A 61,518-nucleotide genomic window follows, 5' to 3' on the forward strand; every position below is an offset into this window, starting at 1 on the left:
CAACCCTAGAGGATTGCACAAGCAGCAGAAAGCTGGCATATCCTAAATTTTGATTTGGTTTCTGGACTAGTCCTTCCCTCCTCCTCGTCCACCCCCCTAACCCAATACCCCCCTCTAGCTTCTGATTTCTCTCAATGTTTTGTGCAACAACTAATACAGAACGGTTTTTAAACAATTGTGACTTTATTTCCTTTCATATATATATATGGGGGGGGCAGGTAACTTTAAGAGAAACAACAACTCCTCTCACAGCGTACCCTGGCCAGTCATGAAACTGGCTTTCAAAGCTTCTCTGATCTGCAGCGCGCCCTGCTTCGCTCTTCTAATCGCCCTGTTGTCTGGCTGTGTGAAACTTGTCGCCAGGCAAGTTGCCTCAACCTCCCACCCCGCCATAAATGTCTCCCCCTTACTCTCACAGATATTGTGGAGCACACAACAAGCAGCAATTACAATTGGAATATTGGTTGTGCTGAGATCTAACCGAGTCAGTAAACTACACCAGCGTGCTTTCAAACGTCCAAATGCACATTCTGCCACCTTTCTGCACTTGCTCAGCCTAGAGTTGAACTGCTCCTTACTACTGTCCAGGGTGCCTATGTACGGCTTCATGAGCCATGGCATTTAGGGGTAGTCTGGGTCCCCCAAGATAACTATAGGCATTTCAACATCCCCAACAGTAATTTTCGGTCTGGGAAGTAAGTTCCTTCCTGCAGCTGTTCAAACAGACCAGAGTTCCTGAAGATGCGAGTGTCATGCACCTTTCCAGGTCATCCCACATTGATGTCAGTGAAACGTTCCTTGTGATCTACCACTGCTTGCAGCACCATGGAAAAGTACCCCTTGCGGTTTATGTACTGGCTGCCCTGATGTTCCAGGGCGAAGATGGGGATATGTGTTCCGCCTATTGCCCGCCGCACTTAGGGAATCCCAGCGCATTAAAGCCATCCACAATGGTCTGCACGTTTCCCAAAGTCACTCGCCTTGATAGCAGCTGGTCATTGATTGCATTGGCTACTTGCAGCACAGCAGCCCCCACAGTAGATTTCCCCACTCCAAACTGATTCCCGACTGACCGGTACCTGTTGGGCATTGCAAGCTTCCACAGGGCTATGGCCACTTGCTTCTCAACTGTGAGGGCTGCTCTCATTTTGGTGTCTTTCCGCTTCAGGGCAGGGGACAGCAAGTCACAAAGTTCCATGAAAGTGGCCTTACGCATATGAAAGTTTCGCAGCCACTGGGAATCATCCCATACCTGCAACACTATGCGGTCCCACCAGTCTGTGCTTGTTTCCTGGGCCCAGAATCGGCGTTCCACCGCATGAACCTGCCCCATTAGCACCATGATCTCCCAATCGCCACATGCCATGCCATCTGTGTCCGTGTCCTCATCAGTATAGTGATCGTGCTGTCATCACTTCCTTGACCAGTCTTGCAGGTACTGCACATACTGCTGGATAATGCATGAGGTATTTACAATGGTCAAAATGCAGCAGAGATCTGATCGGGCTCCATGGCTATGGTGCTCGCATGGGTAATCCTGGAAAAGGGGTGCGAAACGCAGGAGAGCAGAGTGGCAGCGGAAGCTGTGCTGTTTGGGTCACGGTAGCCGAACAAAGACTGACAATGGTTGTCTTCTGTGGCTTTCACAGAGGTGGGAGCCCAGGACAGACAACATGGAGAAGCTTGCAAGCGTGGCAATAGCGGGAGAGCAGAGTTGGCGGCAGAAGCTGTGTTGCTCGATTCACAATGACCGAGCAGAGTTGAGTTGGAGAGGTGGATTCATCGTAGCAGGAGAGCAGCGGTGCACCGTCTGCTGAAAGCAGTATGGCGTCTGCATGCCAGAAAGGGGCGAAACGATTGTCTGCTGTAGCTTTCTGGTGACACACACCCAGAAACACCCGCCAGAATGTTTTTACCCCATCATGCTTAACTGGGAGCTTAACAGAGAATTCCAATGGGCGGCAGGGACTGTGGGAACTGCGGGATAGCTACCCAGAGTGCACCGCTCTGACATTTGATGCCAGCCTTGGTACTGTGGACGCAATCTGCCAAATTCACCCGCTTTAGTAGGGACACAGAAGACCGAATGTATAAAATAGCTTCCGAAAATTCGAATAGAATAATTTTGAAAGCACCAGGGTGACTAGGGGCCAGGACTACACCTGTACGGAGATGACGATGTCACCCGCATGAGGGGAGCTTGGGGATCTGTTGCTCTCTAGGGGCTGGTTCACATGGATGTTAATGAGTGTGCTACAGCCACTCCCTAGAGATGGTTAGTCCTTTTCGTTCAGAATCGCCTGGTTTTTGCTCTGAAGATCATGGAGTTTAAATCTCAGTGTGGGCCCAAGCAGGAGCAGTTAAAATTGCAAGCCAGAGATTGACATACAGGGCAAGGGGGTGCAGAGCAGTGGGACAGAAGACCAGACTAGCAGCATGTGTGTAGGTCAGAGTTAAGAGTACAAGCAGAGCTGTGGGGGAGGCGTGTTTGGCAGCTGTTAGCATCAGGCTCAGGGGCCCGTTCTCCATTCCCCAGTCACGGGAGCAGTTTCTCTACACACCTTGCTTGCCCTGCCGCAAAGATAAAGCATCTTTGAGTGAGTTTTACATTCCTCCCCCGATGCCCCCCCGCCCCAGTGTTCACAACACAACAGGGAAGTAGGGAAGAAGCAGAGACGGAGTTACCAACTCTCATCATGTTATTGTGAGTGATGCAATACTTTGTGCTTTTCTTAAAGCTCCAGCTCCTGGAGTCAGGTGAACATACCAGAACATCAGCTTTCCTTTTAAAAAAAGGGTTTCAAGCCTCATCTTTTTGTTTTATGTTTGTATGGCGCCTGGCCCAATGGGGTCCTGCTCCATGACAGGAGCTCTTAAGCACTGCAGGAATACAAATACATAATAACTGTAGAGACAGAGAAGCTTCAAAGCATGACCTCCGCAGATTCAAAAGCCAGAAAAGCATTTTAAAATAGCCACAAATTTGTTATTTTTAAAATCTCATGATTTTTAAGGGAAGCTCAGGAGTTTGGGGGGACTCATGATTTTTGAGCGCTCAGGGTTGGCGATATTCTCAGCAGTGAGAAGGGCAGAAAGAGCGAGGGAGATGAGACGGGGAGCCCCAACCCCAAAGAGCCAAAAATCAAGAGATTGCTGCAAAAATCATGAGATTTTTCACACAAAAAATACACTTGAGCGATTTTTTTCATAGGTTCATGGATTTTCAGGCCAGAAGGGACCCTTAGATCAACCAATCTGACCTCCAGCAGAGCACAGACCAGAGAATGTCACCCTGTTACCTCTGCATGGAGCCCGATAACTTGTGTCTAAGTAAAGCGTCTTCCAGACAGGCCGCCTGTGGGCTGGTCTACACTAGAAAGTTAGGTTGACCCAGGTGTGTCCCTCAGGGCTGTGAAAAATTCACCCTCCTGAGAGACGTAGTTAATCCAACCTCTCTCCCAGGGTAGATGCCATGAGCTCACTGGAAGAACTCTGCCATCGTCCTACCTCTCGGAGCAGTGGATTTACGACAGCGTTGCTGCAGTATGTCTCAGCACTACAGGGCAGCACTGCAGCTGTGTAGACATAGCCTGATTGAGACTCCATCACTTCCAGTGGTCGTCTGTTCCAAGGGTTAGTCACCCTTCAAAATGTGTGCCTTACGTCTACCTTAGATTTGGCCATGGACGATGGGTGAACCACAGGCTTGGGGAGGCTAGCCCCTGGCCCGGCCCACCCTTCAGCCTGAGGCCCCACCCCAAAGCCCAGAATCCCTCCCTTCCACGGCTACCAGACCCCCCTTCCAATCCCGGGTTGCCCAAGCACCACCAGCCCCAAAGCGCCAGGGCACACACACCCACCCAGAGCACCAGACAGGCTGCCCCATCAGCCCCGCAGCACTGGGTGGGTGGGCTGCTCCCCAGCACCAGACCACTGGGTGGGCGTCGGGCAGCCCTCCTTTTCCCCCCAGCCCTGGAGAACTGGGTGGTGCGGCCCCAGCCACCCCAAGTCCTAGCCGCCCTAGCCCCAGCCCCAGCCCAGCAGGCTTCCCGGAAGAGGAGCAGGCTGCTTGCCTGGGCTGGGGCCAACTACCAGCAGCAGAAGGAGGGGGCCTTGGGCGGAGCATGGGCAGGGCCACGCGGGGCTCTTTGCGGAGGTACAGCCTCCCCAGGCTATTGTACGCATCGTCCATGGATTTGGCTGGCTCCAACTTCCAACCGCTGGATCTTGTTCTACCCTTCTCCACTCGATTAAAGAGCCCTTTAATAGCCAGTCTTTTCGCCCTATGAATGTACTTGGGCACTGTACTTGAGCTACTTCTTGATCTCCTTTTCGATAACCTAAACTGACTGAGCACTGAGAATCTCTTGCTAGCCGGCACTTCTTTCAGCCGGCAAATTGCATTTGTGACTCTTCTCTGTATCCACTCCAGTTTTTCAATAACCTAATCCCACAGAACAAGAAAGAAAAAGGCCTCATTCAATACCATGGCCACCTACACACTGACTCGACCTTGTGCCTGCCCGCCCGCTTCGAATCATAGAATATCAGGCTTGGAAGGGACCTCAAGAGGTCATCTAGTCCAACCCCCTGCTCAGAGCAGGACCAATCCCCAACTAAATCATCCGATCCCAGAAGGATACACTGACTAGACCCCTCGATTCCAGGCAACTTGGCCTTCTGATTTTTGGGGCACTTGGGGTGTGCTTGAGCCCTGTTTTTAAGCTTTTCTCTGCAACTGTGCAGGCAAGAAACCTATTTTTCTTTTGAATGCACACTGAGGTTCTCAGCTAGTTCCTTGTTTCCAGGAGATGGGGCTTGAAATAAAACATCAGTTACCATGGGACTTGCAATAAAATCCTGAGAGTTGGCAACACTGAAAAGGTAGCGTAACAGGAGGCTTCAATGGGAGGGGGGTCTTAGGGCTGAAGGGTTCGATGGTTATGTTTCCCTTTCACCCTGAGCTTTGCACTTTTCACCCGGCCCCTCCCCACCACCAGGCAGCTCCCCAGGTGCTGCCTCTCTGCTCATCTGATTCACACCCCGCCCCCTCCCCACCACTCACTCACCCTACAAAGCCCCGCTCCCACAGCCTCTCCCCTTATGAGAAGTGGCTGCTAGACAGGGCTTCTTTCTTAGCATCTTCAGCCATGGGGCTGGCCTGTAGGTATTTTGTGGGCTTAGTGCTGCTCTGGTCCCTAAGGATAGCCCTTGGGCAGGGGGACTTCCACAGGATCAGTTTCTCTGTCTTGCAACATGAATATGACTGTGGAGACTATGGGATGCAGCTGCTGGTCTTTCCCAGCCAGGGCCGCACCGTCCGCTTCAAAGTTGTGGGTAAGTAGCTGCCTGGCTGCTTCATGAGAAAGCTAAGAAGCCTCCTGCTCGTCTGCCCTCTTAGACATGCAGGAGGGTTTTATGGGTCTCTTGTGGAAACCTCTTACTTCTACAGTATGTAATGAGAGCTTTAGGAAGGGAACAAGAAGGTCCTACTCTAGTGCTTTTTGGTGGCCTGGCTGTTGCCCTCAAATCTTGAGTACCCTGGTCTCCTGAAGTGAGAGTCTGTGGCTTCTGTCCCCTGGAGAAAAGACTGGAGATAGCCCTAACCGTTGAATCCAGGTAGCAAAGTCTTTCCTCACAACAGCCTGCTGACCGTGACCCACAAAATAGCAGAGGGTAAAGAGGGAACCCTGCTGGGGGGAGACTGTAAAAGGACATACCAAAATGTGGCTGGGTATCCCAAGCTCTGGTGTAACTCGGCCCTTTGAGCTCCAGACGCCTGGATCCTGCGCCCTCTGTGGGCGATCACCTCCCTGTTGTCATGCCCAAGCATGGGATGGGATGGTCTGGCCTGCCTGGCTCGGCCACTATCAGTCCTCCTTTTTAGGGGGCTTATTCCTTCACCCACTTACTTCCCTGGTCCTTCTCGCATGAACAGAGAGCAACAATACCCGAAGTCCAAAGATGCAAACAATTCAAAGTTTATTGGGGGGAACTTCCAGCAAGCATGATTGCAATTTCCTTCCTTAGTGTCCTCCTTCCCAGCTCTGACACCACAGAGCCTTACACCTGTGTCCCTGTTCCCATTCCTGCCCATAGCCAAACATGATTCCAATTTCCGCACCCCTGTTCCCATCCCCTCCCACCCACGCCCACTCACTTCCTTATTGACTACAGATTATATAGTCAAACTTGAGTTCTGCTTAGCTATACCTTAACCAATCATTTTCCTGAAATGTAACTAACCAATCCTAACACATTGGTACATGATTATGTGCCCAATTATATCCCACCACCTTAATGAGTTTACACCCAGCAAAACTAATTATACAGCAGACAGAAACCATCACAGAACCAGACAGAGATTATACAGACAAACAATAGGAAAGTGGGAACTATAAATGACAAAACAATACAGGAATGAGGATTTCACATCCCAGCTATTGATGAGTGAGTGCTTGCCAGACAGGATGCTATCAAACTAAGTTTCCTTTTACATTTTCTAGGCACTTCCCTTTCTCTGGAGGTGATAGGAATACAATCCTGTCCTGATAAGAGATTGTCCTGATAAGAGAAGGCCCTTATACCAGCAGACAGTGATTTTGATTCTTTCTCTTATACCTCTAGAACTAGCCAAGTGATAAGAATACACCTAAATTCTGAGAGTATAGGCCTTGACAGACAGGCCTGAATATCTATATCCTAACACTCCTGGCTCTAGGTCAGACTTGGTAAATGACGGCCGTCCTGTATCTTTGGAGCTGCTTCCCACCATGCTAAACTCCACTAAATTGAAGGATGTGACAAACCACAGTCGCTGTTCCAAACATGGCTACTTGGCTAAGCTTCATCAAGGGCTTTAACTCTTCCTTACCCACGACCTGTATGACTCTCTCCACAGATGAGTTTGGGACACCCTTCGAAGTTACCAACTGCTCCATTTGTCTCCATTGGGTCACATCTGGCGAGCAAGGAGCGATGATCTTCTCAGCTGGCTACAATGGCTGTCATGTGCAGAAGAAGGTGAGGGGGGTTGGCACACCTCACCCCAGTGTACCTGAGCAACAACAGAAGCTGGAGATGGGTCCATACCTGCAGTCACAGCAGCCTGTGCAGCTGGGGGCGCTGGGCTTAGCGCCTACAGAGTCTGTTAGGCCACAATACTGACTGATTGGTGTCTCTTCATTGCAGGATGGGCGTAACCACCTGCAAGTCCGAGTGGAGGAACTGCTGAGCGCCATCGCCGTCGCTGCCACCTATGATGTGAACATGACCTGCCCCAAGCCCACTGAACGTGACTTAACCCCAGAGGAGACCATGCGCTACGTGCCCCAGCCGCAGCCGGGCCTGGTGCGCCCGGTGCCCCAGCCGCAGCCGGGCCTGGTGCGCCCGGTGCCCCAGCCGCAGCCGGGCCTGGTGCGCCCGGTGCCCCAGCCGCAGCCGGGCCTGGTGCGCCCGGTGCCCCAGCCGCAGCCGGGCCTGGTGCGCCCGGTGCCCCAGCCGCAGCCGGGCCTGGTGCGCCCGGTGCCCCAGCCGCAGCCGGGCCTGGTGCGCCCGGTGCCCCAGCCGCAGCCGGGCCTGGTGCGCCCGGTGCCCCAGCCGCAGCCGGGCCTGGTGCGCCCGGTGCCCCAGCCGCAGCCGGGCCTGGTGCGCCCGGTGCCCCAGCCGCAGCCGGGCCTGGTGCGCCCGGTGCCCCAGCCGCAGCCGGGCCTGGTGCGCCCGGTGCCCCAGCCGCAGCCGGGCCTGGTGCGCCCGGTGCCCCAGCCGCAGCCGGGCCTGGTGCGCCCGGTGCCCCAGCCGCAGCCGGGCCTGGTGCGCCCGGTGCCCCAGCCGCAGCCGGGCCTGGTGCGCCCGGTGCCCCAGCCGCAGCCGGGCCTGGTGCGCCCGGTGCCCCAGCCGCAGCCGGGCCTGGTGCGCCCGGTGCCCCAGCCGCAGCCGGGCCTGGTGCGCCCGGTGCCCCAGCCGCAGCCGGGCCTGGTGCGCCCGGTGCCCCAGCCGCAGCCGGGCCTGGTGCGCCCGGTGCCCCAGCCGCAGCCGGGCCTGGTGCGCCCGGTGCCCCAGCCGCAGCCGGGCCTGGTGCGCCCGGTGCCCCAGCCGCAGCCGGGCCTGGTGCGCCCGGTGCCCCAAATATATCCTCCACCAAGCAACATAGGTGTGTGCGGGTGTCTGTGACCTCTAACTGGTTTGAGTGCATGTGGGTCCCCTCTAATGGAAGGTTTCATGCTCCACTCCTGACTCCTGTGGTGGCCTTCAGAGGAGCTGAATCTTGTCTCTTGCTTGTGGCTGCCATGTTAGAGCTGGTGTTGACAGTGTTGTAAGCCATGATCAAAAATGAGATTCGTTTAGAAATCATGCTGTTCCCCCACCCGCCCCCAGTTTATTTGAAGGGGAAGGGGTGGCTATTTGCCTTCTGGTTTTTCAAAGTTTAGGGGGAAGGCACTTGCTTCCAAAGTCTGAGCTTCTTTGGCACAAAATCCAGGCACATGCACCAATGTGTCCTTGCCATTGGCTGCTCAGAGGGGCTTCCCCTGTTCCTCCAGTATCCCAGGGTTTGGGATCTGATGTTGTATCCCTTCATATCTCACCCCCACATCTGCTTGCAATCTGTCTCCTTCACACACACAACCCAAGTGTCTCTCACAGGCTCTTCTCAGCTCTTAGTCCCTCCCTCTCCTAGAGTCCTGTCTAGCCCTCCCCCTAAACCAGAGTGGCATCCACTTTGCCTGTAGGTACAGCTTCAGTCTCATGAAAGAAATTCGCAGCCATGTTTATGAGGGACACTTTCCTCTGATCGGCTATGGGGAAATGGTGGCCAACCTGCTAGCTTCTGCCCCATCGTCCGTAAAGGGAGATGGTGACTTCAATAAAGGAAAAATTCATAGAGCAGGCGTCTGCTCACTATTTCATGAGATGGCTCGAGAAACCCACCTCAGAACTGCTAAGTGATAAATTACAGTTGACCACACTGCTGGCTGTGTTGAGGGGGCTGTAGGGTGCAGGTGGGGGCTCTCCTCTGACACAGCAGCAGGTCAGGAGCCTGAATTTCCAAGTGACATGTTAAGCCTGCTATCAGAGAAGGGCAACATGCTACATCTGGAGGACAGGGGTGGGGATCTGAGCACAATGCTGTCTGAGGTGGTATGTGGTTTGAGGTTATGGTTGTGGGGGGCAGGGTGAGCTGGGATGGAGGACCACTGTGGGAGCTCTTGCAGCCCTTTGGGGAAGGGGAGGAGGGTTGGACTGGTGTTGAGGTCAGCCACTTGTCCAGAGGTCACTACAGATCTTAAAAAGTCTCTGGGGAAGGGTCTCTTGTGATCTCTTTAGAGGCTCTCTAGCTCTCCTTAATCCACACCCTGCTGTTCTAGGGGCGCATCTCACAGAGGAGCAGTGCCGTGTGGTGGCTGGGAAGATGCCCTGTGCGGATGCCCCAGGCCAAGCTGCTTGCTTCCAGGCTGGCTGCTGTTATGATGAGACTGACCTCACCACTCCCTGCTACTTTGGCAACACAGGTGGGAGACCTGCCCTCATGTCAGGTTATGGAGCCTTTTGTCATCTCTGTCCTGGGAAGCTTGGTGACACACCGTACGTCTCAGATGAGTTTGGTCACCACCTACTAGCATGGTGAACTAGACTTGGATGCAATGTCTTTGTAACTCTCACCCTAGGCTGCAGCTGGCATCAGTTGTGTGCAAAGGGGTTCCTTCCTACATCACGGTCTCTCCTCAGTTGCCTAATGCCTGGCAGATCTTGAGAGCCAACACCAAATGTGTGGTGGCAGAGGAAGACCCATCAGACGGTACAGGCTGGTGCTCCATCATCAGATCGATGGATAACTCTGCCGGCTTGTGTCTCGTTCCTGCACAACATGAGCTGCAATCATGCTGTCTCAGACAAACCCACTTACCCCCATGGGGCTTCATTTGATAGATTCCAAAGCCAGAAGGGACCATTGTGATCACTAGTCTGATTTCCTGTATAACACAAGCTATAGGATTTCCCTGAAATAATTCCTCCAGCAGATCTCTTGGCAGACATCCAGTCTTGCCTTGTCAGTGATGGAGAATCCACCATGACCCTGGACAAACCATTCCAAGAGTTAACTACCCTCGCTCTCAGATCTACACCTTATTTAAATACTTAGACTGTAATCAAGTCACCCCTTAACCTTCTCTCTGTCTAAAGAGACAGAATTTGGTCACTACAAGGCCTGTTTTCTAATATTTCTCATGGCTCTTCTCCAATCTATCATCCTGAGTGTGGCATGGAACTCTTGCCCAATTCCTCTACCAGGAACATCTATACTTAATCCTGCTCCTTTGTGTTGCAGTCACTGTTCAGTGCCTCCTGGATGGTCACTTTGTTCTGGTGGTCTCCAGGGACATGTCTGATCACCCCATCATCCTGGAGAGTGTCCGGCTAGCCTATGCCCAGGCAGGGTGTGGCCCCATCAGGATGACTGAGGCTTTTGTGATCTTCCGCTTCCCCCTCATGCAGTGCGGCACCACAGTCCAGGTGAGGGGACACCCACGGGAAGCCAGGGTGAGTGCTCTGCTCAGGGGTTTGGGGGACTAACCTGCCCCATGTCTCCACTCTTCCAGGTGATCCATGACAAACTGATCTATGAGAACCAGCTGATCTCTGGCATCGACATCCGGACTGGGCCGGACGGCTCCATCACCCGGGACAGCACCTTCATGTAAGTTGGCCTGCTCTGTTGACTAGCAAGGAAGTGATGGTGAGCAGTCTTCTGGCCTCACGCTTCCACTGTGGAAGGGCTGATCCTTTCCCCTGGCAAAGATCTGATCCATCAATTTTCCAGCAGCCTCTCCTGACCACCAAAGGACTTAGGGGATGTTCTACAGGTATGGATTCCCTGCAGTCACAGACATCCCCTTTTCTGAGTGGGGCAATGCACCTGATCCCTAATGGGGCATGGGGCAAAATCTTGCTTTGTGAAGGGAAGGACACTCTGTGCAGCTGACTGTCCAAGAGTCAGGGTTTTACGTTGTCTGATCAAATGCCAACATTGGTCAGCCTCACCTCAGTCCCTGGAAAAATCCTGCAGCAGGCTGTCAAGGAATCCATTCTGAAGCACTCGGAGGAGAGGAAGGTGATCAGGACCAGCCAAAATGGATTCACCAAGGGCAAGTCGTGCCTGACCAACCTGATTGCTTTTTATGATGAGAACTGGCTCTGCGCATGTGGGGAAAGCGGTGGACATGATATACCTTGACTCTAACAAAGTTTGTTACAGTCTCCCACAGTGTTCTTGACAGCAAGTTAAAGAAGTAGGGGCTGGATGAATGAATTAAAGGTGGCTCGAAAGCTGGCTAGATCATCAAGGTCAACGGGTAGCAATCAACAGCTCTGTCTAGTTGGCAGCTGGTATCAAGCGGCATGCCCCAGGCGTCTGTCCTGGGGTTGGTTTTGTTCATTATCATTAATGATCTGGATGATGGGATGGCTTGCTGAGGGTGTAAGTTAATGGATAACACTAAGTTGGGGGGAGAGATCTAGAAAAATTGAAAATTGGGCTAAAAGAAATCTGAGCTTCAATAAGGACGAGTGCAGAGTCCTGCACTTAGGAGGGAAGAATCCCATTCACTGGTACAGGCTGGGGACCGACTGGCTAAGCAGCAGTTCTACAGACAAGGACCTGGGGATTACAGTGTACGAGCAGCTGGCTACGAATGAATAGTGGGCCCTTCTTGCCAAGAAAGCTACTGGTATATTGGGGTGCATTAGTAGGAGCATTGCCAGCAGATGGAGGGAAGTGATTCCCCTCTCACCAGCAGTGGTGAAGCCCATCCGGAGTACTGTGTCCAGTTTTGGGCCCTCACCAACAGAAAGGATGTGGAAAAATTTGGAGATTGCCCAGCAGAGGGCAACAAAAATGATTAGGGGGCTGGGGCACATAATTTATGAGGAGAGGCTGAGGGACCTGGGCTTATTTAGTCTGCAGAAGAGACAAGTGAGGGGGGATTTGATAGCAGCCTTCAACTACCTGAAGGGGTTCCAAGGAGGATGGAGCTTGGCTGTTCTCAGTGATGGCAGATGACCGAACAAGGAGCAATGGTCTCAAGCTGCAGTGGTGGAGGTCTAGGATGGCTATTGGGGACGGGACTATCCCTCTAGGAGGGTGGTGAAGCACTGGAATGGGTTACCTAGGGAAGTGGCAGAATCTCCATCCTTAGAGGTTCTGAATACCTGGCTTGACCAAGCCCTGGCTGGGATGATTTAGTTGGGGTTGGTCCCGCTTTGAGCAGCAGGTTGGACTAGCTGACCACCTGAGGGCTCTTCCAATCCTAATCTTATGATTGTAAATGCCACTTGCTGTGCGATCTCCAATGACAAGTAGGCACAGCCAGCCTGACCCGAGAAGGGCTCCATGGGGCCACCCTGAGGGACTAATAACTCCCTACAGGGTTGGTAGAAAGAAAGCTTGATGTAAGGACTGTTGCCCCCTTACTAACATTCAGTGAGGTGCACTGGTTGGCTAGCTCCCAGTACTAAAAGGGGAAGGATCTCTGGGAAATCAGGACCCTGAGAGTGACAGTCCCCAGGAACAATGGGGAGAGGCCAGTGCTCCAGGTCAGCCTGACTGACAGGGTGGGCAGGCTAATCAGAGTCAGGAGGCCAGGGAGGTCCTGTCCTCCGTGTGAGCTGGATTTGCCTGGGTCACACAGTCAGGTCATGTGTTTCCTTTAACCTTTCCCATGTTTCCTTCTTTCTAAAATAGTTGATTAGATAACTTGCATTTGCTTTACCTTGTATGTAATGGTCATGGGTCAGAAGTGCCCAGTGCAGAGAGAGTACCCCGGAGTGGGGACACCCTAGCCCCAGTCCTAGGTGACCACAGCAGGGTTGGAGGTCGAGCCCCCCCCCCCGAATCCTGGGCCTAGCCTTGTTGGGGTTATGAGGACTCTGCCAGACAGGAGAGTGGAGGGGAGCCCTGAAGGGCAGGGAGGCCACTGGATAAAGGAAGTGGGAGCGAGGACTCGGATCCTTTCGCTAGCCCACTTCACCGGGGTAGTGCAGAAGCCAGGAAAGTTCCCCACAAGAGCAGGACTATTCCCCTGCTTACATTGAGAATGCTGCCGAAAGAGATGTGAGGACAAGTAAGCAGGTGCTTCTAGCCTGTCTGAGAAGGCCCCCATGTGGCCGTGCTCAGACACTCCTGCTGAGTCCCTGAGTTGGAGGGAAGAACATCTGAGTTGCTAAAAGGGTTGATCCACTAGCATCCTTGGATGTCTCCCATCCAAGTACTGATAGGGCCTGATCCTGCTTGTCTCGAGCACTAATAAGGTCACTGCCAGACACCACGTGGCCTCAAGCTGAAGTCACAGAGCATCAGCCCCTGTCTCCTCCCTCTGCTCTCTCCTGTGCAGCCTCCATGCTCGCTGCATCTACAATGCCAGTGACTTTCTGCCAGTCCAGGTCGAGGTCTTCTTGCCCCCCACACCTGCTCCAGTCACCCAGGCAGGACCCCTCCGGCTTGAGCTGCGCATTGCCACAGGTAGGTGACCCCTCACTCCAGCACGGAGATCCCATCCCCCTGAAGGACCACAGGTGTCTCAGCTCTGCTCTCCTCCTACCCTCTCCCCCACAGACCCGAGCTACAGATCCTATCTCTCGGAGAGAGACTACCCTGTGGTGAAGGTGCTCAGGGACCCTGTCTACATGGAGGTTCGCATCCTGCACAGAACAGACCCGTCCCTGGTTCTGGTTCTGCACCAGTGCTGGGCCACCCCAAGCGCTAACCCCCTGCAGCAGCCGCAGTGGCCCATCCTGGTGGACGGGTGAGTGGCTGGGATGGAGGGGGAGCATGGCTTGGGGAGGAGGAAGGCGGTTTCCTTGGTCCACCCTTCTCTCATGTCTTGCTCCCAGGTGCCCGTTCCTGGGAGACAACTACAGAACCCAGCTTGTGCCCGTGGGCCCTGCCTCATCTGAGCTGCCCTTCCCGACTCACCACCAGCGCTTCGTCCTCTCCACTTTTGCCTTTGTGGACTCCGCCTCCCAGGTGGCACTTGAGGGAGAGGTGAGAAGGGGCCCACATATAAAGCGGGTGAGGAGGGGGAAGTCGGAGTGCAGGGGCAGGAGCTCCTATTTTAGTCAGGTCCTGACCTCCTCAGTCTCTGCTGAGGCGCTGCACATGCAGAACCAAACCGATAGCTGTGGATCTACTTCCTGCCTCCTACCAGCACTGGCCAGTCACTCACTAACTCCATTCTCACTTGTGTGGATTTTAGGTGTACATTTACTGTAGCGCCTCAGCTTGCTACCCCTCCCGGCTGGAGCCCTGCAGGACCCTGTGCCCATCAGGAGCTGCTACAAGTAAGTCGGAGTGGTCTGAAATCCATGTGGGTTTCTACAAGCTCCCATCCCAAATACCAGAGGACTCATAGTGAACAGAGATCTGCCTGTCCTGCTATATCAGAGGTGGGCAAACTACCACCCACAGGACCATCCTGCCCAGCCCCTGAGTTCCCGGCCGGGGAGGCAAGCCCCCAGCCCCTCCTGTGCTGTCCCTCTCCCTCGCAGCCTCAGCACGCCTCCAGCACTCTGCTCCGGTAGGAGCTGTGAGCTCCCACTGCTCTGAGCAGCATCATAAGGGGGTTGGGATTGGAGAAGGGGCAGAGGGTGTCAGGGGGCAGTCGGGACAGGGGCTGGTTGGATTGGGCAGAGGTTCGGGGGGGCAGTCAGGGGGCATTGGATAGTCATTGGAGTCCAGCAGGGGCTGTCAGGGAGCGGGGGGTTGGATAGGGGTGTGGTCCCATTGGGCAGTTAGGGGCAGGGGTCCTGGGAGGGGGCAGTCAGGAGACAAGGAGTTGGGGGGCAGAGGGGGTTTCTGAGGTGGGCAGTCGGGGGGCAGGAATTGGGAGGGAGCCAGGCTCTTTGGGGAGGCACAGCCTTCCCTACCTGGCCCTCCATATAGTTTTACAGTGCTAATGTGGCCCTCAGGCCAAAAAGTTTGCCCAGCCCTGTGCTACACACTGACTGCAAGGCGTTCAGCCCAGCTCGTTATGTACCTCTACCATGTCCTGTAGCGCTAGCTAGGGTATGATGGGCTAAGACGAAGAGGTAAATGGCCTAATCTCCTACAACTGCCCTATGTAGGAGACAATACTAGAAATTGCCTCTGGAGAGTGGAGTGTCTGCTGCTCCTGATGAAATGGCCTTTCTTCCCAACTTCTCCCACACTTCAAATAAGCAATTCAGGAAGATCTAATACCTGGTACCACAACCTGTCAGGAGGCCTGTAAGGACTCATGGTTGAGTCCATGGTGACGCTGCATTTCATCACGATGGGCCCTCTGGTTGTGAGTGCGCTGGACAGACAGCTCCCTAACTCTCCATTCCATCTGCCAGGAGGCCGCCGGTTCCTGGATATCAACAATGGGACAGGAGAGCCCCAGGACCTGGTGAGTTCTCCTGGCCCTGTGATCTTCCAGGAGAGCCCTGAGCCGTGGAGAGAGCACGTCTATGAGAACAAGGGTGAGGTTTCTGTTAAACCCTAGTAGGACAACTGGCATCTTGCACAGTAACCTGGAATACAGCAAGTCAATGCTGTCTAGGGGGTTCTAATATAAATGTTCATGGGGGGAGGGGGGCTACATGCAGAAGTCACTCCTTGATGATCCATATGTAAGCTAATGCTGGCTGACACCATACCTGTGAGTGCTTCCTATGAGTGGGCCAATGGTGGGTTATATCCTTATCCTATGGACATTCATAGGATGTCTCAAAAACCAGCAAACTTGGGGGAAGCGGGGGGGACACTATGGCACCTCAATGGTGACTTGTATGCCCTGAGCCTCTGTGGCACTCAATGCACTGGGGCTAGCATTGCCTCTGCCCTCTATTGGATGGCTATCAATGGGATGGTGGTGCTGGCTCACAGTCTAAAAAGTGAGTTGACAATTCAAGTATCTTTCTGATGAAGGCTGGCCTAAGCGGTAGGGGGAGCACCACTGGGGCAGGGAAGTCTAGGTGTCATCTCCACACTTTAGACCTTACAGAAATCTGGATTGTCTTAACCTCTCCTCCTCCTCCTCCTTCAGACCCTGTCTCCAGACTAGACCTGACCCTGGTGCTTCTGGCCATGCTTTCATTGGTGGCTGTGGCTTATCTCGTTACTGTGACACTACTCCATAGGAGAAGCAGCTGGATGACAAGGTCCCAAATCTTCCATGGCAGATGACTGTAAAATAAGGGAGAGGAGCAGAAATAAAATCTCTGGAGTGCACTAATGTCTTGTGGTAGCGTGTGTCCCTCTGGGGGAGGGAACAGCAGTTGTTGAGGCCAGGGGTCTGCTACTAGCCTTGTAGCTCTTCCCCATTCAGCAGCAGAACAGACCTCTCTGCAGGGATAGACACCAGAATAGGATGTGGCATAGAGGACAGGAAGAAGACTGCAAGCTAGCACTAGACAAGGTAAATCAAATGGCTTTCTCTCACTCCTGGGGTCCTATCTGGGGGGAGGGGAAGCCACTCAGCCGAACTAGAGACTTTTTGATTAACTTTACTGTGAATAGCTGGATTCTAACTCCCCTGGGCACGCAATAAGAACTACTGGCGCTTGCCAGTCTCACATGAAGTCCGCCTAAGTCTGGTAACTAGAAACCCTTGTGTCTTCTGTGGGGGCTGTGGCAGGAGGTGGAGAAGATTTCCCCATTGTGTTAGTGACTGGGAAACCTGATGCTTCAAGACCTTAAGCATCCTGCCTGAGAGCTGGGATCTGCCCCATAACTGGTATCTCCTGCTTCTTGACCCTTAAGCTATATCTCTGGGGCACTCCAAAGCATGGCTGTAGTGCGCACACACAGACCCAAGTGAGCTAGCTTTCATCAAGCTAGTTGAAATAACGGTAGTGGAAGCATGGCCTATACAAGACTAGCTGGGACTCTGGGTCGTACTCCAGTGGGTAGCCTGTGCTGCTGTTGCTCTACTGCTTGATCTGGCTAGGCCAAAGCTACCTCGGCTACATCTACGCACTCACCTCTGTCTACACGGCAATCTACCCTTCTCCATTTGCATTAGTTTCCTTCCATCTCACCTGGGGAAACTACAGCCCTCCAGCTCCTCTCCAAATCCCCTTCCAACAGCTAAAATCCTCTCCCACTGCTCCTACCACGTCAACACCCTCCACCTACTGTAGAACCCACAGGGACTGTCACGCTAACGTGGTGTAACTGTTCTAACCCCTCTACTACCATCTTCTAGGGTAGCCTACTGTGGGACCGGATCCTGCAGACACTTAATGTGCATGTGGTAATGACTTCACGCATGCATGGAGTTAAGCACGTGCTGAGGGCTGGCCAAGCAACACAAACTGTTCATTAAATGTCAATGTTCATCCTGCAGTAGGCAAAACCAATGCCTCAAAACTCTTCATGGAAAAAGCAGAAAGGCATGTGTATCCAAGAAATGCATGGGCACTCGCCTGAGATCTAGGAGACATGGGTTTGAGTCCCTGCTCTGCCTGACTGGGTGCACGTGTGTACTCCTGCATCCCAAAATGGAGTGTTGCAAGGTCAGAGTCTTGGACTGTAAGAAGATGGCAGCAGGGATCATGCTTTTTGTTACTCTCCGCAAAAAGCATTGTGTGATGGCTTGGCACAATAATGAATGGAAGCCTGGTGGTTTATAGGCACAAGGCAATGAATTTGCCATTTGCGAAAATTTCAAAGTAGCATAAAGATCGTGCTGTAGTTGTAAAGGCCGTTGCTTCTGTGCTTAAATCATGTACTTGGAGACTAACCATGAGAATTATTGCTGAAAGCTGGGCACTTATCTCCTAGAAGCAACAGAGAAGGAGAAAGACTTGGGTGTATTGCTTGATCACAGGATGACTCTGAGATTTCACTCTGATGCAGCTGGGAACAAGGCTAACCCAGTCATGGGATACTCGGGTGAGGTATTTCCAGTGGAGACCGGGAAGTGCTAGTACCATTATACAAGGCACTGGTGAGACCTCATCTGGAATACTGTGTGCAATTCTGGTCTCCCATGTGTAAGATGAATTCAAACTGGACCAGATATGGAGAAGGGCTACTAGTATATCCAGAGAAATGGATATCCTCACTTAGGAGAGGAGACTGAAATACTTTCATTTAGCCTAACCAAAAGAAGGCTGAGGAGAGATAGATGACTGCTCTCTCTAAATGCATCAAAGGGATTACTGTCAGAGAGGAATTAACATAAGCACCAACGTGGACACAAGAACAAATGGATATAAACTGGCTATAAGCAAGTCTAGGCTTTAGATTAGACAAAAGTTTCTCTATCAGAGGAGTGAGATTCTGGAGCAACCTTTGAAAGGGAGTGGGGGGGCGGTAAAAAGCGTAACTGGCGTCAAGACTGAGCTTGATAAGTTTATGGAGGGGAGGGTAGGATGAGACTGCCTACAATGGCACACGAGCGCTCTGTGACTGCGAGCTGCAAAGATCTGCAAGGGCTGGTTTAAAGGACACCAGATGGGGAGGGCTCTGAGTTACTATAGAGAATTCTTTCCCCAAGGTATCTAGCTGGTGGGTCTTGCCCACATGTTCAGGGTCTCACTGATCACCATTTTGGGGATTGGGAAGGAATTTCCCCCATGTCAGAGACCCTGTCGGTGGGGGTTTGCCGTCCTCTCCAGCACAGGTCACGGGTCACTTGCAGGTTTAAACTAATGTAAATGTGGGGATTCTGTTTAGTTTTGTCTTTATATCATTATTTGAGGACATCGCTAACTCAGACAGAGGTCATGGGTCTATTGCAGGAGTGGGTGGGTGAGGTTCTGTAGCCTGTAATGTGCAGGGGCTCAGACTACTCAGGAGCTCAGGTCCCTTCTGGCCTTAAAGTCTGTGACAGAAGAGAGGGGGTTCCCTGAAAGCTCAATAGTGGCAGCGGACAGCCAACTATAAGCAGTAACGCAACACTGGAGATACAAGTTGCATGCAGCTGGATGGGTGCCTGTGACTTTCTTTCTACCAGCTAAATGATGTGACAATGCAGTCAGCATAGACAATCCTGCACATGAAAGACTTGGTATCATCTTGGCACAGAAGTAAGACATATAATTGCCTTAGGGTACCAGAAACAATCCAAAGGGAGTGGTGCAAGCTACAATGTTTGAATGAGGATTGCCAGCACTGATCTGTGCCAGGATAGAACAATAGCAATAAGCTGTTTCCTCCAACAACTCAATGGTGTATTTAAATGATGCAAAACTGGGGGTCAATACTGGCTGATGGGCAGTTATGGGGGGGGGGGCAGCAGTGTGCTTTCCAGGACTACAGTGATGGAAGGGGAAGGCTTAGCTAACCAAACTACCCTGGAGCCAATACAATAGGGTGGCAGCAGAAGAACAAGTTTCAGACACAAGGGTGTAAGTTCTGTATTTCTGCTACTGCTCCCTATAAAAATCTTTAAACGGAAAAACCTGGCCATCCCTAATTCTAAAGGCAGGGTGAAGAAGAAGGGAGGCCTCAGTAGACTACTGAAAGGCCAGTTCTGAAGATGTATAAAATGTCATTGCGTGGGGTTTCTTCCAGACACTGAAGGTGAGGGATGATTTTCCCGTGACAGAAAAGGTCTGCTTCAAAGTCCATGGGAATCCTTCCATTGACTTCTGGAGCAGAGACACCAGACAGGAGAGAGTTGGAGGAGAGGATGAAACTTCTCCACTTAGGGGAAAAGTGCTGAGTATGATAGAAAAATGGCCAAATGTTTCTCCTGCTGAAGTAGGGAGACTTGGGCCTGGTCTACAGTACGCAGTTATTTCCGAATTAGGCGAGTTACCTCGAAATAAAACTGGTTCCATCCACACAACCAAACCAGTTTTTTCAATTTAAAGGGCTCTTTACTCCGATTTCTGTACTCCACCTTGGCAAGTGGAGTAACACTAAAACTGAGATCGCAGTTCCGGGTTAGAGGTACTGTGGACGCAATTTGACAATATTAGCCTCCAGGAGCTATCCCAGAATGCTCCCTTGTGACCGCTCCGGACAACTCTCTGAACTCCGATGCACGAGCCAGGTAGACAGTAAACGCCCCTGGAACTTTTGAATTTCCTGTTTGGTCACCATCAGCACAGTCCACCAGCACAGGAGACCGTGCAGAGTCCACCATCTCAAGAGACCACGCAGTCCCGGATTCGCAGACAAGCTCCAGCTTGGTCTGAACGGGAGGTACTGGATCTCATTGCATGTTGGGGAGACGAATCTCTTCTGGCACAACTATGTTCCAAAAAAAGGAACGCAAATACGTACATTAAACTCTCCACTGCCATGACGAAAAGAGGCTACTCCAGGGACACAGAACAGTGTCGTACAAAAAAAATCAAGGAGCTGCAAGCTGAATTCTGTTGCCCGGCCGCATGTGATGGCTTACTCACACCAAAGTGGCAGGCACTTCAGTCTGAGAGGCAAAATGAGACCTTGTACAGAAAGAACACGTGCTGTGTATTATGAATTGCCTGTTTCACTGAGAAACAGCGTCCCCTTTGTTCTCTAAACTGTATCTTTTAAAATACTACCCTCCCTTTTTCTTCTCCTGCAGCAGGCGCAAATGTTTCAATACAGCCCCTATCTACTCCGTCCCAGAGGCTGGTCCAGATTAGAAGGTGGAAAAATGAACTCGGGACAACGATTGCTGAGCTCTTGCAGTCCTCCCGCATTGATAGGGCCCAGTTGAGTGTATGGAGGCAAACAATTGCAGAGTCGTGTAAAGCGTTACATGAATATGAAGAGAGGAAGGACGTGGGCGATGAGAGCAGGCAGGATGCTATGGTCAAGCTCATGGGGGAGCAAACTGATATGCTCCGCTGTATGGTGGATCTAATGCGGGAAAGGCAGCAAGACCATAGACTGCCACTGCAGCCCCTGGATAACCACCCTCCCTCCTCCCCAAGTTCGATAGCCTCCTCACCCAGATGCCCAAGAACATGGCGGGGGGGAGGCTGTGGGGACCAACACAGTCAACCCCAGAGGATTGCACAAGCAGCAGAAAGCTGGCATATCCTAAATTTTGATTTGGTTTCTGGACTAGTCCTTCCCTCCTCCTCGTCCACCCCCCTAACCCAATACCCCCCTCTAGCTTCTGATTTCTCTCAATGTTTTGTGCAACAACTAATACAGAACGGTTTTTAAACAATTGTGACTTTATTTCCTTTCATATATATAAAGGGGGGGGGGCAGGTAACTTTAAGAGAAACAACAACGTCTCTCACAGCGTACCCTGGCCAGTCATGAAACTGGCTTTCAAAGCTTCTCTGATCTGCAGCGCGCCCTGCTGCGCTCTTCTAATCGCCCTGTTGTCTGGCTGTGTGAAACTTGTCGCCAGGCAAGTTGCCTCAACCTCCCACCCCGCCATAAATGTCTCCCCCTTACTCTCACAGATATTGTGGAGCACACAACAAGCAGCAATTACAATTGGAATATTGGTTGTGCTGAGATCTAACCGAGTCAGTAAACTACACCAGCGTGCTTTCAAACGTCCAAATGCACATTCTGCCACCTTTCTGCACTTGCTCAGCCTAGAATTGAACTGCTCCTTACTACTGTCCAGGGTGCCTATGTACGGCTTCATGAGCCATGGCATTTAGGGGTAGTCTGGGTCCCCCAAGATAACTATAGGCATTTCAACATCCCCAACAGTAATTTTCGGTCTGGGAAGTAAGTTCCTTCCTGCAGCTGTTCAAACAGACGAAAGTTCCTGAAGATGCGAGCGTCATGCACCTTTCCAGGTCATCCCACACTGATGTCGGTGAAACTTTCCTTGTGATCCACCAGTGCTTGCAGCACCATGGAAAAGTACCCCTTGCGGTTTATGTACTGGCTGCCCTGATGTTCCAGGGCGAAGATGGGGATATGTGTTCCGTCTATTGCCCGCCGCACTTAGGGAATCCCAGCGCATTAAAGCCATCCACAATGGTCTGCACGTTTCCCAAAGTCACTCGCCTTGATAGCAGCTGGTCATTGATTGCATTGGCTACTTGCAGCACAGCAGCCCCCACAGTAGATTTCCCCACTCCAAACTGATTCCCGACTGACCGGTACCTGTTGGGCATTGCAAGCTTCCACAGGGCTATGGCCACTTGCTTCTCAACTGTGAGGACTGCTCTCATTTTGGTGTCTTTCCGCTTCAGGGCAGGGGACAGCAAGTCACAAAGTTCCATGAAAGTGGCCTTACGCATATGAAAGTTTCGCAGCCACTGGGAATCATCCCATACCTGCAATACTATGCGGTCCCACCAGTCTGTGCTTGTTTCCTGGGCCCAGAATCGGCATTCCACCGCATGAACCTGCCCCATTAGCACCATGATCTCCCAATCGCCACATGCCGTGCCATCTGTGTCCGTGTCCTCATCAGTATAGTAATCGTGCTGTCATCACTTCCTTGACCAGTCTTGCAGGTACTGCACATACTGCTGGATAATGCATGAGGTATTTACAATGGTCAAAATGCAGCAGAGATCTGATCGGGCTCCATGGCTATGGCGCTTGCATGGGTAATCCTGGAAAAGGGGTGCGAAACGCAGGAGAGCAGAGTGGCAGCGGAAGCTGTGCTGTTTGGGTCACGGTAGCCGAACAAAGACTGACAATGGTTGTCTTCTGTGGCTTTCACAGAGGTGGGAGCCCAGGACAGACAACATGGAGAAGCTTGCAAGCGTGGCAATAGCGGGAGAGCAGAGTTGGCGGCAGAAGCTGTGTTGCTCGATTCACAATGGCCGAGCAGAGTTGAGTTGGAGAGGTGGATTCATCGTAGCAGGAGAGCAGCGGTGCACCGTCTGCTGAAAGCAGTATGGCGTCTGCATGCCAAAAAGGGGCGAAACGATTGTCTGCCGTAGCTTTCTGGTGACACACACCCAGAAACACCCGCCAGAATGTTTTTGCCCCATCATGCTTAACTGGGAGCTTAACAGAGAATTCCAATGGGCGGCAGGGACTGTGGGAACTGCGGGATAGCTACCCACAGTGCACCGCTCTGACATTTGATGCCAGCCTTGGTACTGTGGACGCAATCTGCCAAATTCACCCGCTTTAGTAGGGACACAGAAGACCGAACGTATAAAATAGCTTCCGAAAATTCGAATAGAATAATTTTGAAATAATTTTGTACTGTAAACGTACTGAGGGGTAGCAGTGCCATGAGAAAAAGACAGACGGAGCCTAGGAAAACCACCAGGCAAGAGAAGCTCAAGAGGCCTAAGCCTATTGAGGTGTCCTTGCAGCGCATCCTCAGGTTTCACACAGCTCAGGCTGAGGCCTGCCTCGGTCTGTGGAGCTCCATACTTGGCCAGGTTAGGTTTCTTCAAGGCCTGGTATGAGGCCTCCCTAATTTATGACTAGTTTCACCCCTAACTTGCACTCTGCACAGGCCACTAGGGCTAACCCCCTTAATCTTATTTTAAAAGAGCTGTAAAATCATTAACAATCATGGGCCTCAGTTCCACACCTCATCAGAACAATGGCACCTCCATCAGCCCCTGGCACCACGCCAGAGCCCTGTTCCAACACTGACTCAGACAGAACGCAGTGACTCCTAGTGAATTAACACCACTGTTTTCTGGACCTCCAGGGTTTTGCCCACAGATCCCCCTACTCAGCACTGAGGAGGCCTGATCCTTCCAAAGGTATGACATGTAATGTTAGGTCTCAGCAGGTGTCCCTTATGGGGTTGGTGATGGGATAAAGCACCAGGGTGACTAGGGGCCAGGACTACACCTGTACGGAGATGACGATGTCACCCGCATGAGGGGAGCTTGGGGATCTGTTGCTCTCTAGGGGCTGGTTCACATGGATGTTAATGAGTGTGCTACAGCCACTCCCTAGAGATGGTTAGTCCTTTTCGTTCAGAATCGCCTGGTTTTTGCTCTGAAGATCATGGAGTTTAAATCTCAGTGTGGGCCCAAGCAGGAGCAGTTAAAATTGCAAGCCAGAGATTGACATACAGGGCAAGGGGGTGCAGAGCAGTGGGACAGAAGACCAGACTAGCAGCATGTGTGTAGGTCAGAGTTAAGAGTACAAGCAGAGCTGTGGGGGAGGCGTGTTTGGCATCTGTTAGCATCAGGCTCAGGGGCCCATTCTCCATCCCCCAGTCACAGGAGCAGTTTCTCTACACACCTTGCTTGCCCTGCCACAAAGATAAAGCATCTTTGAGTGAGTTTTACATTCCTCCCCCGATGCCCCCCCGCCCCAGTGTTCACAACACAACAGGGAAGTAGGGAAGAAGCAGAGACGGAGTTACCAACTCTCATCATGTTATTGTGAGTGATGCAATACTTTGTGCTTTTCTTAAAGCTCCAGCTCCTGGAGTCAGGTGAACATACCAGAACATCAGCTTTCCTTTTAAAAAAAGGGTTTCAAGCCTCATCTTTTTGTTTTATGTTTGTATGGCGCCTGGCCCAATGGGGTCCTGCTCCATGACCGGAGCTCTTAAGCACTGCAGGAATACAAATACATAATAACTGTAGAGACAGAGAAGCTTCAAAGCATGACCTCCGCAGATTCAAAAGCCAGAAAAGCATTTTAAAATAGCCACAAATTTGTTATTTTTAAAATCTCATGATTTTTAAGGGAAGCTCAGGAGTTTGGGGGGACTCATGATTTTTGAGCGCTCAGGGTTGGCGATATTCTCAGCAGTGAGAAGGGCAGAAAGAGTAAGGGAGATGAGACGGGGAGCCCCAACCCCAAAGAGCCAAAAATCAAGAGATTGCTGCAAAAATCATGAGATTTTTCACACAAAAAATACACTTGAGCGATTTTTTTCATAGGTTCATGGATTTTCAGGCCAGAAGGGACCCTTAGATCAACCAATCTGACCTCCAGCAGAGCACAGACCAGAGAATGTCACCCTGTTACCTCTGCATGGAGCCCGATAACTTGTGTCTAAGTAAAGCGTCTTCCAGACAGGCCGCCTGTGGGCTGGTCTACACTAGAAAGTTAGGTTGACCCAGGTGTGTCCCTCAGGGCTGTGAAAAATTCACCCTCCTGAGAGACGTAGTTAATCCAACCTCTCTCCCAGGGTAGATGCCATGAGCTCACTGGAAGAACTCTGCCATCGTCCTACCTCTCGGAGCGGTGGATTTACGACAGCGTTGCTGCAGTATGTCTCAGCACTACAGGGCAGCACTGCAGCTGTGTAGACATAGCCTGATTGAGACTCCATCACTTCCAGTGGTCGTCTGTTCCAAGGGTTAGTCACCCTTCAAAATGTGTGCCTTACGTCTACCTTAGATTTGGCCATGGACGGTGGGTGAACCACAGGCTTGGGGAGGCTAGCCCCTGGCCCGGCCCACCCTTCAGCCTGAGGCCCCACCCCAAAGCCCAGAATCCCTCCCTTCCACGGCTACCAGACCCCCCTTCCAATCCCGGGTTGCCCAAGCACCACCAGCCCCAAAGCGCCAGGGCACACACACCCACCCAGAGCACCAGACAGGCTGCCCCATCAGCCCCGCAGCACTGGGTGGGTGGGCTGCTCCCCAGCACCAGACCACTGGGTGGGCGTCGGGCAGCCCTCCTTTTCCCCCCAGCCCTGGAGAACTGGGTGGTGCGGCCCCAGCCACCCCAAGTCCTAGCCGCCCTAGCCCCAGCCCCAGCCCAGCAGGCTTCCCGGAAGAGGAGCAGGCTGCTTGCCTGGGCTGGGGCCAACTACCAGCAGCAGAAGGAGGGGGCCTTGGGCGGAGCATGGGCAGGGCCACGCGGGGCTCTTTGCGGAGGTACAGCCTCCCCAGGCTATTGTACGCATCGTCCATGGATTTGGCTGGCTCCAACTTCCAACCGCTGGATCTTGTTCTACCCTTCTCCACTCGATTAAAGAGCCCTTTAATAGCCAGTCTTTTCGCCCTATGAATGTACTTGGGCACTGTACTTGAGCTACTTCTTGATCTCCTTTTCGATAACCTAAACTGACTGAGCACTGAGAATCTCTTGCTAGCCGGCACTTCTTTCAGCCGGCAAATTGCATTTGTGACTCTTCTCTGTATCCACTCCAGTTTTTCAATAACCTAGTGCCTGCCCGCCCGCTTCGAATCATAGAATATCAGGCTTGGAAGGGACCTCAAGAGGTCATCTAGTCCAACCCCCTGCTCAGAGCAGGACCAATCCCCAACTAAATCATCCGATCCCAGTAGGATACACTGACTAGACCCCTCGATTCCAGGCAACTTGGCCTTCTGATTTTTGGGGCACTTGGGGTGTGCTTGAGCCCTGTTTTTATGCTTTTCTCTGCAACTGTGCAGGCAAGAAACTTATTTTTCTTTTGAATGCACACTGAGGTTCTCAGCTAGTTCCTTGTTTCCAGGAGATGGGGCTTGAAATAAAACATCAGTTACCATGGGACTTGCAATAAAATCCTGAGAGCTGGCAACACTGAAAAGGTAGCGTAACAGGAGGCTTCAATGGGAGGGGGGTCTTAGGGCTGAAGGGTTCGATGGTTATGTTTCCCTTTCACCCTGAGCTTTGCACTTTTCATCCGGCCCCTCCCCACCACCAGGCAGCTCCCCAGGTGCTGCCTCTCTGCTCATCTGATTCACACCCCGCCCCCTCCCCACCACTCACTCACCCTACAAAGCCCCGCTCCCACAGCCTCTCCCCTTATGAGAAGTGGCTGCTAGACAGGGCTTCTTTCTTAGCATCTTCAGCCATGGGGCTGGCCTGTAGGTATTTTGTGGGCTTAGTGCTGCTCTGGTCCCTAAGGATAGCCCTTGGGCAGGGGGACTTCCACAGGATCAGTTTCTCTGTCTTGCAACATGAGTATGACTGTGGAGACTATGGGATGCAGCTGCTGGTCTTTCCCAGCCAGGGCCGCACCGTCCGCTTCAAAGTTGTGGGTAAGTAGCTGCCTGGCTGCTTCATAAGAAAGCTAAGAAGCCTCCTGCTCGTCTGCCCTCTTAGACATGCAGGCGGGTTTTATGGGTCTCTTGTGGAAACCTCTTACTTCTACAGTATGTAATGAGAGCTTTAGGAAGGGAACAAGAAGGTCCTACTCTAGTGCTTTTTGGTGGCCTGGCTGTTGCCCTCAAATCTTGAGTACCCTGGTCTCCTGAAGTGAGAGTTTGTGGCTTCTGTCCCCTGGAGAAAAGACTGGAGATAGCCCTAACCGTTGAATCCAGGTAGCAAAGTCTTTCCTCACAACAGCCTGCTGACCGTGACCCACAAAATAGCAGAGGGTAAAGAGGGAACCCTGCTAGAGGGAGACTGTAAAAGGACATACCAAAATGTGGCTGGGTATCCCAAGCTCTGGTGTAACTTGGCCCTTTGAGCTCCAGACACCTGGATCCTGCGCCCTCTGTGGGCGATCACCTCCCTGTTGTCATGCCCAAGCATGGGATGGGATGGCCTGGCCTGGCCTGGCTCGGCCACTCTCAGCCCTCCTTGTTAGGGTGTTTATTCCTTCACCCACTTACTTCACTGGTCCTTCTCGCATGAACAGAGAGCAACAATACCCGAAGTCCAAAGATGCAAACAATTCAAAGTTTATTGGGGGGAACTTCCAGCAAGCATGATTGCAGTTTCCTTCCTTAGTGTCCTCCTTCCCAGCTCTGACACCACAGAGCCTTACACCTGTGTCCCTGTTCCCATTCCTGCCCATAGCCAGACATTATTCCAATTTCCTTACCCCCATTCCCTGTTCCCATTTCCCCCTTTAACAAAACATGATTCCAATTTCCGCACCCCTGTTCCCATCCCCTCCCACCCACGCCCACTCACTTCCTTATTGACTACAGATTATATAGTCAAACTTGAGTTCTGTTTAGCTATACCTTAACCAATCATTTTCCTGAAATGTAACTAACCAATCCTAACACATTGGTACATGATTATGTGCCCAATTATATCCCACCACCTTAATGAGTTTACACCCAGCAAAATTAATTATACAGCAGACAGAAACCATCACAGAACCAGACAGAGATTATACAGACAGACAAACAATAGGAAAGTGGGAACTATAAATGACAAAAACAATACAGAAGTGAGGATTTCACATCCCAGCTATTGATGAGTGAGTGCTTGCCAGACAGGATGCTATCAAACTAAGTTTCCTTTTACATTTTCTAGGCACTTCCCTTTCTCTGGAGGTGATAGGAATACAATCCTGTCCTGATAAGAGATTGTCCTGATAAGAGAAGGCCCTTATACCAGCAGACAGTGATTTTGATTCTTTCTCTTATACCTCTAGAACTAGCCAAGTGATAAGAATACACCTAAATTCTGAGAGTATAGGCCTTGACAGACAGGCCTGAATATCTATATCCTAACACTCCTGGCTCTAGGTCAGACTTGGTAAATGACGGCCGTCCTGTATCTTTGGAGCTGCTTCCCACCATGCTAAACTCCACTAAACTGAAGGATGTGACAAACCACAGTCGCTGTTCCAAACATGGCTACTTGGCTAAGCTTCATCAAGGGCTTTAACTCTTCCTTACCCACGACCTGTATGACTCTCTCCACAGATGAGTTTGGGACACCCTTCGAAGTTACCAACTGCTCCATTTGTCTCCATTGGGTCACATCTGGCGAGCAAGGAGCGATGATCTTCTCAGCTGGCTACAATGGCTGTCATGTGCAGAAGAAGGTGAGGGGGGTTGGCACGCCTCACCCCAGTGTACCTGAGCAACAACAGAAGCTGGAGATGGGTCCATACCTGCAGTCACAGCAGCCTGTGCAGCTGGGGGGCGCTGCGCTTAGCGCCTACAGAGTCTGTTAGGCCACAATACTGACTGATTGGTGTCTCTTCATTGCAGGATGGGCGTAACCACCTGCAAGTCCGAGTGGAGGAACTGCTGAGCGCCAGGGCCGTCGCTGCCACCTATGATGTGAACATGACCTGCCCCAAGCCCACTGAACGTGACTTAACCCCAGAGGAGACCATGCGCTACGTGCCCCAGCCGCAGCCGGGCCTGGTGCGCCCGGTGCCCCAGCCGCAGCCGGGCCTGGTGCGCCCGGTGCCCCAGCCGCAGCCGGGCCTGGTGCGCCCGGTGCCCCAGCCGCAGCCGGGCCTGGTGCGCCCGGTGCCCCAGCCGCAGCCGGGCCTGGTGCGCCCGGTGCCCCAGCCGCAGCCGGGCCTGGTGCGCCCGGTGCCCCAGCCGCAGCCGGGCCTGGTGCGCCCGGTGCCCCAGCCGCAGCCGGGCCTGGTGCGCCCGGTGCCCCAGCCGCAGCCGGGCCTGGTGCGCCCGGTGCCCCAGCCGCAGCCGGGCCTGGTGCGCCCGGTGCCCCAGCCGCAGCCGGGCCTGGTGCGCCCGGTGCCCCAGCCGCAGCCGGGCCTGGTGCGCCCGGTGCCCCAGCCGCAGCCGGGCCTGGTGCGCCCGGTGCCCCAGCCGCAGCCGGGCCTGGTGCGCCCGGTGCCCCAGCCGCAGCCGGGCCTGGTGCGCCCGGTGCCCCAGCCGCAGCCGGGCCTGGTGCGCCCGGTGCCCCAGCCGCAGCCGGGCCTGGTGCGCCCGGTGCCCCAGCCGCAGCCGGGCCTGGTGCGCCCGGTGCCCCAGCCGCAGCCGGGCCTGGTGCGCCCGGTGCCCCAGCCGCAGCCGGGCCTGGTGCGCCCGGTGCCCCAAATATATCCTCCACCAAGCAACATAGGTGTGTGGGGGTGTCTGTGACCTCTAACTGGTTTGAGTGCATGTGGGTCCCCTCTAATGGAAGGTTTCATGGTCCACTTCTGACTCCTGTGGTGGTCTTCAGAGGAGCTGAACCTTGTCTTGAGCTGGTGTTGACAGTGTTGTAAGCCATAATCAAAAATGAGATTCGTTTAGAAATCATGCTCTTCCCCCACCCGCCCCCAGTTTATTTGAAGGGGAAGGGGTGGCTATTTGCCTTCTGGTTTTTCAAAGTTTAGGGGGAAGGCACTTGCTTCCAAAGTCTGTGAGCTTCTTTGGCTCAAAATCCAGTCACACATGCACCAATGTGTCCTTGCCATTGGCTGCTCAGAGGGGCTTCCCCTGTTCCTCCAGTATCCCAGGGTTTGGGATCTGATGTTGTATCCCTTCATATCTCACCCCCACATCTGCTTGCAATCTGTCTCCTTCACACACACAACCCAAGTGTCTCTCACAGGCTCTTCTCAGCTCTTAGTCCCTCACTCTCCTAGAGTCCTGTCTAGCCCTCCCCCTAAACCAGAGTGGCATCCACTTTGCCTGTAGGTACAGCTTCAGTCTCATGAAAGAAATTCGCAGCCATGTTTATGAGGGACACTTTCCTCTGATCGGCTATGGGGAAATGGTGGCCAACCTGCTAGCTTCTGCCCCATCGTCCGTAAAGGGAGATGGTGACTTCAATAAAGGAAAAATTCATAGAGCAGGCGTCTGCTCACTATTTCATGAGATGGCTCGAGAAACCCACCTCAGAACTGCTAAGTGATAAATTACAGTTGACCACACTGCTGGCTGTGTTGAGGGGGCTGTAGGGTGCAGGTGGGGGCTCTCCTCTGACACAGCAGCAGATCAGGAGCCTGAATTTCCAAGTGACATGTTAAGCCTGCTATCAGAGAAGGGCAACATGCTACATCTGGAGGACAGGGGTGGGGATCTGAGCACAATGCTGTCTGAGGTGGTATGTGGTTTGAGGTTATGGTTGTGGGGGGCAGGGTGAGCTGGGATGGAGGACCACTGTGGGAGCTCTTGCAGCCCTTTGGGGAAGGGGAGGAGGGTTGGACTGGTGTTGAGGTCAGCCACTTGTCCAGAGGTCACTACAGATCTTAAAAAGTCTCTGGGGAAGGGTCTCTTGTGATCTCTTTAGAGGCTCTCTAGCTCTCCTTAATCCACACCCTGCTGTTCTAGGGGCGCATCTCACAGAGGAGCAGTGCCGTGTGGTGGCTGGGAAGATGCCCTGTGCGGATGCCCCAGGCCAAGCTGCTTGCTTCCAGGCTGGCTGCTGTTATGATGAGACTGACCTCACCACTCCCTGCTACTTTGGCAACACAGGTGGGAGACCTGTCCTCATGTCAGGTTATGGAGCCTTTTGTCATCTCTGTCCTGGGAAGCTTGGTGACACACCGTACGTCTCAGATGAGTTTGGTCACCACCTACTAGCATGGTGAACTAGACTTGGATGCAATGTCTTTGTAACCCTCACCCTAGGCTGCAGCTGGCATCAGTTGTGTGCAAAGGGGTTCCTTCCTACATCACGGTCTCTCCTCAGTTGCCTAATGCCTGGCAGATCTTGAGAGCCAACACCAAATGTGTGGTGGCAGAGGAAGACCCATCAGACGGTACAGGCTGGTGCTCCATCATCAGATCGATGGATAACTCTGCCGGCTTGTGTCTCGTTCCTGCACAACATGAGCTGCAATCATGCTGTCTCAGACAAACCCACTTACCCCCATGGGGCTTCATTTGATAGATTCCAAAGCCAGAAGGGACCATTGTGATCACTAGTCTGATTTCCTGTATAACACAAGCTATAGGATTTCCCTGAAATAATTCCTCCAGCAGATCTCTTGGCAGACATCCAGTCTTGCCTTGTCAGTGATGGAGAATCCACCATGACCCTGGACAAACCATTCCAAGAGTTAACTACCCTCGCTCTCAGATCTACACCTTATTTAAATACTTAGACTGTAATCAAGTCACCCCTTAACCTTCTCTCTGTCTAAAGAGACAGAATTTGGTCACTACAAGGCCTGTTTTCTAATATTTCTCATGGCTCTTCTCCAATCTATCATCCTGAGTGTGGCATGGAACTCTTGCCCAATTCCTCTACCAGGAACATCTATACTTAATCCTGCTCCTTTGTGTTGCAGTCACTGTTCAGTGCCTCCTGGATGGTCACTTTGTTCTGGTGGTCTCCAGGGACATGTCTGATCACCCCATCATCCTGGAGAGTGTCCGGCTAGCCTATGCCCAGGCAGGGTGTGACCCCATCAGGATGACTGAGGCTTTTGTGATCTTCCGCTTCCCCCTCATGCAGTGCGGCACCACAGTCCAGGTGAGGGGACACCCACGGGAAGCCAGGGTGAGTGCTCTGCTCAGGGGTTTGGGGGACTAACCTGCCCCATGTCTCCACTCTTCCAGGTGATCCATGACAAACTGATCTATGAGAACCAGCTGATCTCTGGCATCGACATCCGGACTGGGCCAGACGGCTCCATCACCCGGGACAGCACCTTCATGTAAGTTGGCCTGCTCTGTTGACTAGCAAGGAAGTGATGGTGAGCAGTCTTCAGCCCTTCCACAGTGGAAGTGTGAGGCCAGATCCTTTCCCCTGGCAAAGATCTGATCCATCAATTTTCCAGCAGCCTCTCCTGACCACCAAAGGACTTAGGGGATGTTCTACAGGTATGGATTCCCTGCAGTCACAGACATCCCCTTTTCTGAGTGGGGCAATGCACCTGATCCCTAATGGGGCATGGGGCAAAATCTTGCTTTGTGAAGGGAAGGACACTCTGTGCAGCTGACTGTCCAAGAGTCAGGGTTTTACGTTGTCTGATCAAATGCCAACATTGGTCAGCCTCACCTCAGTCCCTGGAAAAATCCTGCAGCAGGTTGTCAAGGAATCCATTCTGAAGCACTCGGAGGAGAGGAAGGTGATCAGGACCAGCCAAAATGGATTCACCAAGGGCAAGTCGTGCCTGACCAACCTGATTGCTTTTTATGATGAGAACTGGCTCTGCGCATGTGGGGAAAGCGGTGGACATGATATACCTTGACTCTAACAAAGTTTGTTACAGTCTCCCACAGTGTTCTTGACAGCAAGTTAAAGAAGTAGGGGCTGGATGAATGAATTAAAGGTGGCTCGAAAGCTGGCTAGATCATCAAGGTCAACGGGTAGCAATCAACAGCTCTGTCTAGTTGGCAGCTGGTATCAAGCGGCATGCCCCAGGCGTCTGTCCTGGGGTTGGTTTTGTTCATTATCATTAATGATCTGGATGATGGGATGGCTTGCTGAGGGTGTAAGTTAATGGATAACACTAAGTTGGGGGGAGAGATGTAGAAAAATTGAAAATTGGGCTAAAAGAAATCTGAGCTTCAATAAGGACGAGTGCAGAGTCCTGCACTTAGGAGGGAAGAATCCCATTCACTGGTACAGGCTGGGGACCGACTGGCTAAGCAGCAGTTCTACAGACAAGGACCTGGGGATTACAGTGTACGAGCAGCTGGCTACGAATGAATAGTGGGCCCTTCTTGCCAAGAAAGCTACTGGTATATTGGGGTGCATTAGTAGGAGCATTGCCAGCAGATGGAGGGAAGTGACGATTCCCCTCTCACCAGCAGTGGTGAAGCCCATCTGGAGTACTGTGTCCAGTTTTGGGCCCTCACCAACAGAAAGGATGTGGAAAAATTGGGAGATTGCCCAGCAGAGGGCAACAAAAATGATTAGGGGGTTGGGGCACATAACTTATGAGGAGAGGCTGAGGGCCCTGGCCTTATTTAGTCTGCAGAAGAGACAAGTGAGGGGGGATTTGATAGCAGCCTTCCCCTACCTGAAGGGGTTCCAAGGAGGATGGAGCTTGGCTGTTCTCAGTGATGGCAGATGACCGAACAAAGAGCAATGGTCTCAAGCTGCAGTGGGGGAGGTCTAGGATGGCTATTGAGGACGGGACTATCCCTCTAGGAGGATGGTGAAGCACTGGAATGGGTTACCTAGGGAAGTGGCAGAATCTCCATCCTTAGAGGTTCTGAATACCTGGCTTGACCAAGCCCTGGCTGGGATGATTTAGTTGGGGTTGGTCCCGCTTTGAGCAGCAGGTTGGACTAGCTGACCACCTGAGGGCTCTTCCAATCCTAATCTTATGATTGTAAATGCCACTTGCTGTGCGATCTCCAATGACAAGTAGGCACAGCCAGCCTGACCCGAGAAGGGCTCCATGGGGCCACCCTGAGGGACTAATAACTCCCTACAGGGTTGGTAGAAAGAAAGCTTGATGTAGGGACTGTTGCCCCCTTACTAACATTCAGTGAGGTGTACTGGTTGGCTAGCTCCCAGTACTAAAAGGGGAAGGATCTCTGGGAAATCAGGACCCTGAGAGTGACAGTCCCCAGGAACAATGGGGAGAGGCCAGTGCTCCAGGTCAGCCTGACTGACAGGGTGGGCAGGCTAATCAGAGTCAGGAGGCCAGGGAGGTCCTGTCCTCCGTGTGAGCTGGATTTGCCTGGGTCACACAGTCAGGTCATGTGTTTCCTTTAACCTTTCCCATGTTTCCTTCTTTCTAAAATAGTTGATTAGATAACTTGCATTTGCTTTACCTTGTATGTAATGGTCATGGGTCAGAAGTGCCCAGTGCAGAGAGAGTACCCCGGAGTGGGGACACCCTAGCCCCAGTCCTAGGTGACCACAGCAGGGTTGGGGGTCGAGCCCCCCCCCCCCTAAATCCTGGGCCTAGCCTTGTTGGGGTTATGAGGACTCTGCCAGACAGGAGAGTGGAGGGGAGCCCTGAAGGGCAGGGAGGCCACTGGATAAAGGAAGTGGGAGCGAGGACTCGGATCCTTTCGCTAGCCCACTTCACCGGGGTAGTGCAGAAGCCAGGAAAGTTCCCCACAAGAGCAGGACTATTCCCCTGCTTACATTGAGAATGCTGCCGAAAGAGATGTGAGGACAAGTAAGCAGGTGCTTCTAGCCTGTCTGAGAAGGCCCCCATGTGGCCGTGCTCAGACACTCCTGCTGAGTCCCTGAGTTGGAGGGAAGAACATCTGAGTTGCTAAAAGGGTTGATCCACTTGCATCCTTGGATGTCTCCCATCCAAGTACTGATAGGGCCTGATCCTGCTTGTCTCGAGCACTAATAAGGTCACTGCCAGACACCATGTGGCCTCAAGCTGAAGTCACAGAGCATCAGCCCCTGTCTCCTCCCTCTGCTCTCTCCTGTGCAGCCTCCATGCTCGCTGCATCTACAATGCCAGTGACTTTCTGCCAGTCCAGGTCGAGGTCTTCTTGCCCCCCACACCTGCTCCAGTCACCCAGGCAGGACCCCTCCGGCTTGAGCTGCGCATCGCCACAGGTAGGTGACCCCTCACTCCAGCACGGAGATCCCATCCCCCTGAAGGACCACAGGTGTCTCAGCTCTGCTCTCCTCCTACCCTCTCCCCCACAGACCCGAGCTACAGATCCTATCTCTCGGAGAGAGACTACCCTGTGGTGAAGGTGCTCAGGGACCCTGTCTACATGGAGGTTCGCATCCTGCACAGAACAGACCCGTCCCTGGTTCTGGTTCTGCACCAGTGCTGGGCCACCCCAAGCGCTAACCCCCTGCAGCAGCCGCAGTGGCCCATCCTGGTGGACGGGTGAGTGGCTGGGATGGAGGGGGAGCATGGCTTGGGGAGGAGGAAGGCGGTTTCCTTGGTCCACCCTTCTCTTATGTCTTGCTCCCAGGTGCCCGTTCCTGGGAGACAACTACAGAACCCAGCTTGTGCCCGTGGGCCCTGCCTCATCTGAGCTGCCCTTCCCGACTCACCACCAGCGCTTCGTCCTCTCCACTTTTGCCTTTGTGGACTCCGCCTCCCAGGTGGCACTTGAGGGAGAGGTGAGAAGGGGCCCACATATAAAGCGGGTGAGGAGGGGGAAGTCGGAGTGCAGGGGCAGGAGCTCCTATTTTAGTCAGGTCCTGACCTCCTCAGTCTCTGCTGAGGCGCTGCACATGCAGAACCAAACCGATAGCTGTGGATCTACTTCCTGCCTCCTACCAGCACTGGCCAGTCACTCACTAACTCCATTCTCACTTGTGTGGATTTTAGGTGTACATTTACTGTAGCGCCTCAGCTTGCTACCCCTCCCGGCTGGAGCCCTGCAGGACCCTGTGCCCATCAGGAGCTGCTACAAGTAAGTCGGAGTGGTCTGAAATCCATGTGGGTTTCTACAAGCTCCCATCCCAAATACCAGAGGACTCATAGTGAACAGAGATCTGCCTGTCCTGCTATATCAGAGGTGGGCAAACTACCACCCACAGGACCATCCTGCCCAGCCCCTGAGTTCCCGGCCGGGGAGGCAAGCCCCCAGCCCCTCCTGTGCTGTCCCTCTCCCTCGCAGCCTCAGCACGCCTCCAGCACTCTGCTCCGGTAGGAGCTGTGAGCTCCCACTGCTCTGAGCAGCATCATAAGGGGGTTGGGATTGGAGAAGGGGCAGAGGGTGTCAGGGGGCAGTCGGGACAGGGGCTGGTTGGATTGGGCAGAGGTTCGGGGGGGCAGTCAGGGGGCATTGGATAGTCATTGGAGTCCAGCAGGGGCTGTCAGGGAGCGGGGGGTTGGATAGGGGTGTGGTCCCATTGGGCAGTTAGGGGCAGGGGTCCTGGGAGGGGGCAGTCAGGAGACAAGGAGTTGGGGGGCAGAGGGGGTTTCTGAGGTGGGCAGTCGGGGGGCAGGAATTGGGAGGGAGCCAGGCTCTTTGGGGAGGCACAGCCTTCCCTACCTGGCCCTCCATATAGTTTTACAGTGCTAATGTGGCCCTCAGGCCAAAAAGTTTGCCCAGCCCTGTGCTATACACTGACTGCAAGGCGTTCAGCCCAGCTCGTTATGTACCTCTACCATGTCCTGTAGCGCTAGCTAGGGTATGATGGGCTAAGACGAAGAGGTAAATGGCCTAATCTCCTACAACTGCCCTATGTAGGAGACAATACTAGAAATTGCCTCTGGAGAGTGGAGTGTCTGCTGCTCCTGATGAAATGGCCTTTCTTCCCAACTTCTCCCACACTTCAAATAAGCAATTCAGGAAGATCTAATACCTGGTACCACAACCTGTCAGGAGGCCTGTAAGGACTCATGGTTGAGTCCATGGTGACGCTGCATTTCATCACGATGGGCCCTCTGGTTGTGAGTGCGCTGGACAGACAGCTCCCTAACTCTCCATTCCATCTGCCAGGAGGCCGCCGGTTCCTGGATATCAACAATGGGACAGGAGAGCCCCAGGACCTGGTGAGTTCTCCTGGCCCTGTGATCTTCCAGGAGAGCCCTGAGCCGTGGAGAGAGCACGTCTATGAGAACAAGGGTGAGGTTTCTGTTAAACCCTAGTAGGACAACTGGCATCTTGCACAGTAACCTGGAATACAGCAAGTCAATGCTGTCTAGGGGGTTCTAATATAAATGTTCATGGGGGGAGGGGGGCTACATGCAGAAGTCACTCCTTGATGATCCATATGTAAGCTAATGCTGGCTGACACCATACCTGTGAGTGCTTCCTATGAGTGGGCCAATGGTGGGTTATATCCTTATCCTATGGACATTCATAGGATGTCTCAAAAACCAGCAAACTTGGGGAAAGCGGGGGGGACACTATGGCACCTCAGTGGTGACTTGTATGCCCTGAGCCTCTGTGGCACTCAATGCACTGGGGCTAGCATTGCCTCAGCCATCCAATAGAGGGCAATCAATGGGATGGTGGTGCTGGCTCACAGTCTAAAAAGTGAGTTGACAATTCAAGTATCTTTCTGATGAAGGCTGGCCTAAGCGGTAGGGGGAGCACCACTGGGGCAGGGAAGTCTAGGTGTCATCTCCACACTTTAGACCCTACAGAAATCTGGATTGTCTTAACCTCTCCTCCTCCTCCTTCAGACCCTGTCTCCAGACTAGACCTGACCCTGGTGCTTCTGGCCATGCTTTCATTGGTGGCTGTGGCTTCTCTCGTTACTGTGACACTACTCCATAGGAGAAGCAGCTGGATGACAAGGTCCCAAATCTTCCATGGCAGATGACTGTAAAATAAGGGAGAGGAGCAGAAATAAAATCTCTGGAGTGCACTAATGTCTTGTGGTAGCATGTGTCCCTCTGGGGGAGGGAACAGCAGTTGTTGAGGCCAGGGGTCTGCTACTAGCCTTGTAGCTCTTCCCCATTCAGCAGCAGAACAGACCTCTCTGCAGGGATAGACACCAGAATAGGATGTGGCATAGAGGACAGGAAGAAGACTGCAAGCTAGCACTAGACAAGGTAAATCAAATGGCTTTCTCTCACTCCTGGGGTCCTATCTGGGGGGAGGGGAAGCCACTCAGCCGAACTAGAGACTTTTTGATTAACTTTACTGTGAATAGCTGGATTCTAACTCCCCTGGGCACGCAATAAGAACTACTGGCGCTTGCCAGTCTCACATGAAGTCCATGTGAGCCAGCTGGGGGACACGCCTAAGTCTGGTAACTAGAAACCCTTGTGTCTTCTGTGGGGGCTGTGGCAGGAGGTGGAGAAGATTTCCCCATTGTGTTAGTGACTGGGAAACCTGATGCTTCAAGACCTTAAGCATCCTGCCTGAGAGCTGGGATCTGCCCCATAACTGGTATCTCCTGCTTCTTGACCCTTAAGCTATATCTCTGGGGCACTCCAAAGCATGGCTGTAGTGCGCACACACAGACCCAAGTGAGCTAGCTTTCATCAAGCTAGTTGAAATAACGGTAGTGGAAGCATGGCCTATACAAGACTAGCTGGGACTCTGGGTCGTACTCCAGTGGGTAGCCTGTGCTGCTGTTGCTCTACTGCTTGATCTGGCTAGGCCAAAGCTACCTCGGCTACATCTACGCACTCACCTCTGTCTACACGGCAATCTACCCTTCTCCATTTGCGTTAGTTTCCTTCCATCTCACCTGGGGAAACTACAGCCCTCCAGCTCCTCTCCAAATCCCCTTCCAACAGCTAAAATCCTCTCCCACTGCTCCTACCACGTCAACACCCTCCACCTACTGTAGAACCCACAGGGACTGTCACGCTAACGTGGTGTAACTGTTCTAACCCCTCTACTACCATCTTCTAGGGTAGCCTACTGTGGGACCGGATCCTGCAGACACTTAATGTGCATGTGGTAATGACTTCATGAGGACTTCACGCATGCATGGAGTTAAGCACGTGCTGAGGGCTGGCCAAGCAACACAAACTGTTCATTAAATGTCAATGTTCATCCTGCAGTAGGCAAAACCAATGCCTCAAAACTCTTCATGGAAAAAACAGAAAGGCATGTGTATCCTAGAAATGCATGGGCACTCGCCTGAGATCTAGGAGACATTGGTTTGAGTCCCTGCTCTGCCTGACTGGGTGCACATGTGTACTCCTGCATCCCAAAATGGAGTGTTGCAAGGTCAGAGTCTTGGACTATAAGAAGATGGCAGCAGGGATCATGCTTTTTGTTACTCTCTGCAAAAAGCATTGTGTGATGGCTTGGCACAATAATGAATGGAAGCCTGGTGGTTTATAGGCACAAGACAATGAATTTGCCATTTGCTAAGATTTCAAAGTAGTATAAAGATCGTGCTGTAGTTGTAAAGGCCGTTGCTTCTGTACTTAAATCATGTACTTGGAGACTAACCATGAGAATTATTGCTGAAAGCTGGGCACTTATCTCCTAGAAGCAACAGAGAAGGAGAGAGACTTGTGTGTATTGCTTGATCACAGGATCGCTCTGAGATTTCACTCTGATGCAGCTGGCAACAAGGCTAACCCAGTCATGGGATACTCGGGTGAGGTATTTCCAGTAGAGAGCGGGAAGTGCTAGTACCATTATACAAGGCACTGGTGAGACCTCATCTGGAATACTGTGTGCAATTTTGGTCTCCCATGTGTAAGATGAATTCAAACTGGACCAGATATGGAGAAGGGCTACTAGTATATCCAGAGAAATGGATAACCTCACTTAGGAGAGGAGACTGAAATACTTTCATTTAGCCTAACCAAAAGAAGGCTGAGGAGAGATAGATGACTGCTCTCTCTAAATGCATCAAAGGGATTACTGTCAGAGAGGAATTAACATAAACACCAACGTGGACACAAGAACAAATGGATATAAACTGGCTATAAGCAAGTCTAGGCTTTAGATTAGACAAAAGTTTCTCTATCAGAGTTGTGAGATTCTGGAGCAACCTTTGAAAGGGAGTGGGGGGGCGGTAAAAAGCGTAACTGGCGTCAAGACTGAGCTTAATAAGTTTATGGAGGGGAGGGGAGGATGAGACTGCCTACAATGGCACACGAGCGCTCTGTGACTGCGAGCTGCAAAGATCTGCAAGGGCTGGTTTAAAGGACACCAGATGGGGAGGGCTCTGAGTTACTATAGAAAATTCTTTCCCCAAGGTATCTAGCTGGTGGGTCTTGCCCACATGTTCAGGGTCTCACTGATCACCATTTTGGGGATTGGGAAGGAATTTCCCCCATGTCAGAGACCCTGTCGGTGGGGGTTTGCCGTCCTCTCCAGCACCGGTCACGGGTCACTTGCAGGTTTAAACTAATGTAAATGGGGGGATTCTGTTTAGTTTTGTCTTTATATCATTATTTGAGGACATCGCTAACTCAGACAGAGGTCATGGGTCTATTGCAGGAGTGGGTGGGTGAGGTTCTGTAGCCTGTAATGTGCAGGGGCTCAGACTACTCAGGAGCTCAGGTCCCTTCTGGCCTTAAAGTCTGTGACAGAAGAGAGGGGGTTCCCTGAAAGCTCAATAGTGGCAGCGGACAGCCAACTATAAGCAGTAACGCAACACTGGAGATACAAGTTGCATGCAGCTGGATGGGTGCCTGTGACTTTCCTTCTACCAGCTAAATGATGTGACAATGCAGTCAGCATAGACAATCCTGCACATGAAAGACTTGGTATCATCTTGGCACAGAAGTAAGACATATAATTGCCTTAGGGTACCAGAAACAATCCAAAGGGAGTGGTGCAAGCTACAATGTTTGAATGAGGATTGCCAGCACTGATCTGTGCCAGGATAGAACAATAGCAATAAGCTGTTTCCTCCAACAACTCAATGGTGTATTTAAATGATGCAAAACTGGGGGTCAATACTGGCTGATGGGCAGTTATGGGGGGGGGGGGCAGCAGTGTGCTTTCCAGGACTACAGTGATGGAAGGGGAAGGCTTAGCTAACCAAACTACCCTGGAGCCAATACAATAGGGTGGCAGCAGAAGAACAAGTTTCAGACACACGGGTGTAAGTTCTGTATTTCTGCTACTGCTCCCTATTAAAATCTTTAAACGGAAAAACCTGGCCATCCCTAATTCTAAAGGCAGGGTGAAGAAGAAGGGAGGCCTCAGTAGACTACTGAAAGGCCAGTTCTGAAGATGTATAAAATGTCATTGCGTGGGGTTTCTTCCAGACACTGAAGGTGAGGGATGATTTTCCCGTGACAGAAAAGGTCTGCTTCAAAGTCCATGGGAATCCTTCCATTGACTTCTGGAGCAGAGACACCAGACAGGAGAGAGTTGGAGGAGAGGATGAAACTTCTCCACTTAGGGGAAAAGTGCTGAGTATGATAGAAAAATGGCCAAATGTTTCTCCTGCTGAAGTAGGGAGACTTGGGCCTGGTCTACAGTACGCAGTTATTTCCGAATTAGGCGAGTTACCTCGAAATAAAACTGGTTCCATCCACACGACCAAACCAGTTTTTTCAATTTAAAGGGCTCTTTACTCCGATTTCTGTACTCCACCTTGGCAAGTGGAGTAACACTAAAACTGAGATCGCAGTTCCGGGTTAGAGGTACTGTGGACGCAATTTGACAATATTAGCCTCCAGGAGCTATCCCAGAATGCTCCCTTGTGACCGCTCCGGACAACTCTCTGAACTCCGATGTACGAGCCAGGTAGACAGTAAAAGCCCCTGGAACTTTTGAATTTCCTGTTTGGTCACCATCAGCACAGTCCACCAGCACAGGAGACCGTGCAGAGTCCACCATCTCAAGAGACCACGCAGTCCCGGATTCGCAGACAAGCTCCAGCTTGGTCTGAACGGGAGGTACTGGATCTCATTGCATGTTGGGGAGACGAATCTCTTCTGGCACAACTATGTTCCAAAAAAAGGAACGCAAATACGTACATTAAACTCTCCACTGCCATGACGAAAAGAGGCTACTCCAGGGACACAGAACAGTGTCGTACAAAAAAAATCAAGGAGCTGCAAGCTGAATTCTGTTGCCCGGCCGCATGTGATGGCTTACTCACACCAAAGTGGCAGGCACTTCAGTCTGAGAGGCAAAATGAGACCTTGTACAGAAAGAACACGTGCTGTGTATTATGAATTGCCTGTTTCACTGAGAAACAGCGTCCCCTTTGTTCTCTAAACTGTATCTTTTAAAATACTACCCTCCCTTTTTCTTCTCCTGCAGCAGGCGCAAATGTTTCAATGCAGCCCCTATCTACTCCGTCCCAGATTACAAGGTGGAAAAATGAACTCGGGACAACGATTGCTGAGCTCTTGCAGTCCTCCCGCATTGATAGGGCCCAGTTGAGTGCATGGAGGCAAACAATTGCAGAGTCGTGTAAAGCGTTACATGAATATGAAGAGAGGAAGGACGTGGGCGATGAGAGCAGGCAGGATGCTATGGTCAAGCTCATGGGGGAGCAAACTGATATGCTCCGCTGTATGGTGGATCTAATGCGGGAAAGGCAGCAAGACCATAGACTGCCACTGCAGCCCCTGGATAACCGCCCTCCCTCCTCCCCAAGTTCGATAGCCTCCTCACCCAGATGCCCAAGAACATGGCGGGGGGGAGGCTGTGGGGACCAACACAGTCAACCCCAGAGGATTGCACAAGCAGCAGAAAGCTGGCATATCCTAAATTTTGATTTGGTTTCTGGACTAGTCCTTCCCTCCTCCTCGTCCACCCCCCTAACCCAATACCCCCCTCTAGCTTCTGATTTCTCTCAATGTTTTGTGCAACAACTAATACAGAACGGTTTTTAAACAATTGTGACTTTATTTCCTTTCATATATATATAGGGGGGGGGCAGGTAACTTTAAGAGAAACAACAACGCCTCTCACAGCGTACCCTGGCCAGTCATGAAACTGGCTTTCAAAGCTTCTCTGATCTGCAGCGCGCCCTGCTGCGCTCTTCTAATCGCCCTGTTGTCTGGCTGTGTGAAACTTGTCGCCAGGCAAGTTGCCTCAACCTCCCACCCCGCCATAAATGTCTCCCCCTTACTCTCACAGATATTGTGGAGCACACAACAAGCAGCAATTACAATTGGAATATTGGTTGTGCTGAGATCTAACCGAGTCAGTAAACTACACCAGCGTGCTTTCAAACGTCCAAATGCACATTCTGCCACCTTTCTGCACTTGCTCAGCCTAGAGTTGAACTGCTCCTTACTACTGTCCAGGGTGCCTATGTACGGCTTCATGAGCCATGGCATTTAGGGGTAGTCTGGGTCCCCCAAGATAACTATAGGCATTTCAACATCCCCAACAGTAATTTTCGGTCTGGGAAGTAAGTTCCTTCCTGCAGCTGTTCAAACAGACCAAAGTTCCTGAAGATGCGAGCGTCATGCACCTTTCCAGGTCATCCCACACTGATGTCGGTGAAACTTTCCTTGTGATCCACCAGTGCTTGCAGCACCATGGAAAAGTACCCCTTGCGGTTTATGTACTGGCTGCCCTGATGTTCCAGGGCGAAGATGGGGATATGTGTTCCGTCTATTGCCCGCCGCACTTAGGGAATCCCAGCGCATTAAAGCCATCCACAATGGTCTGCACGTTTCCCAAAGTCACTCGCCTTGATAGCAGCTGGTCATTGATTGCATTGGCTACTTGCAGCACAGCAGCCCCCACAGTAGATTTCCCCACTCCAAACTGATTCCCGACTGACCGGTACCTGTTGGGCATTGCAAGCTTCCACAGGGCTATGGCCACTTGCTTCTCAACTGTGAGGGCTGCTCTCATTTTGGTGTCTTTCCGCTTCAGGGCAGGGGACAGCAAGTCACAAAGTTCCATGAAAGTGGCCTTACGCATATGAAAGTTTCGCAGCCACTGGGAATCATCCCATACCTGCAATACTATGCGGTCCCACCAGTCTGTGCTTGTTTCCTGGGCCCAGAATCGGCATTCCACCGCATGAACCTGCCCCATTAGCACCATGATCTCCCAATCGCCACATGCCGTGCCATCTGTGTCCGTGTCCTCATCAGTATAGTAATCGTGCTGTCATCACTTCCTTGACCAGTCTTGCAGGTACTGCACATACTGCTGGATAATGCATGAGGTATTTACAATGGTCAAAATGCAGCAGAGATCTGATCGGGCTCCATGGCTATGGCGCTTGCATGGGTAATCCTGGAAAAGGGGTGCGAAACGCAGGAGAGCAGAGTGGCAGCGGAAGCTGTGCTGTTTGGGTCACGGTAGCCGAACAAAGGCTGACAATGGTTGTCTTCTGTGGCTTTCACAGAGGTGGGAGCCCAGGACAGACAACATGGAGAAGCTTGCAAGCGTGGCAATAGCGGGAGAGCAGAGTTGGCGGCAGAAGCTGTGTTGCTCGATTCACAATGGCCGAGCAGAGTTGAGTTGGAGAGGTGGATTCATCGTAGCAGGAGAGCAGCGGTGCACCGTCTGCTGAAAGCAGTATGGCGTCTGCATGCCAAAAAGGGGCGAAACGATTGTCTGCCGTAGCTTTCTGGTGACACACACCCAGAAACACCCGCCAGAATGTTTTTGCCCCATCATGCTTAACTGGGAGCTTAACAGAGAATTCCAATGGGCGGCAGGGACTGTGGGAACTGTGGGATAGCTACCCACAGTGCACCGCTCTGACATTTGATGCCAGCCTTGGTACTGTGGACGCAATCTGCCAAATTCACCCGCTTTATTAGAGACACAGAAGACCGAACGTATAAAATAGCTTCCGAAAATTCAAATAGAATAATTTTGAAATAATTTTGTACTGTCAACGTACTGAGGGGTAGCAGTGCCATGAGAAAAAGACAGACGGAGCCTAGGAAAACCACCAGGCAAGAGAAGCTCAAGAGGCCTAAGCCTATTGAGGTGTCCTTGCAGCGCATCCTCAGGTTTCACACAGCTCAGGCTGAGGCCTGCCTCGGTCTGTGGAGCTCCATACTTGGCCAGGTTAGGTTTCTTCAAGGCCTGGTATGAGGCCTCCCTAATTTATGACTAGTTTCACCCCTAACTTGCACTCTGCACAGGCCACTAGGGCTAACCCCCTTAATCTTATTTTAAAAGAGCTATAAAATCATTAACAATCATGGGCCTCAGTTCCACACCTCATCAGAACAATGGCACCTCCATCAGCCCCTGGCACCACGCCAGAGCCCTGTTCCAACACCGACTCAGACAGAACACAGTGACTCCTAGTGAATTAACACCACTGTTTTCTGGACCTCCAGGGTTTTGCCCACAGATCCCCCTACTCAGCACTGAGGAGGCCTGATCCTTCCAAAGGTATGACATGTAATGTTAGGTCTCAGCAGCTGTCCCTTATGGGGTTGGTGATGGGATAAAGCACCAGGGTGACTAGGGGCCAGGACTACACCTGTACGGAGATGACGATGTCACCCGCATGAGGGGAGCTTGGGGATCTGTTGCTCTCTAGGGGCTGGTTCACATGGATGTTAATGAGTGTGCTACAGCCACTCCCTAGAGATGGTTAGTCCTTTTCGTTCAGAATCGCCTGGTTTTTGCTCTGAAGATCATGGAGTTTAAATCTCAGTGTGGGCCCAAGCAGGAGCAGTTAAAATTGCAAGCCAGAGATTGACATACAGGGCAAGGGGGTGCAGAGCAGTGGGACAGAAGACCAGACTAGCAGCATGTGTGTAGGTCAGAGTTAAGAGTACAAGCAGAGCTGTGGGGGAGGCGTGTTTGGCATCTGTTAGCATCAGGCTCAGGGGCCCGTTCTCCATCCCCCAGTCACAGGAGCAGTTTCTCTACACACCTTGCTTGCCCTGCCACAAAGATAAAGCATCTTTGAGTGAGTTTTACATTCCTCCCCCGATGCCCCCCCGCCCCAGTGTTCACAACACAACAGGGAAGTAGGGAAGAAGCAGAGATGGAGTTACCAACTCTCATCATGTTATTGTGAGTGATGCAATACTTTGTGCTTTTCTTAAAGCTCCAGCTCCTGGAGTCAGGTGAACATACCAGAACATCAGCTTTCCTTTTAAAAAAAGGGTTTCAAGCCTCATCTTTTTGTTTTATGTTTGTATGGCGCCTGGCCCAATGGGGTCCTGCTCCATGACCGGAGCTCTTAAGCACTGCAGGAATACAAATACATAATAACTGTAGAGACAGAGAAGCTTCAAAGCATGACCTCCGCAGATTCAAAAGCCAGAAAAGCATTTTAAAATAGCCACAAATTTGTTATTTTTAAAATCTCATGATTTTTAAGGGAAGCTCAGGAGTTTGGGGGGACTCATGATTTTTGAGCGCTCAGGGTTGGCGATATTCTCAGCAGTGAGAAGGGCAGAAAGAGTAAGGGAGATGAGACGGGGAGCCCCAACCCCAAAGAGCCAAAAATCAAGAGATTGCTGCAAAAATCATGAGATTTTTCACACAAAAAATACACTTGAGCGATTTTTTTCATAGGTTCATGGATTTTCAGGCCAGAAGGGACCCTTAGATCAACCAATCTGACCTCCAGCAGAGCACAGACCAGAGAATGTCACCCTGTTACCTCTGCATGGAGCCCGATAACTTGTGTCTAAGTAAAGCGTCTTCCAGACAGGCCGCCTGTGGGCTGGTCTACACTAGAAAGTTAGGTTGACCCAGGTGTGTCCCTCAGGGCTGTGAAAAATTCACCCTCCTGAGAGACGTAGTTAATCCAACCTCTCTCCCAGGGTAGATGCCATGAGCTCACTGGAAGAACTCTGCCATCGTCCTACCTCTCGGAGCGGTGGATTTACGACAGCGTTGCTGCAGTATGTCTCAGCACTACAGGGCAGCACTGCAGCTGTGTAGACATAGCCTGATTGAGACTCCATCACTTCCAGTGGTCGTCTGTTCCAAGGGTTAGTCACCCTTCAAAATGTGTGCCTTACGTCTACCTTAGATTTGGCCAAGGACGGTGGGTGAACCACAGGCTTGGGGAGGCTAGCCCCTGGCCCGGCCCACCCTTCAGCCTGAGGCCCCACCCCAAAGCCCAGAATCCCTCCCTTCCACAGCTACCAGACCCCCCTTCCAATCCCGGGTTGCCCAAGCACCACCAGCCCCAAAGCGCCAGGGCACACACACCCACCCAGAGCACCAGACAGGCTGCCCCATCAGCCCCGCAGCACTGGGTGGGTGGGCTGCTCCCCAGCACCAGACCACTGGGTGGGCGTCGGGCAGCCCTCCTTTTCCCCCCAGCCCTGGAGAACTGGGTGGTGCGGCCCCAGCCACCCCAAGTCCTAGCCGCCCTAGCCCCAGCCCCAGCCCAGCAGGCTTCCCGGAAGAGGAGCAGGCTGCTTGCCTGGGCTGGGGCCAACTACCAGCAGCAGAAGGAGGGGGCCTTGGGCGGAGCATGGGCAGGGCCACGCGGGGCTCTTTGCGGAGGTACAGCCTCCCCAGGCTATTGTACGCATCGTCCATGGATTTGGCTGGCTCCAACTTCCAACCGCTGGATCTTGTTCTACCCTTCTCCACTCGATTAAAGAGCCCTTTAATAGCCAGTCTTTTCGCCCTATGAATGTACTTGGGCACTGTACTTGAGCTACTTCTTGATCTCCTTTTCGATAACCTAAACTGACTGAGCACTGAGAATCTCTTGCTAGCCGGCACTTCTTCCAGCCGGCAAATTGCATTTGTGACTCTTCTCTGTATCCACTCCAGGTTTTCAATAACCTAATCCCACAGAACAAGAAAGAAAAAGGCCTCATTCAATACCATGGCCACCTACACACTGACTCGACCTTGTGCCTGCCCGCCCGCTTCGAATCATAGAATATCAGGCTTGGAAGGGACCTCAAGAGGTCATCTAGTCCAACCCCCTGCTCAGAGCAGGACCAATCCCCAACTAAATCATCCGATCCCAGAAGGATACACTGACTAGACCCCTCGATTCCAGGCAACTTGGCCTTCTGATTTTTGGGGCACTTGGCGTGTGCTTGAGCCCTGTTTTTAAGCTTTTCTCTGCAACTGTGCGGGCAAGAAACTTATTTTTCTTTTGAATGCACACTGAGGTTCTCAGCTAGTTCCTTGTTTCCAGGAGATGGGGCTTGAAATAAAACATCAGTTACCATGGGACTTGCAATAAAATCCTGAGAGTTGGCAACACTGAAAAGGTAGCGTAACAGGAGGCTTCAATGGGAGGGGGGTCTTAGGGCTGAAGGGTTCGATGGTTATGTTTCCCTTTCACCCTGAGCTTTGCACTTTTCACCCGGCCCCTCCCCACCACCAGGCAGCTCCCCAGGTGCTGCCTCTCTGCTCATCTGATTCACACCCCGCCCCCTCCCCACCACTCACTCACCCTACAAAGCCCCGCTCCCACAGCCTCTCCCCTTATGAGAAGTGGCTGCTAGACAGGGCTTCTTTCTTAGCATCTTCAGCCATGGGGCTGGCCTGTAGGTATTTTGTGGGCTTAGTGCTGCTCTGGTCCCTAAGGATAGCCCTTGGGCAGGGGGACTTCCACAGGATCAGTTTCTCTGTCTTGCAACATGAGTATGACTGTGGAGACTATGGGATGCAGCTGCTGGTCTTTCCCAGCCAGGGCCGCACCGTCCGCTTCAAAGTTGTGGGTAAGTAGCTGCCTGGCTGCTTCATGAGAAAGCTAAGAAGCCTCCTGCTCGTCTGCCCTCTTAGACATGCAGGAGGGTTTTATGGGTCTCTTGTGGAAACCTCTTACTTCTACAGTATGTAATGAGAGCTTTAGGAAGGGAACAAGAAGGTCCTACTCTAGTGCTTTTTGGTGGCCTGGCTCTTGCCCTCAAATCTTGAGTACCCTGGTCTCCTGAAGTGAGAGTCTGTGGCTTCTGTCCCCTGGAGATAGCCCTGACCGTTGAATCCAGGTAGCAAAGTCTTTCCTCACAACAGCCTGCTGACCGTGACCCACAAAATAGCAGAGGGTAAAGAGGGAACCCTGCTGGGGGGAGACTGTAAAAGGACATACCAAAATGTGGCTGGGTATCCCAAGCTCTGGTGTAACTCGGCCCTTTGAGCTCCAGACGCCTGGATCCTGCGCCCTCTGTGGGCGATCACCTCCCTGTTGTCATGCCCAAGCATGGGATGGGATGGCCTGGCCTGGCCTGGCTCGGCCACTCTCAGCCCTCCTTGTTAGGGGGCTTATTCCTTCACCCACTTACTTCCCTGGTCCTTCTCGCATGAACAGAGAGCAACAATACCCGAAGTCCAAAGATGCAAACAATTCAAAGTTTATTGGGGGGAACTTCCAGCAAGCATGATTGCAGTTTCCTTCCTTAGTGTCCTCCTTCCCAGCTCTGACACCACAGAGCCTTACACCTGTGTCCCTGTTCCCATTCCTGCCCATAGCCAAACATGATTCCAATTTCCGCACCCCTGTTCCCATCCCCTCCCACCCACGCCCACTCACTTCCTTATTGACTACAGATTATATAGTCAAACTTGAGTTCTGCTTAGCTATACCTTAACCAATCATTTTCCTGAAATGTAACTAACCAATCCTAACATATTGGTACATGATTATGTACCCAATTATATCCCACCACCTTAATGAGTTTACACCCAGCAAAATTAATTATACAGCAGACAGAAACCATCACAGAACCAGACAGAGATTATACAGACAGACAAACAATAGGAAAGTGGGAACTATAAATGACAAAACAATACAGAAGTGAGGATTTCACATCCCAGCTATTGATGAGTGAGTGCTTGCCAGACAGGATGCTATCAAACTAAGTTTCCTTTTACATTTTCTAGGCACTTCCCTTTCTCTGGAGGTGATAGGAATACAATCCTGTCCTGATAGTGCCTAACAGCACAATAGCACCTTATTTCAATGTGACTAGTTTGGAATGTGAGGATGTGACCGTTCGCTTCCCAGCTTATGGCTGCCTCTGTTGCTTAGCCAAAGGCCTTAGCCTAAGAACAGGGCCTCAGACTGTCACAGTAAGAGAAGGCCCTTACACCAGCAGACAGTGATTTTGATTCTTTCTCTTATACCTCTAGAACTAGCCAAGTGATAAGAATACACCTAAATTCTGAGAGTATAGGCCTTTACAGACAGGCCTGAACATCTATATCCTAACACTCCTGGCTCTAGGTCAGACTTGGTAAATGACGGCCGTCCTGTATCTTTGGAGCTGCTTCCCACCATGCTAAACTCCACTAAACTGAAGGATGTGACAAACCACAGTCGCTGTTCCAAACATGGCTACTTGGCTAAGCTTCATCAAGGGCTTTAACTCTTCCTTACCCACGACCTGTATGACTCTCCACAGATGAGTTTGGGACACCCTTCGAAGTTACCAACTGCTCCATTTGTCTCCATTGGGTCACATCTGGCGAGCAAGGAGCGATGATCTTCTCAGCTGGCTACAATGGCCGTCATGTGCAGAAGAAGGTGAGGGGGGTTGGCACACCTCACCCCAGTGTACCTGAGAAACAACAGAAGCTGGAGATGGGTCCATACCTGCAGTCACAGCAGCCTGTGCAGCTGGGGGGCGCTGCGCTTAGCGCCTACAGAGTCTGTTAGGCCACAATACTGACTGATTGGTGTCTCTTCATTGCAGGATGGGCGTAACCACCTGCAAGTCCGAGTGGAGGAACTGCTGAGCGCCAGGGCCGTCGCTGCCACCTATGATGTGAACATGACCTGCCCCAAGCCCACTGAACGTGACTTAACCCCAGAGGAGACCATGCGCCCGGTGCCCCAGCCGCAGCCGGGCCTGGTGCGCCCGGTGCCCCAGCCGCAGCCGGGCCTGGTGCGCCCGGTGCCCCAGCCGCAGCCGGGCCTGGTGCGCCCGGTGCCCCAGCCGCAGCCGGGCCTGGTGCGCCCGGTGCCCCAGCCGCAGCCGGGCCTGGTGCGCCCGGTGCCCCAGCCGCAGCCGGGCCTGGTGCGCCCGGTGCCCCAGCCGCAGCCGGGCCTGGTGCGCCCGGTGCCCCAGCCGCAGCCGGGCCTGGTGCGCCCGGTGCCCCAGCCGCAGCCGGGCCTGGTGCGCCCGGTGCCCCAGCCGCAGCCGGGCCTGGTGCGCCCGGTGCCCCAGCCGCAGCCGGGCCTGGTGCGCCCGGTGCCCCAGCCGCAGCCGGGCCTGGTGCGCCCGGTGCCCCAGCCGCAGCCGGGCCTGGTGCGCCCGGTGCCCCAGCCGCAGCCGGGCCTGGTGCGCCCGGTGCCCCAGCCGCAGCCGGGCCTGGTGCGCCCGGTGCCCCAGCCGCAGCCGGGCCTGGTGCGCCCGGTGCCCCAGCCGCAGCCGGGCCTGGTGCGCCCGGTGCCCCAGCCGCAGCCGGGCCTGGTGCGCCCGGTGCCCCAGCCGCAGCCGGGCCTGGTGCGCCCGGTGCCCCAGCCGCAGCCGGGCCTGGTGCGCCCGGTGCCCCAGCCGCAGCCGGGCCTGGTGCGCCCGGTGCCCCAGCCGCAGCCGGGCCTGGTGCGCCCGGTGCCCCAGCCGCAGCCGGGCCTGGTGCGCCCGGTGCCCCAGCCGCAGCCGGGCCTGGTGCGCCCGGTGCCCCAGCCGCAGCCGGGCCTGGTGCGCCCGGTGCCCCAGCCGCAGCCGGGCCTGGTGCGCCCGGTGCCCCAGCCGCAGCCGGGCCTGGTGCGCCCGGTGCCCCAGCCGCAGCCGGGCCTGGTGCGCCCGGTGCCCCAGCCGCAGCCGGGCCTGGTGCGCCCGGTGCCCCAGCCGCAGCCGGGCCTGGTGCGCCCGGTGCCCCAGCCGCAGCCGGGCCTGGTGCGCCCGGTGCCCCAGCCGCAGCCGGGCCTGGTGCGCCCGGTGCCCCAGCCGCAGCCGGGCCTGGTGCGCCCGGTGCCCCAGCCGCAGCCGGGCCTGGTGCGCCCGGTGCCCCAGCCGCAGCCGGGCCTGGTGCGCCCGGTGCCCCAGCCGCAGCCGGGCCTGGTGCGCCCGGTGCCCCAGCCGCAGCCGGGCCTGGTGCGCCCGGTGCCCCAGCCGCAGCCGGGCCTGGTGCGCCCGGTGCCCCAGCCGCAGCCGGGCCTGGTGCGCCCGGTGCCCCAGCCGCAGCCGGGCCTGGTGCGCCCGGTGCCCCAGCCGCAGCCGGGCCTGGTGCGCCCGGTGCCCCAGCCGCAGCCGGGCCTGGTGCGCCCGGTGCCCCAGCCGCAGCCGGGCCTGGTGCGCCCGGTGCCCCAGCCGCAGCCGGGCCTGGTGCGCCCGGTGCCCCAGCCGCAGCCGGGCCTGGTGCGCCCGGTGCCCCAGCCGCAGCCGGGCCTGGTGCGCCCGGTGCCCCAGCCGCAGCCGGGCCTGGTGCGCCCGGTGCCCCAGCCGCAGCCGGGCCTGGTGCGCCCGGTGCCCCAGCCGCAGCCGGGCCTGGTGCGCCCGGTGCCCCAGCCGCAGCCGGGCCTGGTGCGCCCGGTGCCCCAGCCGCAGCCGGGCCTGGTGCGCCCGGTGCCCCAGCCGCAGCCGGGCCTGGTGCGCCCGGTGCCCCAAATATATCCTCCACCAAGCAACATAGGTGTGTGGGGGTGTCTGTGACCTCTAACTGGTTTGAGTGCATGTGGGTCCCCTCTAATGGAAGGTTTCATGCTCCACTCCTGACTCCTGTGGTGGCCTTCAGAGGAGCTGAACCTAGTCTCTTGCTTGTGGCTGCCATGTTAGAGCTGGTGTTGACAGTGTTGTAAGCCATAATCAAAAATGAGATTCGTTTAGAAATCATGCTCTTCCCCCACCCGCCCCCAGTTTATTTGAAGGGGAAGGGGTGGCTATTTGCCTTCTGGTTTTTCAAAGTTTAGGGGGAAGGCACTTGCTTCCAAAGTCTGAGCTTCTTTGGCACAAAATCCAGTCACACATGCACCAATGTGTCCTTGCCATTGGCTGCTCAGAGGGGCTTCCCCTGTTCCTCCAGTATCCCAGGGTTTGGGATCTGATGTTGTATCCCTTCATATCTCACCCCCACATCTGCTTGCAATCTGTCTCCTTCACACACACAACCCAAGTGTCTCTCACAGGCTCTTCTCAGCTCTTAGTCCCTCACTCTCCTAGAGTCCTGTCTAGCCCTCCCCCTAAACCAGAGTGGCATCCACTTTGCCTGTAGGTACAGCTTCAGTCTCATGAAAGAAATTCGCAGCCATGTTTATGAGGGACACTTTCCTCTGATCGGCTATGGGGAAATGGTGGCCAACCTGCTAGCTTCTGCCCCATCGTCCGTAAAGGGAGATGGTGACTTCAATAAAGGAAAAATTCATAGAGCAGGCGTCTGCTCACTATTTCATGAGATGGCTCGAGAAACCCACCTCAGAACTGCTAAGTGATAAATTACAGTTGACCACACTGCTGGCTGTGTTGAGGGGGCTGTAGGGTGCAGGTGGGGGCTCTCCTCTGACACAGCAGCAGATCAGGAGCCTGAATTTCCAAGTGACATGTTAAGCCTGCTATCAGAGAAGGGCAACATGCTACATCTGGAGGACAGGGGTGGGGATCTGAGCCCAATGCTGTCTGAGGTGGTATGTGGTTTGAGGTTATGGTTGTGGGGGGCAGGGTGAGCTGGGATGGAGGACCACTGTGGGAGCTCTTGCAGCCCTTTGGGGAAGGGGAGGAGGGTTGGACTGGTGTTGAGGTCAGCCACTTGTCCAGAGGTCACTACAGATCTTAAAAAGTCTCTGGGGAAGGGTCTCTTGTGATCTCTTTAGAGGCTCTCTAGCTCTCCTTAATCCACACCCTGCTGTTCTAGGGGCGCATCTCACAGAGGAGCAGTGCCGTGTGGTGGCTGGGAAGATGCCCTGTGCGGATGCCCCAGGCCAAGCTGCTTGCTTCCAGGCTGGCTGCTGTTATGATGAGACTGACCTCACCACTCCCTGCTACTTTGGCAACACAGGTGGGAGACCTGCCCTCATGTCAGGTTATGGAGCCTTTTGTCATCTCTGTCCTGGGAAGCTTGGTGACACACCGTACGTCTCAGATGAGTTTGGTCACCACCTACTAGCATGGTGAACTAGACTTGGATGCAATGTCTTTGTAACTCTCACCCTAGGCTGCAGCTGGCATCAGTTGTGTGCAAAGGGGTTCCTTCCTACATCACGGTCTCTCCTCAGTTGCCTAATGCCTGGCAGATCTTGAGAGCCAACACCAAATGTGTGGTGGCAGAGGAAGACCCATCAGACGGTACAGGCTGGTGCTCCATCATCAGATCGATGGATAACTCTGCCGGCTTGTGTCTCGTTCCTGCACAACATGAGCTGCAATCATGCTGTCTCAGACAAACCCACTTACCCCCATGGGGCTTCATTTGATAGATTCCAAAGCCAGAAGGGACCATTGTGATCACTAGTCTGATTTCCTGTATAACACAAGCTATAGGATTTCCCTGAAATAATTCCTCCAGCAGATCTCTTGGCAGACATCCAGTCTTGCCTTGTCAGTGATGGAGAATCCACCATGACCCTGGACAAACCATTCCAAGAGTTAACTACCCTCGCTCTCAGATCTACACCTTATTTAAATACTTAGACTGTAATCAAGTCACCCCTTAACCTTCTCTCTGTCTAAAGAGACAGAATTTGGTCACTACAAGGCCTGTTTTCTAATATTTCTCATGGCTCTTCTCCAATCTATCATCCTGAGTGTGGCATGGAACTCTTGCCCAATTCCTCTACCAGGAACATCTATACTTAATCCTGCTCCTTTGTGTTGCAGTCACTGTTCAGTGCCTCCTGGATGGTCACTTTGTTCTGGTGGTCTCCAGGGACATGTCTGATCACCCCATCATCCTGGAGAGTGTCCGGCTAGCCTATGCCCAGGCAGGGTGTGACCCCATCAGGATGACTGAGGCTTTTGTGATCTTCCGCTTCCCCCTCATGCAGTGCGGCACCACAGTCCAGGTGAGGGGACACCCACGGGAAGCCAGGGTGAGTGCTCTGCTCAGGGGTTTGGGGGACTAACCTGCCCCATGTCTCCACTCTTCCAGGTGATCCATGACAAACTGATCTATGAGAACCAGCTGATCTCTGGCATCGACATCCGGACTGGGCCGGACGGCTCCATCACCCGGGACAGCACCTTCATGTAAGTTGGCCTGCTCTGTTGACTAGCAAGGAAGTGATGGTGAGCAGTCTTCAGCCCTTCCACAGTGGAAGCGTGAGGCCAGATCCTTTCCCCTGGCAAAGATCTGATCCATCAATTTTCCAGCAGCCTCTCCTGACCACCAAAGGACTTAGGGGATGTTCTACAGGTATGGATTCCCTGCAGTCACAGACATCCCCTTTTCTGAGTGGGGCAATGCACCTGATCCCTAATGGGGCATGGGGCAAAATCTTGCTTTGTGAAGGGAAGGACACTCTGTGCAGCTGACTGTCCAAGAGTCAGGGTTTTACGTTGTCTGATCAAATGCCAACATTGGTCAGCCTCACCTCAGTCCCTGGAAAAATCCTGCAGCAGGTTGTCAAGGAATCCATTCTGAAGCACTCGGAGGAGAGGAAGGTGATCAGGACCAGCCAAAATGGATTCACCAAGGGCAAGTCGTGCCTGACCAACCTGATTGCTTTTTATGATGAGAACTGGCTCTGCGCATGTGGGGAAAGCGGTGGACATGATATACCTTGACTCTAACAAAGTTTGTTACAGTCTCCCACAGTGTTCTTGACAGCAAGTTAAAGAAGTAGGGGCTGGATGAATGAATTAAAGGTGGCTCGAAAGCTGGCTAGATCATCAAGGTCAACGGGTAGCAATCAACAGCTCTGTCTAGTTGGCAGCTGGTATCAAGCGGCATGCCCCAGGCGTCTGTCCTGGGGTTGGTTTTGTTCATTATCATTAATGATCTGGATGATGGGATGGCTTGCTGAGGGTGTAAGTTAATGGATAACACTAAGTTGGGGGGAGAGATGTAGAAAAATTGAAAATTGGGCTAAAAGAAATCTGAGCTTCAATAAGGACGAGTGCAGAGTCCTGCACTTAGGAGGGAAGAATCCCATTCACTGGTACAGGCTGGGGACCGACTGGCTAAGCAGCAGTTCTACAGACAAGGACCTGGGGATTACAGTGTACGAGCAGCTGGCTACGAATGAATAGTGGGCCCTTCTTGCCAAGAAAGCTACTGGTATATTGGGGTGCATTAGTAGGAGCATTGCCAGCAGATGGAGGGAAGTGACGATTCCCCTCTCACCAGCAGTGGTGAAGCCCATCTGGAGTACTGTGTCCAGTTTTGGGCCCTCACCAACAGAAAGGATGTGGAAAAATTGGGAGATTGCCCAGCAGAGGGCAACAAAAATGATTAGGGGGTTGGGGCACATAACTTACGAGGAGAGGCTGAGGGACCTGGGCTTATTTAGTCTGCAGAAGAGACAAGTGAGGGGGGATTTGATAGCAGCCTTCCCCTACCTGAAGGGGTTCCAAGGAGGATGGAGCTTGGCTGTTCTCGGTGATGGCGGATGACCGAACAAGGAGCAATGGTCTCAAGCTGCAGTGGTGGAAGTCTAGGATGGCTATTGGGGACGGGACTATCCCTCTAGGAGGGTGGTGAAGCACTGGAATGGGTTACCTAGGGAAGTGGCAGAATCTCCATCCTTAGAGGTTCTGAATACCTGGCTTGACCAAGCCCTGGCTGGGATGATTTAGTTGGGGTTGGTCCCGCTTTGAGCAGCAGGTTGGACTAGCTGACCACCTGAGGGCTCTTCCAATCCTAATCTTATGATTGTAAATGCCACTTGCTGTGCGATCTCCAATGACAAGTAGGCACAGCCAGCCTGACCCGAGAAGGGCTCCATGGGGCCACCCTGAGGGACTAATAACTCCCTACAGGGTTGGTAGAAAGAAAGCTTGATGTAGGGACTGTTGCCCCCTTACTAACATTCAGTGAGGTGTACTGGTTGGCTAGCTCCCAGTACTAAAAGGGGAAGGATCTCTGGGAAATCAGGACCCTGAGAGTGACAGTCCCCAGGAACAATGGGGAGAGGCCAGTGCTCCAGGTCAGCCTAACTGACAGGGTGGGCAGGCTAATCAGAGTCAGGAGGCCAGGGAGGTCCTGTCCTCCGTGTGAGCTGGATTTGCCTGGGTCACACAGTCAGGTCATGTGTTTCCTTTAACCTTTCCCATGTTTCCTTCTTTCTAAAATAGTTGATTAGATAACTTGCATTTGCTTTACCTTGTATGTAATGGTCATGGGTCAGAAGTGCCCAGTGCAGAGAGAGTACCCCGGAGTGGGGACACCCTAGCCCCAGTCCTAGGTGACCACAGCAGGGTTGGGGGTCGACCCCCCCCCCCCGAATCCTGGGCCTAGCCTTGTTGGGGTTATGAGGACTCTGCCAGACAGGAGAGTGGAGGGGAGCCCTGAAGGGCAGGGAGGCCACTGGATAAAGGAAGTGGGAGCGAGGACTCGGATCCTTTCGCTAGCCCACTTCACCGGGGTAGTGCAGAAGCCAGGAAAGTTCCCCACAAGAGCAGGACTATTCCCCTGCTTACATTGAGAATGCTGCCGAAAGAGATGTGAGGACAAGTAAGCAGGTGCTTCTAGCCTGTCTGAGAAGGCCCCCATGTGGCCGTGCTCAGACACTCCTGCTGAGTCCCTGAGTTGGAGGGAAGAACATCTGAGTTGCTAAAAGGGTTGATCCACTTGCATCCTTGGATGTCTCCCATCCAAGTACTGATAGGGCCTGATCCTGCTTGTCTCGAGCACTAATAAGGTCACTGCCAGACACCATGTGGCCTCAAGCTGAAGTCACAGAGCATCAGCCCCTGTCTCCTCCCTCTGCTCTCTCCTGTGCAGCCTCCATGCTCGCTGCATCTACAATGCCAGTGACTTTCTGCCAGTCCAGGTCGAGGTCTTCTTGCCCCCCACACCTGCTCCAGTCACCCAGGCAGGACCCCTCCGGCTTGAGCTGCGCATCGCCACAGGTAGGTGACCCCTCACTCCAGCACGGAGATCCCATCCCCCTGAAGGACCACAGGTGTCTCAGCTCTGCTCTCCTCCTACCCTCTCCCCCACAGACCCGAGCTACAGATCCTATCTCTCGGAGAGAGACTACCCTGTGGTGAAGGTGCTCAGGGACCCTGTCTACATGGAGGTTCGCATCCTGCACAGAACAGACCCGTCCCTGGTTCTGGTTCTGCACCAGTGCTGGGCCACCCCAAGCGCTAACCCCCTGCAGCAGCCGCAGTGGCCCATCCTGGTGGACGGGTGAGTGGCTGGGATGGAGGGGGAGCATGGCTTGGGGAGGAGGAAGGCGGTTTCCTTGGTCCACCCTTCTCTTATGTCTTGCTCCCAGGTGCCCGTTCCTGGGAGACAACTACAGAACCCAGCTTGTGCCCGTGGGCCCTGCCTCATCTGAGCTGCCCTTCCCGACTCACCACCAGCGCTTCGTCCTCTCCACTTTTGCCTTTGTGGACTCCGCCTCCCAGGTGGCACTTGAGGGAGAGGTGAGAAGGGGCCCACATATAAAGCGGGTGAGGAGGGGGAAGTCGGAGTGCAGGGGCAGGAGCTCCTATTTTAGTCAGGTCCTGACCTCCTCAGTCTCTGCTGAGGCGCTGCACATGCAGAACCAAACCGATAGCTGTGGATCTACTTCCTGCCTCCTACCAGCACTGGCCAGTCACTCACTAACTCCATTCTCACTTGTGTGGATTTTAGGTGTACATTTACTGTAGCGCCTCAGCTTGCTACCCCTCCCGGCTGGAGCCCTGCAGGACCCTGTGCCCATCAGGAGCTGCTACAAGTAAGTCGGAGTGGTCTGAAATCCATGTGGGTTTCTACAAGCTCCCATCCCAAATACCAGAGGACTCATAGTGAACAGAGATCTGCCTGTCCTGCTATATCAGAGGTGGGCAAACTACCACCCACAGGACCATCCTGCCCAGCCCCTGAGTTCCCGGCCGGGGAGGCAAGCCCCCAGCCCCTCCTGTGCTGTCCCTCTCCCTCGCAGCCTCAGCACGCCTCCAGCACTCTGCTCCGGTAGGAGCTGTGAGCTCCCACTGCTCTGAGCAGCATCATAAGGGGGTTGGGATTGGAGAAGGGGCAGAGGGTGTCAGGGGGCAGTCGGGACAGGGGCTGGTTGGATTGGGCAGAGGTTCGGGGGGGCAGTCAGGGGGCATTGGATAGTCATTGGAGTCCAGCAGGGGCTGTCAGGGAGCGGGGGGTTGGATAGGGGTGTGGTCCCATTGGGCAGTTAGGGGCAGGGGTCCTGGGAGGGGGCAGTCAGGAGACAAGGAGTTGGGGGGCAGAGGGGGTTTCTGAGGTGGGCAGTCGGGGGGCAGGAATTGGGAGGGAGCCAGGCTCTTTGGGGAGGCACAGCCTTCCCTACCTGGCCCTCCATATAGTTTTACAGTGCTAATGTGGCCCTCAGGCCAAAAAGTTTGCCCAGCCCTGTGCTATACACTGACTGCAAGGCGTTCAGCCCAGCTCGTTATGTACCTCTACCATGTCCTGTAGCGCTAGCTAGGGTATGATGGGCTAAGACGAAGAGGTAAATGGCCTAATCTCCTACAACTGCCCTATGTAGGAGACAATACTAGAAATTGCCTCTGGAGAGTGGAGTGTCTGCTGCTCCTGATGAAATGGCCTTTCTTCCCAACTTCTCCCACACTTCAAATAAGCAATTCAGGAAGATCTAATACCTGGTACCACAACCTGTCAGGAGGCCTGTAAGGACTCATGGTTGAGTCCATGGTGACGCTGCATTTCATCACGATGGGCCCTCTGGTTGTGAGTGCGCTGGACAGACAGCTCCCTAACTCTCCATTCCATCTGCCAGGAGGCCGCCGGTTCCTGGATATCAACAATGGGACAGGAGAGCCCCAGGACCTGGTGAGTTCTCCTGGCCCTGTGATCTTCCAGGAGAGCCCTGAGCCGTGGAGAGAGCACGTCTATGAGAACAAGGGTGAGGTTTCTGTTAAACCCTAGTAGGACAACTGGCATCTTGCACAGTAACCTGGAATACAGCAAGTCAATGCTGTCTAGGGGGTTCTAATATAAATGTTCATGGGGGGAGGGGGGCTACATGCAGAAGTCACTCCTTGATGATCCATATGTAAGCTAATGCTGGCTGACACCATACCTGTGAGTGCTTCCTATGAGTGGGCCAATGGTGGGTTATATCCTTATCCTATGGACATTCATAGGATGTCTCAAAAACCAGCAAACTTGGGGAAAGCGGGGGGGACACTATGGCACCTCAGTGGTGACTTGTATGCCCTGAGCCTCTGTGGCACTCAATGCACTGGGGCTAGCATTGCCTCAGCCATCCAATAGAGGGCAATCAATGGGATGGTGGTGCTGGCTCACAGTCTAAAAAGTGAGTTGACAATTCAAGTATCTTTCTGATGAAGGCTGGCCTAAGCGGTAGGGGGAGCACCACTGGGGCAGGGAAGTCTAGGTGTCATCTCCACACTTTAGACCCTACAGAAATCTGGATTGTCTTAACCTCTCCTCCTCCTCCTTCAGACCCTGTCTCCAGACTAGACCTGACCCTGGTGCTTCTGGCCATGCTTTCATTGGTGGCTGTGGCTTCTCTCGTTACTGTGACACTACTCCATAGGAGAAGCAGCTGGATGACAAGGTCCCAAATCTTCCATGGCAGATGACTGTAAAATAAGGGAGAGGAGCAGAAATAAAATCTCTGGAGTGCACTAATGTCTTGTGGTAGCATGTGTCCCTCTGGGGGAGGGAACAGCAGTTGTTGAGGCCAGGGGTCTGCTACTAGCCTTGTAGCTCTTCCCCATTCAGCAGCAGAACAGACCTCTCTGCAGGGATAGACACCAGAATAGGATGTGGCATAGAGGACAGGAAGAAGACTGCAAGCTAGCACTAGACAAGGTAAATCAAATGGCTTTCTCTCACTCCTGGGGTCCTATCTGGGGGGAGGGGAAGCCACTCAGCCGAACTAGAGACTTTTTGATTAACTTTACTGTGAATAGCTGGATTCTAACTCCCCTGGGCACGCAATAAGAACTACTGGCGCTTGCCAGTCTCACATGAAGTCCATGTGAGCCAGCTGGGGGACACGCCTAAGTCTGGTAACTAGAAACCCTTGTGTCTTCTGTGGGGGCTGTGGCAGGAGGTGGAGAAGATTTCCCCATTGTGTTAGTGACTGGGAAACCTGATGCTTCAAGACCTTAAGCATCCTGCCTGAGAGCTGGGATCTGCCCCATAACTGGTATCTCCTGCTTCTTGACCCTTAAGCTATATCTCTGGGGCACTCCAAAGCATGGCTGTAGTGCGCACACACAGACCCAAGTGAGCTAGCTTTCATCAAGCTAGTTGAAATAACGGTAGTGGAAGCATGGCCTATACAAGACTAGCTGGGACTCTGGGTCGTACTCCAGTGGGTAGCCTGTGCTGCTGTTGCTCTACTGCTTGATCTGGCTAGGCCAAAGCTACCTCGGCTACATCTACGCACTCACCTCTGTCTACACGGCAATCTACCCTTCTCCATTTGCGTTAGTTTCCTTCCATCTCACCTGGGGAAACTACAGCCCTCCAGCTCCTCTCCAAATCCCCTTCCAACAGCTAAAATCCTCTCCCACTGCTCCTACCACGTCAACACCCTCCACCTACTGTAGAACCCACAGGGACTGTCACGCTAACGTGGTGTAACTGTTCTAACCCCTCTACTACCATCTTCTAGGGTAGCCTACTGTGGGACCGGATCCTGCAGACACTTAATGTGCATGTGGTAATGACTTCATGAGGACTTCACGCATGCATGGAGTTAAGCACGTGCTGAGGGCTGGCCAAGCAACACAAACTGTTCATTAAATGTCAATGTTCATCCTGCAGTAGGCAAAACCAATGCCTCAAAACTCTTCATGGAAAAAACAGAAAGGCATGTGTATCCTAGAAATGCATGGGCACTCGCCTGAGATCTAGGAGACATTGGTTTGAGTCCCT

The 61,518-nt window shown here is 53.1% G+C and overlaps 1 protein-coding gene and 2 pseudogenes across 3 annotated transcripts; all 3 read left to right on the forward strand.

Annotated features, from left to right (window-relative positions):
- The first annotated feature begins 5,103 nt into the window (after positions 1-5,103).
- On the forward strand, positions 5,104-16,201 carry LOC311522883 (zona pellucida sperm-binding protein 1-like; annotated as a pseudogene). Its single transcript has 13 exons — positions 5,104-5,337; positions 6,902-7,023; positions 7,192-7,335; positions 7,699-8,152; positions 9,366-9,509; positions 10,328-10,512; positions 10,599-10,696; positions 13,389-13,516; positions 13,610-13,799; positions 13,888-14,038; positions 14,250-14,334; positions 15,370-15,495; positions 16,062-16,201. The product of its transcript is annotated as a zona pellucida sperm-binding protein 1-like (transcript).
- Positions 16,202-26,583: 10,382 nt separating this feature from the next.
- LOC311523017 (zona pellucida sperm-binding protein 1-like) lies at positions 26,584-37,632 on the forward strand (annotated as a pseudogene). Its single transcript has 13 exons — positions 26,584-26,817; positions 28,444-28,565; positions 28,735-28,878; positions 29,110-29,563; positions 30,760-30,903; positions 31,722-31,906; positions 31,993-32,090; positions 34,788-34,915; positions 35,009-35,198; positions 35,287-35,437; positions 35,649-35,733; positions 36,769-36,894; positions 37,458-37,632. The product of its transcript is annotated as a zona pellucida sperm-binding protein 1-like (transcript).
- Positions 37,633-48,069: 10,437 nt separating this feature from the next.
- Positions 48,070-60,247, forward strand: LOC311521506 (zona pellucida sperm-binding protein 1-like). The gene is given in 13 exon segments (XM_084629832.1): positions 48,070-48,302; positions 49,986-50,107; positions 50,277-50,874; positions 50,877-50,897; positions 53,377-53,520; positions 54,339-54,523; positions 54,610-54,707; positions 57,403-57,530; positions 57,624-57,813; positions 57,902-58,052; positions 58,264-58,348; positions 59,384-59,509; positions 60,073-60,247. Coding segments are annotated over 13 exon segments (2,175 nt in total). The 5' UTR covers positions 48,070-48,115; the 3' UTR covers positions 60,213-60,247.
- Positions 60,248-61,518: the final 1,271 nt, after the last annotated feature.

This window comes from Lepidochelys olivacea (genome assembly GCF_965140295.1).
Source record: "Lepidochelys olivacea isolate rLepOli2 genome assembly, chromosome: 6".
Lineage (NCBI taxonomy): Eukaryota > Metazoa > Chordata > Testudines > Cheloniidae > Lepidochelys > Lepidochelys olivacea.